This window comes from Cucurbita pepo, chromosome 11 (assembly GCF_057944985.1).
Source record: "Cucurbita pepo subsp. pepo isolate OVF chromosome 11, ASM5794498v1, whole genome shotgun sequence".
Classification (NCBI taxonomy): domain Eukaryota; kingdom Viridiplantae; phylum Streptophyta; class Magnoliopsida; order Cucurbitales; family Cucurbitaceae; genus Cucurbita; species Cucurbita pepo.
Genome location: NC_141808.1, coordinates 5338763 through 5409924, shown reverse-complemented (window position 1 = coordinate 5409924; position 71162 = coordinate 5338763). Strand labels below are relative to the sequence as shown.

General features: G+C 35.9%; 6 protein-coding genes across 9 annotated transcripts in view; 3 read left to right on the top strand and 3 right to left on the bottom strand.

The window, feature by feature from the left end:
* LOC111806016 (uncharacterized) overlaps nucleotides 1-440 on the bottom strand; it is a 4102-nt gene extending 3662 nt beyond the window's left edge. Inside the window, exon 1 of one of the 2 annotated variants that reach the window (XM_023691337.2) lies at nucleotides 1-440. This exon is cut by the window's left edge and continues 171 nt beyond it. In XM_023691337.2, the coding sequence (XP_023547105.2) occupies nucleotides 1-192 (192 nt within the window). In that variant the 5' untranslated portion in view covers nucleotides 193-440. The other variant, XM_023691336.2, reaches the window with a different exon arrangement.
* A 629-nt stretch (nucleotides 441-1069) lies between these two features.
* On the bottom strand, nucleotides 1070-10194 carry PEL1 (Eukaryotic release factor 1 (eRF1) family protein). Of its 2 annotated transcripts, none has more exons than XM_023691346.2 (16): nucleotides 10036-10194; nucleotides 9732-9814; nucleotides 9086-9164; nucleotides 8431-8505; nucleotides 7961-8017; nucleotides 7559-7604; nucleotides 5563-5638; nucleotides 3340-3415; nucleotides 3187-3219; nucleotides 2986-3054; nucleotides 2346-2452; nucleotides 2199-2271; nucleotides 2048-2086; nucleotides 1804-1898; nucleotides 1435-1541; nucleotides 1070-1326 (listed from the first exon to the last, which is right to left on the bottom strand). In XM_023691346.2, the coding sequence occupies exons 1-16, from the start codon at nucleotides 10084-10086 to the stop codon at nucleotides 1253-1255; spliced, it is 1140 nt and encodes a 379-aa protein (XP_023547114.2). In that variant the 5' UTR covers nucleotides 10087-10194; the 3' UTR covers nucleotides 1070-1252. The 2 variants fall into 2 exon arrangements, with proteins under 2 accessions (XP_023547114.2, XP_023547115.2); XM_023691347.2 differs by having other exon boundaries at nucleotides 9732-9828; nucleotides 10036-10129.
* A 2743-nt stretch (nucleotides 10195-12937) lies between these two features.
* RID2 (S-adenosyl-L-methionine-dependent methyltransferases superfamily protein) lies at nucleotides 12938-16648 on the top strand. Of its 2 annotated transcripts, none has more exons than XM_023689755.2 (10): nucleotides 12938-13094; nucleotides 13417-13535; nucleotides 13789-13864; nucleotides 14389-14472; nucleotides 14582-14637; nucleotides 14853-14909; nucleotides 15312-15361; nucleotides 15530-15682; nucleotides 15995-16130; nucleotides 16248-16648. In XM_023689755.2, the coding sequence occupies exons 2-10, from the start codon at nucleotides 13437-13439 to the stop codon at nucleotides 16401-16403; spliced, it is 867 nt and encodes a 288-aa protein (XP_023545523.2). In that variant the 5' UTR covers nucleotides 12938-13094; nucleotides 13417-13436; the 3' UTR covers nucleotides 16404-16648. The 2 variants fall into 2 exon arrangements, with proteins under 2 accessions (XP_023545523.2, XP_023545524.2); XM_023689756.2 differs by having other exon boundaries at nucleotides 12977-13094; nucleotides 13202-13535.
* Nucleotides 16649-17721: 1073 nt separating this feature from the next.
* Nucleotides 17722-34242, top strand: LCAT3 (lecithin:cholesterol acyltransferase 3). Its single transcript, XM_023691003.2, has 11 exons — nucleotides 17722-17956; nucleotides 26810-26901; nucleotides 29063-29190; nucleotides 29311-29446; nucleotides 29542-29593; nucleotides 31829-31929; nucleotides 32146-32325; nucleotides 32397-32554; nucleotides 32767-32821; nucleotides 33726-33779; nucleotides 33892-34242. The coding sequence occupies exons 1-11, from the start codon at nucleotides 17722-17724 to the stop codon at nucleotides 34054-34056; spliced, it is 1356 nt and encodes a 451-aa protein (XP_023546771.2). The 3' UTR covers nucleotides 34057-34242.
* A 4646-nt stretch (nucleotides 34243-38888) lies between these two features.
* On the top strand, nucleotides 38889-42067 carry LOC111806027 (AP2-like ethylene-responsive transcription factor BBM1). Its single transcript, XM_087128539.1, has 8 exons — nucleotides 38889-39199; nucleotides 39322-39949; nucleotides 40088-40170; nucleotides 40415-40503; nucleotides 40839-40912; nucleotides 41033-41083; nucleotides 41170-41246; nucleotides 41319-42067. Exons 1-8 carry the CDS (start codon nucleotides 39007-39009, stop codon nucleotides 42017-42019), a joined length of 1896 nt encoding a protein of 631 aa, XP_086984665.1. The 5' UTR covers nucleotides 38889-39006; the 3' UTR covers nucleotides 42020-42067.
* Nucleotides 42068-65838: 23771 nt separating this feature from the next.
* LOC111785031 (uncharacterized) lies at nucleotides 65839-66711 on the bottom strand. The gene is made up of 2 exons (XM_087128342.1): nucleotides 66117-66711; nucleotides 65839-66053 (listed from the first exon to the last, which is right to left on the bottom strand). The coding sequence occupies exons 1-2, from the start codon at nucleotides 66709-66711 to the stop codon at nucleotides 65839-65841; spliced, it is 810 nt and encodes a 269-aa protein (XP_086984468.1).
* Between the last annotated feature and the right edge of the window lie 4451 nt (nucleotides 66712-71162).

The window sequence follows — 71162 nt, the reverse complement described above, 5'->3', positions numbered from 1 at the left end:
GAACATCCTAAGAGAATCAAATGAGAAAATGGTAACAGGGAAGCTAACAGCATCGCTTTCAGCTTGGCCGATCACGATGGCTGAAGAGCTGCTAAAGAGAACACAGGTATTGGTGGTTCGATCAAGAAGATGGCCTGGTGGGCAGGCGCAAAGGGAGGCATTGAAGCGGAAACTGTTGATTGGACATGACATTGGCGATCTGGGGTTGCTATTTCCAACGACCCTGAAATCAAACGCTAGAGGCGAGATTAGGGGAAGGTGTAAGTGTCCGAAATGGGATCTGGGGTTGCGATTAAGACGTGGGGTTTGCCAATAATACCATCTCTGAGAGTTCAGAGAGTGATTGATTGTATTACGATGAACAGTAATCGAGATAAAGATAATTGGAGGGAATAAAGTAAGAAAGGTGTTAGATGCTTTGTTGGAATCTATGAGGTGTGGAGCCGAATGAGAGGGAGAGAATGTAGGCAATTGGCAGCCACCGGCCTACTCGGATTCTTCAGCGTTTTTTTAATATATTTCATGTTCTTTACTGTTTCATTCAGATTCTTTCTGGAATGTGCGTCATGTTTTTTTAATCTATTTTTATATCTAATTAGATTGTAAAGATAATGATAAAGTTTCTTAAAATAAGGAAAGGAATCTGATATTATATATATATATATATATATATATCATTCTCGAATCAATTTTGAATAATCTTAATCCTTGCATGCTACTCAAATATGCTACTCAAGTCAATAAGCACAGTCGGACATCGAGTATCGTCTTCTGCGTATTTCTTACACTTCACGACCCAAATATTCTTAATGAACTTGACCCTGTCAATATCTGAGTTCGACAAGTATTACCCTTCAAGATTATATATATAGACTAAGAATAATTGGTTAAACAAACCTATTGTTTTCGAAAGTGATGGAGCAATATTTATCATAAACTTAAGGTCAATGTCGGTTTTTAATGAGATGAGAATATAAGAATATAGAACAAAAAAAAAATCACTATTATCTAATTAATTCTCGTGTTTTTCTCTAATTTACATTAATCCTTATATTTAGTTCTATATAAGTGTAAAAGTTGTGGCAAAATATAACATACACACTTGTAAGTTACACAAGATTTACATAATCTAGGGGTACACCACACCCTTCATTCAATCTACAGTTTAGAAGAATACAGAGATAATGAGTGTCTTGTCTTATTACTTGCAGGCCCCCATGGCCCTAAATTAAATAACCTTTATTCATTGCATTTACATCTCTATGTCCTCGAGTTCCGGCAGAGGAAATCGAAGGATTGCTGCAATTCCAGTTATCTGAGCGAGTTCTGTTCGTACAAAACAATTAGAATTCGTTTTCATCTAACATCAAGGGTAGAGATGAACCAACCACTCGTTTTTTTCATTAAAAGTAATGATCGAAAACATATACTTACGCTCTCCAGAGACGTGCATGGATGAAAATATATGAACGGTGCCACCTGAATCCTTAACTGAATCGACCAAATTGACGTATTTTTGTCGCTCCGTTATATCATTATTCCTGCACAAAATTGTGTTGTTAAATTAAACAACTATGTTTATTCTAGGCAAATGCGCTATGCTGACTACTACGATGAAAGAAAGCTCATGAAGCCAAACTTTCTAGCCCCAAAGGCAAAGAAGATTGCACGAAATGTTTGTTGAATTTCATGAATGCTCAGATAACATTGAGCCCGCAAATTCGTTTTATAAACTTAATATGATTGCACATCGACACAACAATACAGAGAAACCCGTCACAAAATGGTTAGGGGAAACGACACCTGAAGAGATCATCAGTAATGAGAAGCGTTTGAATAGCCATTCGTTCATGGGCAACCTCCACGTGTTTTGGTCCATAACAAGCACGGTCTGGCTCCTGCACAGTCACAACATGAGTTCAACAAAACCAAGACAGAATCTATAAGATTGTCTTTGTTAAAGTAATAAATATGCAGACAACCACAATATGTTAATACATAAGAAGAAAATAACTTCAACGCAGAAAACCTAGAACTGGAAACTCACATTAGAGAGCATGGTAAAGAAATCCTTTAGAGCTCGCACCTAGACAGAAGAAAAGGAGACAAAAAGGAAAGAGGAGATTAACTTGGGGACATTAACGCACACTAGTGCACGGTTGTACATGTGAAGTTTGGCAACATAGAGCGTAAAGAACCTCTTGAGCTGCTTTAGTGTCTTTTATCATATTCATGACATTTGAAGCATCCAAAACCTCTCGTAAACTATGCCTATCAAGAAAAAGAATATGATTAACTATTTGAGATTTTTAATTCAGCTTCAGAGAGAAAAATATAGACCATACTTGTATCCTGAGGTTGTATGTGTTAGAATTATGCGGGATTTATTCTCGATAATAGGTCTTAGCTGTCTTCTTTCAGCTTCTAATAATAAGTGCCGATGGAACTGGTCCTAAAGCACGGATAGCAAAACAAAATTAAGCTAAAATAATTATAAAAATGAATATAAAGTCCAATGTAATTCAAACCGCAAAAAAAAAAAAAAAAAAAAAAAAAAAAAAAAAAAAAAAAAAACACACACACACACAAGTTACTGGGCTCGTTCAGTAACCATTTTGTTTTTGGATTTTGGTTTATGAAAGTTAGGCTCATAAACACCAGTTCCACTTATAAGTTCCTTTATTTTGTTATCCACTTTCTACCAACATTTTCAAAAAACATGCCAAGTTTTGAAAACTATTTCTAGAATTTGGAAAAAGTTAGACTTTTCTTTTAGAAATATGAAAACCATAAAATGAAAGATTGGAAGAAACAAGCATAAATATTAAAAACAGAAAACTAAAAAAAATGAAATCATTATCGAACAGAACTTAAAAATATATAATAATTAGTTTTTCATCATCCAACAAGATTCGTTGCCAAAACTATAATTTCAAGTTCCATTTTTAATTATTTTAGAGAGAGTATTTTGGGGGTACTTCAGACCTTGGTAAATCCAGGACTAGCTATCACTGCACAGCGTACCACTTTAAAATCAACATGCTTCAAGAAAGCCTACATAAAGCACAAAAACCAGTTAGAACCAAAAAGGACACGCCTAAGTTTGTTCACTAACGTGAGAACATACTCAGGCATTACAATGCTTATTCAAGGCCTGCGAAACATTAAAATTTTGATAAGACATACCTGTAAAACATTCTCGAAGAATTTATTCAAGGCCTGTGGAAGAAAAAATAAATTGGAGACATCAGTTTCTAACCTACTAATGACTAGAACATTATTGTCTGCTGCACTGATCTAAAGAGAAGTGAAAAGTGACTCTGGCTAGCAGAATCATACCGACTCATAACCAGCAATGGCTGACCCATGCTTGCGAGGAATTGAAGTTTCGATTCGAGCTCGAGTAATTGTCATACTGTGATATAAAAATCATCGTAACATTAACACACAAACAACCAAAATCACTTGCATAGCGCTGCAATAGTTAGATAACATTCTGACAGAAAGTGAACATCGAATAGAGAAATTGCTTTCTTTTATTGGATGGAAAACTGATCCAGGGCATTAATTGTGGCTAAAGAGTCCATGTCTGACACATACTGAACACTCAGATACCTCACACTAGTTAAACATGTTTTTGGACATTTGAATTAGAATTTTGAAAGATAATCAATTGATGTAGAAAGAATTGCAAGAAATCTAATAAATTGTGGAGTATCAAATTTCAACTTCTCCAACATGTAATTGTTCTGTAATTATTCCCCTTTTCTTCATAGTCTCCAATTTAATTTACTCTCCTTCTAGTCTTTAAATATTCCATTCCTGTCGATAAAACAGTTATTTTTATGGAGAGAAGAATAACAGACATTAGACCAGGATCCTCACTGATAACAAAGATTCCATATTAAAAATAATAGAAAATTACTCTTTTTTTTGTCCCTGAGGTTTATACTTAGAGTCTATTTAGCTGCTAAAGTTTCAAAAACAACACTTCAGTCTTATAGTGCGGGAAATAGTTCTAAATGATCCCTAGAGTTAGTTGACGGAGTAGAAAAACGACATGACAATTAGTTGGTGATGAAACTGCTTATGCGTCATCTTTAAATGGGAAAAAATTAATTTCATATTATATATATTCTTATGTGGCCTTTTCTCTTTTTCTCCCTCCTTCCTCTTGTCCCTACTCCTCTATTCTTCATTTTCATCCTCTTCAGCAGATCTTGCTGCCACACTACTGCCATGATCATTGTCTTCGTACTAAAGCGTCTTCATCTTCTATCCACTTTCTGCCAACCAGTTCCCCTCTCTCACAACCAAACTAAAAAAAAAAAAAAAAACCCACGTGTCTTCCTTTTTTTTCCTTGTTCTAAAGTCAAGTCCTCGGACTAAAGTTGAATTTAAAAGAGCAATACTATCAAGTTAAAGAGACAAAATAATGAAATAAGGATGTTGGCCATGGAAGCCAATCAACGTGTGCAATGTCAAACACTGCAAACAGGGAATCTGGCGAACCTCTTGCGCAACAATTCTATATAAAGCAATTTTTTTCAGTCTCGAAAAGGCACAAGGAGGAGGAATTTCGATGTGTGAAATGGTGGAGAGGTAAATTCGCTAAAAAGTTTAAGCCCAAAGTGTCTGATTCTGAATTTCTGATGTTAATAGGTTTGATGATGGATAGAATAGTTTTAAAGCTGAGTGTTTGTTATGATCTTAATAATTGGAGCAACACTAGCAGCAGTAGCAATCTGAGTTCAACTAGATATGAAATTAATTCACTTAATGTGTTTGATAATGGGTGGAATAGCTTCAAGCCAAAGGGTCTGATTGTAATGTCTTTAATGGTGGGTGAAAGCTTAAATCTGGAAATATGGGGTAGATCCTGTGATTGGAAGAGCCCAAAAGGGTTTTAGTGGGGCGTTTAACAAAGGGATTCACTCAAAATTTGAGAATTATAAAAGTAACAATTTTGTAAATATGAAGAACTTCAAGAACAGTGGGATGGTTGAACAGTAACAAGAAGAATAGTAGCGAAAAATCCACATAAGAAAACAAAGAAGGGAGAGAGTAGGAACGAAGACGCTATCAACCGTGGTGGTGGCAAGAACTGCTGAAGGAGGAGGAAAATGAAGAAACGAGTAGGGATGAGAGAAAGACGGACGAAAGAGAAAAGGTTGTATAAGAAAAATAAATAATATAAAATTAATATTTCTTGGTTTACTCATTTAAAAATGATAGGCAGTGGAGTCTCAGTAACTGCTGGTCATTTTTCTGCTTAGTCAACTAACCCTGGGACTATTTAGAATAATTTTTCAAACCTCAAGGGCCAAAGTGTTGCTTTTGAAATATCATAAACCAAATAGGCACTATACAACTTAGGGACCAACGGAATAATTTCACCTAAAAATAATTAACAAGACCAAGCATATCTTCATGTAACTAATTCCAGATATGCAGAGGATAAATATTTTAGAATAGACCCATGTCCATCCGTAGGTCAAAATGACTGCTTACATATATTTATATGGGAAAACCCAAATGTTAGCCCAATAACAATAAAGTTACCTTTTTCCGACAAGAAGAACATGTGCTAATCCTTCTTGCATTAAAACCACGGCCAAGTCAGCACTAGCAGCAGGATCTGAGGTGTATAGAAGTCAACAACCATTCATCATCCTTCTTGACATATGCTATAGACTACTATAGATAATAATTATAATTATAACAAAGGAAACGCCTACCATAGCTAGCTAATCACTGTCTAAATAATTCTAAAAAAAATATTTGGAAGTTCGATATGCACGACCTCTAACTATTTCAAAAACAGAACAGTAGATGCTTCTTTCCAGATCGACCTTAAAATAAACCTAAAATCAAATTTACCTTCATTAAATGTTTTCAACAATAAAATCAACCATATTGGTTTCTTATAACTAGTAATTTAGCACTAGCCACCATGAGAATAGCTCAAGTAGTTAAGGCAATCTATCCTCAACTAAAATGTCAAATGTTCAAATTTCAACCCAGACATGTTGAACTCAAAAATTATAATTGCACACTATATTGGGATATTCCCAAGCCTCCTTTAGAAATCTCTCATTTGGATTTTAAGATTTCCAAGCCCCTAGGTGTTAAGAAGGGGAAATGGTTTTATTCCAGTCTATCATTTGTTTTATTCTCGTTAAAAAGGGCACTTTCTTCCTGTCATCCATACTTGGAAGAGAACTTTTGAAATTCAGATTTATTTGAAGAAATATGTACAAAGATGTTACACCCTATGATCAGAATGTCCCCTTTCCACCCTCCCCTTCACCTATCTTACCCCAAAACAACCATTTGTCTTTACTCCTTTGGATCTAGATGGTTTAACAAGAGAAGTTGTTCACTTGACAAAGTACCCTACACCTCATGGTCACATCTCAGAGGTTGATTCAAAGGTAAGTTTGAGTAGTGTGGAATCAGTCATTCAGCCAGTGGAATGTTGTATGGAGGTTGATGTACTTGAAATTTTTTTTTTTTTTTTTTTTTTTTTTTTTTTTTTGAAGCTTTTGACTTACTATTTCAAGATTGTGACAACAAGACTCCTCCTATTTCTTCATCTTTATTGGCCAAATTTTTTTTGTTGTAGAAGCTTGTGGTCTTGAGTTTCGTGAAATTTCTCTTTTGGCTTGAGAATGGCATGGTTTAGCTTTGCACAGTTTTGTTTCTTATCTAAGATAATTGGATTAACTTTGCATGAAGAGAATTTTTACTCCTTTGTTTACTACTTTGTTGGTGGTTCTTCCGAAGTTTCTTTTTATGGGATGGTTGTTCTTGAAAAACTAGAGAGTTTATTGAGCGATCATATGCAGATTTGGCTTGAAGTATAGAATTCGATGGAATCAATCTTTTTGGTATTGAGAAGATTTCTGGTTTTGTTGCATCAGGATGCCTTGTGATTGCTTTTAAAAGGTTTTTTTGTTTATTGGTGATCATACGCACTAAAGAGTTTATCGAGCGATCATATGGAGATTTGGCTTTTAGTATAGTATTTGATGGAATCAATCTTTTTGGTATTGAGAAGCTTTCTGGTTTTGTTGCATCAGGATGCCTTGTGATTGCTTTTAAAAGGTTTTTTTGTTTATTCGTGATCAATTTTTGGTTTTCTTTGGAATATTTGAAGTAGCAATTAATTTTTAGCATTTGGTGGAGGCCTTATTCATAGTTTCATCATTCTTTTGTAAGCTCTCCAACTCTTCCAGTCAAAGATATTAGAAAAAATCTTGGTTCTTTAAAAATTTATTTAGTTTCTTGGTTAATATCTATAAGGTTATATTTGTTGTTTGTACTTTTTTCTTTTCCACTCCTTTTTATAGTTTGTATCCCTTGAACTTTTATTCCTTCTCATTATATCAATAAGAAGTTGTTCCTTGTAAAAAAAAATTAAAAATAATTTTTTTAAAAAGTAATTATACTCTTATGTGAAGAAAATCAATGCACAGTAGTATATTTAATGCAACCAATTGAACATCCTTTCATTTATAATATGACAAAAGCAGTAATAGTTTACCCAGAAACATACCAGAGGCTTGATGAAGTACATCTAGAGCAAAAGAGTCCCAAACATCCTAGAAAATGGGGAAGAATTTCTCCTCGTCAGTATTTGTTTTTTTATGAAAACATGACCTTTCATGGAGAACAATAAAAGAGTGCAGGGAGAGAAATAAAATCCAGCATAACAAAAGAACGCTAACTAGCTATACGCAAAATGGATCTAATCCAAGAAAATCAAACCTAAGAGAAAGAATCAGTTTCTTATCAAAAACAGGGTGGGAGCTCTAATTTCCAAACATTAACAAACGATATGTTGAAGGGTTTAATTTTTTGGAAGGGGCTGGGTGCAGAAAAACAACATTTTGGGAAATGTACAGAGATTGAGAAGTTATATGTCACCCGATGTTTAAAGCACAAGGAAAAATTTTACCTTTCTCAAAACAAATGGCCGATGCAGCTCAAGTTCTAAAGTATGGTAAGCCCCTATCTGAAATGAAGCATTAGTAGTTAATAAGCTAAATCATCCCTTAAATATCCAAACGATAATATATGACTACTCTTTTAGAAAGGAAAAAAAAAAATCACAAGAATTAATAAAAGCAAAACTTGGCTATGTTATTGTTTAAAAGATTTATTTTTCTTGACTGGAGTCCCCTTCTTTAGTAGGACTTCTTTAATGGGATTGTTATATTTAATGTCCTTGTGTCTTTCATTTTTTTCTAATGAAAGTTTGGTTCTTTAAAAATAATAATAAAAATTAGTATTCTCTGGAATAATCTCTATTTGATTGCAATTATCTCTAAGTTCTCCCTTGAGCATTTATTCCTTTTCATTATATCAATGAGAAGTTGTTTTTTGTTCTAAAAATAATAATAACAAAATAATTAACACTGTACTTACCTTCACATGCTCATTTTCCAGAATATTTTTTCCACGTATCCGCAAAACAGATCCAACTTTGTCATAATCTGCCACCTAAAATATGTTCCATGTGAACAAAAGTTATATGGGATGCATCTTCAAAGTGTACACAAAATAAGTGCAGAATAAGGATGTGGAATGCATAATGAAAAGTTTAGAAATTATTAACACTATTTCATATTTCTGAATAATGGTTTCTGGGGCTATAATCTTACGTTTTATCGTCGTTTTATGAGGACAGAGTGGCTAAATAGGATCCTAGTTGGTTAAGAAATCCATTAGTATCTTGGTATCCAGAGTTTGGGTGAATTTCCTACTTCTAATTAGAAGTTTTAGTTCAAAACAAATGGGAGTTGCTACTTCAACTTTGTCTCTTCCAAGAGGATTTCTCATCTTCTTCTTTGGAAAAATCTACATTTATAGAATAGGGGTACTGAGAGCTCTAAATATCCTGGACGGTGCTGAACTAGCCTAAGCACTACCATTTAAATTATAACAATTCTTAGTACCTTGAACACAAGAATAACGCACTTGAACTATTTTACCAATTCATGGAAAATTTATAACAGTGCTCACAGGACCACCAATTCTTACATTTGTTTTGCCATGTCAATAAGTTGTTAGAATTTCATACCTCCTCAACTTTTATTTCTAGCTTGAGTTTCACTCGTTCTGCATCTCTTCCTCCAGAAGCCATCTCTCTGATGACTTTCCTGTCATCAATCATATGCATGCCAAACGAGTATATAAATAAGAAGCCAAAGAACTCAGGGGAACTCTAACTAAGCTCTCAATACACCAATTTTAACCTTAAATCTTCGACTTTATCAAAGTAAATCCCAAGCTTGAATAAGCTTCAAAATCAGTTGCCAAACCAGTTTTCATTTTTTAAAAAATTGAGTATTAGTTCTTCTGGGTCATGTTAGATTTGAGCATTGGTCATGTTAGATTTGAGCATTTCATAGCATTGTTGGAATGCCTTTTTACCTTTCGTAGTATTTTGTTTGTTGAAATTTGCGTAATAAAGTAGTTAATTGGTGGGAAATTTTCAGTTTGTAGTTTTGAGGAAGTACAAATTCACCGTTCATTCAAGTTTAGGGTTCAATTAATAAAATTCAAAGTTCAACGGCTGAGTTTTACCCACTTAACTAACTGCTGGTGTTAAAACTGATATTTCTTATCCAAACTTGCATCAGAAAAATAAACCCAAAATAAAATTATACTTAAGACAATAAAAATTAAATGAGAAATAAGAACTTGAGCATGGCAGAAGGAGATACCTAACGGTGACAGCCATAACAGTGTCTCCCGGAGCAATCAAATTGAACGCATGCCATAGATCATCTGAATCAAGTGGCACCATCTGCCCCAACAAGACTCCAGAACAGAAATCAGCCACAGATATATATATCGATCAATTGTGTTCCACATAAAAATCTTGTGACGAGAAGAATCACCGCGTAATACATACTTTCATTCAAAGAAATTCGGTTCCAGAAAAGAACAAGAACAAGAAGATCGAACGCGCAAAGGGTAGGAAAAATAATAGAATTTTTAATCGAGTTTAACAAGTTTTGGCAATACCTTGACACTACCAGACCCATTCTGATCAAGCTGTTTGCGTACGATCTTCATTATTCCACCAGAAAGTTTGAATTCCTAATGTCTGTCTCAGTGCCTCTCCCTTTATAGTAACGAATTTCAATCAAATATGCCAAAATCAAAATGCCCTAAACTGGAATTAGGTTTAGTTTTTTCTCGCGCGTTTTTTTAGTATAAATAAAATGATTAATTATGCTCTACCAATGAAAATTGATATGAATTTATATTAATAATATTTTAAACGTTATCATCATTTCATTTTTAATCGCCGTGTCTAGCAATAAACTCAATTAGGTGAGAGAGGATGTCACGGTCATGCTCGTTCAAGGCGTGTTGTCCATGGACGCATGCTCATGACAAGCCAAACCCTTTATGTCTTTCGATATTGTATTGTTTTACTTTTGTACTTCTAGTAACTATGACGTTTCGAAAAAATCATGTTTGAGTCTGCCATGAAACGCCTCAAAATGTACTCTAGGGGGATATAACTAGTTCTCAACTTCTCCTTACCCGATAGTTATATGCAGTAAGTCGTTGTTGTTGCCTTTTTGCTTACATTTCCATGTAACATCAATTTCAATTTTTCAAATCTTGCTTTCAAAACTTTCTTTCAAAATCTCTCTGCCCCCGTTTTCTAGAACTTTCCTTTTGAACCGGGGCCAGAGACTCGAGCATACGTCGCTTGCCCGTAGGCGATGCAAGAACGAATAGGCTTAACTCACTTTGTTGTTGAGAAGTGAATGCCGCATTTATATATATATATCTGTAGACGGTTTTTAGGTGTTTGATGGTCTATTTGAGAATATTCTTGCCAACTTTTATTTCTTCTTATTTTCTTTTATTTTTAAGAATCAATTGAAGATAATGAAAAGAAAAATGGAATTTTATGCCAACGTCTTAGGTACGTTCAACTCTGAGGTAAAGTTGAAAATACTCATTTATAGTGTAAAAGTTGTAACCGTTCGCTTTTTGAGGCTTCAAATCACGAAGCATTATATAAACTCGGGTGAAAAAGGTAATTTAAAAATAATTAAACGAGAGAAAATATTAAATTTCAAAAACAACATAAAAATATAAAACAAAGATGACTTTGGTTTAACATCCCCTTGTAGGCAAACGCTCCTACACGCTCCCACCATCGACCATTCATCGACTATCCATTTGAAAGACGAAAAATAATAAGAATGAGTATAAAAATACTTAGTAAGCAACGTACTTGTAGGCTCTCATCAAAATTTCTTTGCTATAGGTGCATTTAGCTTTTCATTCTCTATCTTCATGGTCATCTAGTCATCACGTCTCCTGTGCATAAATCGGGGTGTCTTTATCTATCTCAGGCTCTAGGTGAATTTATCGAGCATGGAGAAGTCAACGCTCTTTATAGGTAACCTCTCAATCTCTCTATAACTCCATACAAGTCTACTACTGAGCGCTAGTCGAAGATCTCCTAATGACACTTAACAAGCTCCTATTCTTAAGTCAATCTAGGCAGACTCTCTATTAGGCACAACCAGAGCTCTCTCAATAGTACCTTCTATCGTGCAACGATTTCTAAGTAGATTGTCGCATTACTATATAGTAAGTAGAGCATTACCAGTCGAGGTAAGTTCACAATTAACGGTTGCACTCTAACCGTTCCTACATCGTACTAGTCAATCCAATGCATCACAACATATCCTTTCCGTGATTCAAGGACCAAGGAAAGATAAAACGGAAGTTAAGTCTCATTAACAAGTGATACATAAAACTCTAGGTCACATAGCATCAACCGAATCATACATCAGGGCATCATCATGCATAGTCATCTTAGTGCATTTGCTTACAAGCTAAGCCGTTTGAATTTTTCGTTTTACTGAGTTTAAGTCGATCATTCATTACTTACAATGGTCATATAACATGCTCACAGTCATTTTTTCGAAGTTCTAGTTGACTCCTACAAGTATTTGTTCAAGAAATATCCAAACGATTACTTACATGTTTAGACATGTTTGAAGGGCTCGAGCCATCTAGCTTTCCTAGCCTTCAATTCCTTGAAATCCCCTCAATGAGTCCTATAGTGAGTCATAAGACTAGAGCCAACAATAGATTTATGAGAACTAGTCAGTTCGGGATTCAAATAGGCTAAAGATCATTGTTCGTTCATGAAATGAGATGTATGCTTACTCACCCGTTCAAGCATGTTTAAAAATCCCATGTCTCATGCCTTTGAGCTCCGAGCATCTTGGATTGACATGGTTCCTTACTTTGGATTTGTTTGGGCTCCAAGTCTGTTCGTTGTTGAATTACTAAAGACGACATTCAAGCTAAGACATTGTCTCCATAGTCATTTAGATATCGTCTACACGTAGTTGCTACAAAAGTTTGATATAAAAGATTTTGTAAGACAAAAAGTAACAACTTTCACGAGACAAGGCATTTTATTTCGTCTACACCCTTCATTCAATCTGCTTAGTTGAATGTTTTGTGGAACGAAACTTAATTTTCTTTTGTGTTGACCTGTAATGATATCGAGAGAATAGATATTTTTGCATAGTTACCCGCACTTTAAAATTTTCATTTTAAATTTTTTTTTGTCCAAAAATTAATTATGTAATTTTATTTCTTATCTCTTTAAATTATATTTCTAACTTCTTTTAAACTACAATTTTAAGAAAGAAGAAGAGAGAAAAAAAAAAAAAAATTTTAAAAACTTTTTAAATGGTTTTTTTTTTTTTTTTTTTTTTTTTTTTTTTTTTAAATAAAAAACTATTTAATTAACAGAGTATTTAAAATTGAATTTCTAAATTAAAATTAAAAAGATTGTAACCGTTAAAATTAGTAAATTTATAAACAATCGAAGTTGTAAAATAAAATTTTAAAGAGAATGAATTTACTCGATTTATTTAAAAGATACAAATTAGAGAGAAAATACAATAAATTGGAAACCCTAAACCCTTTCATCTTCTTCTTACCCCTCCGCACAGCCAGTTTTTCTTCTCACATTCGCACTGTTTTTCGTTGATACTGTATTATACCTCCGTGCACGGCGCCGTCATCCACCGGTAATACACAGCTGTTTCTCTTCCCCACATTCGCACTGTTTTTCGTTGGTACTGGTATTCCATCATTAGAGTTGTTTCGACACACATTTTTTTTTTTTAATAACTAGCAAAATAGCAACGATTGCGGCAAATTGGGACTTCTCGAACTGCAGCGTGCGTCTAGCTTTGATTTATTGAATACATTTGTAAATTGAGCTCATCTGTGTATGTTTGATTCTCTGTTGAAATATCTTGGTCTGTCCAGGGGAAGATGAAACGGAGTTAGTTTTTAGTGTAGATTTTAGGGTTTGTAAGGATTTGGAATTCGTTCCCTATTGCGTAGGTTCTCTTCCCTGCTTGGATATGACGTCAAGACCAGAACTGCAAGCTCCTCCAGAAATATTCTACAACGATGCTGAGGCTCGGAAATATACTTCATCCTCTCGTATCATTGAAATTCAGGTGGGCCTACCAATGATCTTTAAATAATGTCTTTTCTAGTCTCAATTTTGATCTTAGGCACTGGCGGTAACATGTATCGAGCTCTAAAAGAAAAGTCTAGATATTGAAAAGTGTTTGTAACTGGTAAATTTAATTGAGACTACTGACTTTGTTTTTGACTTTCAGAAGTAGGGTGCTGGGTCTTCTAGACAAATAGGAGTGTTTTCTCCATGCTATATGTGTTTGTTTATTTGTTTTTTGGTGTATGATGAAGGCAAAAATCACAGATAGAGCGTTGGAGCTTCTTGCTTTGCCTGATGATGGAGTGCCCAGGTTGCTTCTTGATATTGGTAATTGTCTTTCTCCATGCATACGACTAGTCTTCTAAAGTTGAAATCGAAAGCTTCAAGTGCCTATCTCTTATGGGTTTCTGAAATAGTAAATCATGGATAATGAGATGGGCATGAATAGTGCGACAAACTATTTCACTTTCTTGCTGTTTTTGTATTTCTGTATGAAACTTTAGTTAAAAGAGGATGGATGACTTTGATCTGTTTAAGCAATGGATAATTAATATTTCGTTTTTCTCATGTGTTCTAGACGATGAATTTGAGCATAAATCTTCTATTTTTATTTCCTTGTTTATACACATCTTTTTAGTGTCTAACGGAATTCAATGTGAATGATGCATTCAAGTCAACTTGATGTGGCGATAGACTACAATGTGTTGTCATGCTTGATTAAAGATAATTGGACAATACCATGCTTTCAGTTTGCTTTCAGATTTCATGCCTCCATATTTGTTTGTAGTTTCGAGTTCTTGTATGCCTTTGAAAAGATTATTCTGAACACATATGCTCTTCGATTATTTCAGGCTGTGGATCGGGTCTTAGTGGGGAAACATTGACTGAGCATGGACACCAATGGATTGGTTTGGATATCTCTCAATCAATGCTTAGTACGTTAATGATTGGCGTAAATCTGAATATATGGTCAAATATATTGGTTACTTCTAGGAACTTCCTTCTTTTGCCTTCTTAAGAATGCTCTTTTTTAAAATAATTCAGATGTTGCATTGGAGCGGGAGACTGACGGTGACCTTTTACTTGGTGACATGGGTCAGGTACTTCATTTGTGGGAATGTGATCTAACTAGTTTTCATGTGTTCTCTCCTTTTTTCTGTTTAGAAGACATCCTAGTTTATTATTAGTGGACAAATTTAGATAAAAGAATATAGCTCTTCTCTAGTGGCATTCAAAATCTCGTTACAATATGAGACGAAGGTTTATTTTATTTTAATAAGATTCCTGCATCACATGTTCTTTTGTTCTGATGCAGGGCTTAGGAATACGTCCGGGAGTTATTGATGGGGCTATTAGCATCTCTGCCGTTCAGGTTTACTACTTTGCTTTTGTTTTGTGGGTATTGAGATGAATTGAGAGATCATTTTCATCCTACATTTGTTGTGGGTTTAAGTTTAAACTTTATCCAAATGTTTTAAATTGTAATGTTAGCAAGATCTTGCCTCATTTTTTCTGGTTCTTACTTCCATTTTTGCTTGACCAATTTATTAGCATTGGGAGTTTTAAGTGCAGTTCTTAAATTATTAACTAGGTATTTATTAAAGTAATTTGATAATTTAACGAGCATGTCTCACTTCGTTATACTGTTAAATTTTTTTTTCTAAGAATTGCTTCTCGAGCAGTCTTAAGGCTTCTGCAGAGGTTCTCCCTGATTTATCTTCGTAATTGATCTTCTACCTTTTATTTATTTATTTTATTTGGTATAATTGTACAGTGGTTATGCAACGCTGACAAGTCCTCTCATAATCCGCGACTAAGATTGAAGTATGTCTTACAAAATTCTCCCCGTCTTTTAAGAATAACCTGAATGCCTGCTTGAAATATTGACAGATGAATTTGATTCACAAATGAAACACGCATTTACTGATCTTGTTCTTTCTTTATATTTCTTATCTTGTTAAATTATTTTTTTTCCTGCTCAAATCATTCTAGGGCGTTCTTTGAATCACTATACAAATGCTTAGCAAGGGGCGCGCGAGCAGTGTTGCAAGTTTATCCTGAAAACGTGCACCAACGTGAATTGATTCTAGGTTTTGCTATGCGCTCAGGATTTGCTGGTGGTGTAGTCGTTGATTACCCACACAGGTATATGCTACATTTTAAAAAAAAAATAAACATTCAAATCTTTTCTACATTTCCTTTTGCTGATCTCAAGTTTTCTTCCTTTGATTTTATGGCCCATAATGAAATTGCATGAATGCTGTTTATGCTATTTTTATTCTCAAAGCAAAAACATTGATAAATGAAGCAAAAAGCAAATCAAACAAAGTGGAATCTCAGATGATGTTGCATTTGCTTGATTAAGTTGATTATTGCTATATATATTCGTTAGTTTATGAGTAATCTTATGGGAGTCTGGATGGATAGCTAAATCTCAAGCATGATATCAATACACAGTGCAAGGAGTAGAAAAGAGTACCTGGTGCTTACTTGCGGTCCGCCATCCATTACTTCGACTGTTCCGAAGGGAAAAGATGGAGATTACGAGAGCTGTTCCGATGATGACAGTGGCGAAGATGAAGAAAATCAAACCGTATGCTTTCATGCTGCCTATTTGCACTTTCTTTACTGAATCATTGCTTAGGTTATTGCCATAATAGTTAAATCTTTGAAGGCATATGTTCTTATAAATTCATTCTTGGGATGGTAGGTTCGTATGGCAGCACCGAGGAAAAGGCAGAAAATCACAAAGAGAGGCAAAGGAAGAGAATGGGTACTGAAGAAGAAGGAACAGATGAGAAGAAAAGGGAATGCTGTGCCGCCCGATTCCAAATACACGGCTCGTAAACGCAAGGCCCGTTTTTGAATGTTCATACATTCGTCATTTTTGTTCTTGTGAGAAATTATTTAAAATATTATATATGGAGATTATTATTATTATTTTTTATGGAGCTTTGATTGAATTTTGACATTTTCTACCATATATATATATATATTGTGTAGATGGTGAATGCATTGAAGGCAGAATGAGAGTTTTAGGATCTACCATGTATTAGTTTTACAGCAAAATGTATTTGGTTTATGTGGAATTAAGTGCATTTATTTGATCTACTTTATAATTGAGTATAGCAATGACAAATATACATTATTCACACTACAATTTATACATCTAATTAATATTTACATAACCAACCTTCTTAATAAGTATATACAATAATTATTTTTGTTCAAGACTAAGTCTATCACCTACCTATGTAGGTTACCCTGGTACATGAAAATTGAATTTTGTAGAATTGAAACAAGGGTATACCATAAGGAGACCAACTAAAAGAGGGTATCTAAGACACATCATCGACAAATTGATGTTCGTTGCTTTTTCAATCTCGACATAACTAGGTTCATGATTGATGTACGCATAATATGCATCTTTGAAAGATACACTTCAATTCATAAAATAGAATTTCATGTGCCAACAATAACTAAACTTGTTTGTCCATATTTACTAATTTATTGGAAGGAGGGAATGCATATAAGAAAAAGTAGATAAGTAGTCTCGTTTAGTTCTTCAAAAATTCAACTAACCTCCCAACCTAATCCAACTCTTATTCTAGTTGAGATACTAAAGTTTTTTTTTTTAACACTTTTAAATTAAAGGGTCTTCCAAAATCATTTTACACGTAAAGGCCAAAATGATTAAATTAATAGCACGTTTCCAAAATTTTAAGATATATGAAACTGTGTTTTTGAGTAAAATAATTGGGAACTATTTCCAAATTTTAAAGTTACGTGAAAATGACTAAAATATCCTCACACTACTTTCACTTCTCGATGACCAATAATAGCAATTGTAGGTAATTGCCATCGTCCCGCTAACCATCACTCTCCATTGCTAGCAAGTAATTGCCAACGTCTTAGAATTGACTATCGCTCAAATAATCTTAATATTATAAATACAAATAAATAAATTTTGTGGACCTAAAAAGTATATTTGGCGTTAAAATACAAATTAAAGTTCACGTGACACACGTGGTACCTAGCAATCAACCCCCAGTCCCCATCTTATCCGATCTCCCAATGAAGGAAAAAATAAAAACCACCGCGACCTCCTTCTAGACTTCTTCCATTTTCTACCTCTTTCTTCCACCCGTCTCCATCTCAGACCTCACCTCGCTTCTGGAACACCCATGGTTGGAGGAGGAGGAGGAGGATTCTTTCTTCCATGTTTCGGATCTCGGATGCCCGAATCCGAACCCGAACCCGATCGCGACCCGGTTCTGCTCGTCTCCGGCATTGGCGGCTCCATCATTCACGCCAAGAACAAGAAATTCTTCGGCTTACAGACCCGCGTATGGGTACGGATCTTCTTGTCTGACCTGGTGTTCCGTGAGAACCTCATTTCCATCTACAATCCCGACACAGGTCCTTACTCGTTCTTTCCAATTGTCTCTCTATGTTTGTTTGTTACCTTTTATATTTCAGCGTTTTTGGTTGATTCGGCAGTGATGGAACTTCTTAGGTGGGTTGGGTTTATTTTATTCCATCTGCACGTGTTTTAAGGTTCCTTTTAGGGTGGGGCAGATTTCAGACCACCTTTTCCTCTTCCTTTTACATTATGTTCCCCACTCCTTTTCTTAAAGCTGCTTTTAATCAAATTTTGTGTTTTCTTTTGCTTTCAGAATCATATCTTGAATGTTTCTTAGATCATTATGATATTTTTTGTGCATAAAAAAAAGGAAATAGCTTATAGTTGTCTGAAGAATTTCTTATTTTAGCACCATTCTGTTTACCAACTCAAACTGGTGGTAGGAGAATGATGAACACTCAAGACTAAACTAAACTACTACAGTGTTCCCTTCTATTTATAGCAAACTCTAATTGTTTTTGAAAATTAGGCTTGTTCCTTCTTAATTTATTTACTATAATTTTTACTACATTTGTTTATTTTGTCAACTTTATTTTTTAAAATCTAGCTTCTTTTAGATTTTAAAACTTGGCTTGAATTTTGAAACCATTTTTAGAAATAGATAACAGAATATAAAAAACTAATGGGTGGGGATGGAACATTTATGAATTTAATTTTAAAAGCCTGAATGGTTATCAAATTGGTCACTTTAGGTGATGTAGTTCCATATTTCTTAGTCATTTTATTTGTTTTAGGGAGATTTTTTTTTTCTTCACTAATCCTCGCTGATTCATTGCTTGATCAGTAGGAACAAAGTTTTCTCTTTTGTATTTCAGGTCGAAGTTAATGTTTATTTTTAATATAACAAGAAGATTAAAATACTATTAGTCTCTGTACTCTTAACTTTTGTTTGTTTTAACCTTTGTACTTTCAAAACGACTATTTAGAACTATATACTTTAAGAAATTTTACTTGTTGAAGAAGGAATGAACTTGATTTAAGAAATATTTGTGTAAATCATAGCCTTTTGTTAAAGAGATATTTACATAATCTCATTAAAGAACTAGTTGATCTTCCTACTTTATCTGTATTATTACACGAGATTTAATTAGCTTTTTGTATTATAAAAGGTACATGTACGAAAAGTCACAAGATAATTTATACTAACAAGTGTTAGACAAAACGACTCTCCACAATGGTATGATATTGTCCACTTTGAGCATAAGCTCTCATGGCTTTGCTTTGGGCTTCCCTAAAAGGCCTCATACCAATGGAGATGTATTCCTTTACTTATAAACCCATGATCAATCCCTAAATTAGCCAATGTGGGACTTTCATCATCCAATAACAACAATATCGAAATGAGAAAAAGTCTGAAAGTACTAAGACCAAAAAGAAAAAAAATATGAAACTACTCTATATAATAAAAAAGAAAGGGTTGATGCAAAAACAATTACCAAGAGGATCCAACTAGGCACGTAAATGAGAGCCAACCCTACTTTACACTTTTTGTCTTGCATGCCAAAAATCTTCTTATCCTTCCAAATCTCTCAAGGGAAAACTAAAACCATGGTGGATTCCAACCTTCTAGCCTAGGACGAAGATCAGTTGTTCAAAAGGGAGGGATGAACTTTAGGTTGAAGGAGGACACTGAAGCTAAACTGAGAGACTTTCTTTTCAGTCCTGAAGGAGAACATCGTGAACGATTGCTATCATGAACATGATGTTTAGGCAATGAAGCCAGGCTATGACCTATCTAGTCGGCATTGATTGACACCCACCTCAAATCTTTTGTCCATTTTTAGGTTTCTTTTTTCCTTTTTGGATAAAGGGCTCTTGAATCTGATGAGAGGCTTTTTATGTGAAAGCTGCAGGAAGGTGGCCTGACTTGGGTTAGTTATAATCTCTATTAGATGGTTTGATTTAAGAGTTGACAGTATTATTAAATGAACAACAGAATAGGAACCAAACAACTACAGATATGATCAAATTTGGAATCTACATCCATCATTTAAGTTTTCAGTTACATCTTTATTCAATATTCTGATGGGAATAAGAGTCCTTGAAAGATGACATTATGAATTCATTTTGGAAAAGGAAGAATTAGGAAAACACAAGTTTTTACTTGGACCTCGACCCTATATCACAAAAGGATTAACATTGTCAACAAAGATTCAATCAAGATGTCCCAAGATTTTCCTTAAACCCAAATTGGATTAATTCTCTAAAGAGGCTAAAGAAGACTAAGCTCGTTTATTCTTCCATCGTGCACATAACAGGAAATGTAAGGCATCATTATTGTTAGAATTGGGCTGCATTTGGATTTATGATAAGTTGGTAAGAAACAATATGGATCAGTAGGTAGATGGATATAGAATTTTGGAGGAAAGGCAAAAGTCTTAGGGCCGAATGCAATTACTCTCATTTGGGGTATATGGTTGGAAAAAACAACAATGAAGTCTTTCATGGAATGAGTGTTGTTGGGTGGATGGTTCTAATCTCACTAAATATGTGTGCTATGTATCACACGACAATGGATTAGCTATTGTGCAACACTTATTCTTATCCAACGAACAAGTTAGTTGTGTAAAAACTGTAATTCGAGGACAATTTGGATGTATAGTCGAGTCTCGAGCCGTGTTTTGAGAGAAAATGTTTTAGAAAATTTGGGCAAAGAAAATAGATGAAAACAAGTTGAAACTAAGCATTGTGAAAGTCAATTGCATTGAAACATGTAGGCAAGGGCGATTACAATACTTGATCCGGGGGGGGGGGGGGGTTGGTGAATACTTTGTCCCCCTATAGTACATTTTGAGGGGATTCATGTGTGGCTGAAGTAGACATGATTTTGTCGAACGGTCATATAACAGAAAATGCAGTAAGAAAGTAATACAACATGAAAGCAAGTAAAAAGGTTTGACATGACATGGGCAAGCGGCCACAAGCAACATGCCCTGAACAAGCATGATTATGACATTCTCCCCTACCTAATTGGTTGATGTCCTCGTCAGCCGACTATGTTCAAATTCTGCAATGTGGATTGCAGTAGAGTCCAGGTCTTCAACGCATTCCCAACTTGTTTCCTCGGTAGTGAGTTCCTTCCATTTGATGAGGAATTCTCAAACTCTTCGTACGGGTCTTCCAACTTTCCTAACAATGTCATCTAGGATCGTTTCAACTTTTTTTGTCATCTTTCTACTTTGGGTCTATTCTGGGTCTAGTGACGAAATTGCGACTGTCGTCATTTGGATCGGGGTGGTAAGGTTTTAGGTTAGGTGAATTTTCATCCATGTGGGTAATGCCACCCTATAAGACGTAGCCCTGATTTTCTTGAGAACTTCGACTGGACCTTTGTACTTTCTGACAAGTCGTTGGTCCTTTCTGCTGCGAAAACGGATTTGTGCTGAACTGAATTTGATGAGGACTTGGTCTTCTACTCAGAATTGGAGGGGGCGACCCTTTCTGTCCACCCACTTCTTCATGTGTTTTGAAGTTTTTTCCAAGTAAGCTTGAGCTATATCTATATATGTTGTTTGCTTCCATTCTCTTGGGAAGCTTTGGGCTTGAGGATTCTTCCCGGTATATAGGTGGTCAATAAGATGGAACAAGGATGGTTGCCTTCCGCTCACAATTTCATAGGGGCTTATCCCAGTTGATCAACTAGTTTTGCAATTAAAGCAGAATTGGGCCACATCTAGTAATTGCACCCAATTTTTTTGACGAGCGTTAATGAAGTGTAGCAAATATTCTTCTAGTAAACAGTTGAATCGCTCAGTCTATCTATTCGCCGGGGGGTGGTAACTCAAGGAGATGTTCAAATTTGTCCTCAAGAACGTGAATAACTCTATCTCGAATGTCCCGATAAATCGGCCGTGAACTTTACAATGTGTTTGAAGAACAGTTGGGCAGTCAATTCGGCCGAGCATATCGTATGAATGTGGCATACTTTGAGAATCGGATGATGATGACCAAGATGGTTTCATGTTTGCCAACGTTTGGGAGGTGTGTGATGAAGTCTAGCGACACACTTTTCCAAGGTCTTGTCGGCATTGGCAAGGGTTCGAGGAGTCTTGAGACCTTGGCTTTTTCAACTTTGTCATGTTGGCAAATGAGACATTATGTCTTGTACTGCATTTTTTCGTCTCTCATATTTGGCTAAAAGTACCCTTTTTTTCATTAAGGTATACGTACGTTGCCATCCTGGATGACTGACCCATAAGGTGTCATGATATTTGTGTATAAGTTTCGTTCTTAGCTCGCCTGCTCTTGGGACATACAAATGGTTTCCTTTCCTTTCGAAGATCCCTTTCGACCCAAAATTGTCTAGTCTTCTCGGCTCTGGCTAGATTTACAACAGTTTTGTTCGAAGGGTCTTTATGTAAGTGTTCTTTAATGATATCTCGCATTAACTCGTCGATCTTACTAGAATGAATATGGGCTAACATGCTCAGGGTCGCTTGTTCGCCCTTCCGACTCAGGGCGTTGGTAGCTTGGTTGCTCTTTCCCGCTTTATGCTCAAATTTGAAGTCGAATTCAGCCAATGATTCCTGCCATCAAGCTTACTTAGACGTCAACATCGGTTGGTCAAAGAAGTGATAAATGACACTGTTGTCTTTACTATAAAGTGGGATCCCAGTAGGTATTGTCTCCAAACTCGGAGACAATGAACAACAACTAACATTTCGTTTTTCGATACCATGTACCTCTTCTTTGCACTGTTGAGCTTCCGACTTTCATAGGCAATAGGGTGGCCCTCCTGGATGAGGACGACTCCAAGGGCAAAGTCGGATGTGTTTGTCTCTATTTCGAAAGGTTTTGAAAGTTAACCAAGCCAAGGACAGAATTCCTGATCATGGTTGTTTTCAAGTCCTTGAATGCCCTTTGGCATTCATCTGACCACGACTAGGGGTGGTCTTTTCAATAGCTCTGTCAATGGAGCGGCTCATCGTGAAAACTTTTCGAAGAACCGCCTATAATAGTTTGCCAATCCTAAGAAAGATCGCACGTAGGTCACTGAAGTGGGGACTTCCACTTTTGGATGGCTTTTATCTTGTCACTATCAATGCTTATTTGCCCGCACTTGATGACGTGCCCAAGGAAGTTGATGCACTTTTGGGCGAAGGCACATTTCTCTTTTTCACATATAACTGATTCTACCTTAGCTTTTCAAAGACAAGGCACAAGTGTATCTTGATCTCCTCCAGCTTGACGATGTATATGACGATATTGTCAAGATACTACGACGAATTGGTCTAGGTATTCATGAAAAACATGATTCATCAAAGTACAGAATGTTGTTGGGGCATTTGTCACTCCAAAGGGCATCACCAGAAATTCAAATGTCCCATATCTTGTTAAACAAGTTGTCTTGAGTTCATTCCTTTCAGCAATACGCACTATCCCAAACATAAGTCCTGCTTCATGACGTATTTAGCCCAGTGGAGCCGATCAAACAAATCAGATATAATTGGCAATGGGTACTTGTTGTGTACGATCACTTTGTTTAGGGCCTTGTAATTGATGCACAAACGTAATGTTCTGTCTTTCTTCTTCTAAAATAGTACATGGGCTCCATAGGGGCTTTTGCGGGACAGATGAACCCCGCAGCTAGTAACTTGTCCAACTGCTTCCTCAATTTGGCTAGCTCTGGTGGAGACATCCGATATGCATTTTTCACTGGGCGTTTGACCCCAGGTAGGGTGTCAATTTGGTCATCTATGCCCCGTCGAGGGGGTAATGCCTTTGGTTAGCTATTCGACATTATATCAACATAACTATGTAGGACATCTCCAGTTCACTTGGGATGAGTTCGGTGGTGGTAGCTTCTTCCACCATTGGTATGACCATAAACGTGGGCTCTTCCCGGGCGAGCCTTTTCTTCAATTGTAAGGCTGAAATTATTCTTATATTGCCAGGCTACTTCATAGTTGTGGGGATCATCAGATTGCAACCAATAACCAAATACACTTAAGTGGCATTGGGACGACTTTGTGTTCTAAAAGGAAGTCAATCCTCATGCACTACGTCGAAGTTGTCCATACGTACTCCAACTAGATCCATTTCTCTTGACCAAGTCCATAACTTAAGGCTCTCTTGGAGACATCAACAATAGGTAGGGCCTTTGAATTGACAACTTTCATTTTTTGAGAGTACTTCTCTATCTTTATTCTCAACCTATGGGCTTCTTGGTCTAATATGAAGTTATGGATCGCACCTGAATCTACCATGGTGTTCTTACTCGACTGAGAATTGATCATAATATCGACAAACATTAGTCCTTTCTCGACTACTTCTTTTGGATCCACTTTCTTTTGTATGACTGGCAAAAATTCTAGCACTCCTATTATGGGGGTATCGTGGTTTTCTTCTTTATCAGTTGCTGGTTCTGCTTCAGGGTCATTCCCTCCTTGTACCGAGACTTGAAGTGCACTAAGGGCTGCTCGTAAGGACAATGGAAAAGTCTGGGGTGGCGTTTGCATATAAGACACTTTAAGGGCATCGTCTAATTGTTCCTTTAGGGGTAGGGTCCTCACGAGCCAACATTTAGGTTATGAGGCGGTCTATATGTTCCCCCACTTGGTCTATCATCCCCTCCATTCGGTCTACTGGTGCCCTTATTCCTCTAACCTATGGGCTTGTAAGGTGAGCCCTAGGCGTTCAGGGATGAAGTTTGTTTCTTTTGAAAATTCGCCTCACTACCAAAATCATGAGTATCTCCACGGTGGCAAATGCAGCGGCAAGATCTTGTACTTTCTGTTGTTAATTTTGTTCTTACCCATGGTTGAAATCCTTCGACTTCGAGAAAGTGGAATACCTTGTCCTTCTCTGACATGTCCTTGATGTTCAACATCAACACGCAGAATTGTTTGACAGTCTTTTATTCCTTTAGTGTGCCTTAGTTCCTACAACTTCTGCCTTGCAATGAATTTTACGGGAAGAACTGAGTCCTCAACTCCTTGAGATCTTCCCCAGAGTTAATGGCACATGATTCATTTTGGATATCGTTCACCTTTGAACACCACCATAGTTTTGCATCATCGGTTAGGTGCATTGTGGCCACGATGACTTTAAGTTCTTCCGAACAGGTTCCTATGGCTTTGAAGTATTGCTCAACGTCGAAGATATAAATTTTGAGTTCTTTGGCATCTTGGTTCCCTTTGAAAGCCGTGGGTTCCGAGATGTTCAGCTTGTTAAGCCCAACCTAAGCTTGACCTAGGGTTTGATTCTTTACGGTCGGCATGGTCAAGTTTACTCGTATATTCATTTCGACCATCTCTACCTTGATGGGGCGTCTATTGTTGCCTTTAATCTTCACTCAACTCATTGAAAAGCTTCAACATTATCTTTTGTGAACTATCTAGCTCTTCGACACCTCCATGTGTGCGACAGAGCTCTCAGAGCTACCTCTGCGTTCTAAGCTACTCGACTGTGTAGCTCTTTCTTCTAGGGAGTCAACCTTAAATATCAATTCCTTGATTGGCAACCCAACCAGACAAGTGCTCACAACATTGATTCCACCAAATTTTTCATTTAGTTCCATCGTTCGTTCTTCTAGGAAGCGGACTGTGTTGGGGGCTTCTTTGAGGAACAACATTTCATGTTCAATCTTAATGAGTCACTCAACTTGCGACTTAGACACCTATTTTGTTGCTGACATCATTTCGGTCTTTAACGGGACTAAAAGCTAACGCAACTCTGATACCACTTATCACAATCACACTCTTTTCGGCAGTGAGACAATGATTGTGCAACACTTGTTCTAATCCAGTAAACAAGTCAACTATGTAAAAATCGTAATTCATGGACAATCCGGACATATGGTTGAGTCTCGAGCTACATTTTGGGAGAAAATGTTTAGAAAACATGCACGAGGAAAATCGTTGAAAACAAGTTGAAAATAAATATTGTGAAAGTCAATTGCATAGAAAACATGTAGGCAAGAGCGATTACAATACTTGATCAGATGAGGTTTTATGCCTACTTGGTCCCCCTTAGAACATTTTGAGGTGATTCATGTTCCTGGTGTAAGACACGATTTCATCAAATGGTCATACAACAAAAATGCAATAAGAAAGTAATATAACATGAAAGCAAGTAAAAGGGTTTGACGTGACATAAACATGCGGTCACATACAACACGTCTTGGACAAGCATGACCATGACACTTTGGTGTTCCTTTCTAGTTTTTTTATAATTACTCACCCCTTGTTAAATTCAAACCATAGAGGGTTTTCTAATTCTTCATTGGAGGAATAGGGAATGCATACTATTATATAGATCTTTTGATGATATCAATGAAAAGTGTCTTCTATTTCGAAGAATATATATTTTTTCCTCATCTGGTTCTCTTTTTGATGGATATCTCTTTTATTTGGCTAAGCTCTAGAAGTTGAAAGTTTTGAAGAGTACGCACGTTTCTTGGTTGGGGCAGTATATGGGAGGGTTAACACCATTTTTTTTCCTGCAATTGGGAAGCGTACTAGTAAATTTACCTCCAGTTTTGGCCTTTTTTCTTACATCAAACCCAATGTTCTGCAATTGAGCAGTATATAGCCTCTTTTTTTTTTTTTTTTTTTTTTTTTTTTTTTTTTTGTAGTTGTGCACTTTATTGAAAAAAAGGAAAATCTTCCAATTTCAATCAGGATGGATTTTCCGAGCGCATGGGACAAAGACGACTTTAAAGTGATATATTGACATGTCGATTGTTAGGTTAGTACCACACTTTTGGGTTCTCTTAGTTTAATATATACCTGCAATAATGTCCATAGAAACTATTCGTAGTAGAAAACTTTCTCCACGTTTTGTTTTTAAGTTTGCGAAGACTTATCTGAATTTCCTAAATGAACATTGGAGGATTTTTGTTTTTTCAGGCTATACGGAATGCGTGGATGATAACATAGAAATTTTGGTCCCTGATGATGATGATGGCCTGTATGCGATTGATATTTTAGATCCATCTGCGGTAAGATCACATGAAATTACATCAAAGTTTTTATAACTTTTTCATCATTTTTTTTTATAAGAGACAATTTTATTGATATTTGGAACACCAAAAGGATGTGTTATTATGATGCTTACAAAAAACCTTCCCAATTTACAATGAGGGTATTGCTTTAGGAAGCAAAAGTGTTGGACGAGTTTCACCGATAAATGGTTAGGTAAACAACATTTTCGAAGAGCCTAGTATAAGTATGTGTATTTTCTGTGAATACTCTTTCTTTCCATAGATACCAAAATAAAGCCCTAATTAGTTTTGTCCATAATAGAGCCTTTGCATTCTTGAAGGGGTGGACGTTAAAGGCTGATTCCAATAACTCCTTTGCCTCCCTAGGAAAAGTGAGGTGCTATTTGAAGATATTGAGGATCTTTATCTAGAAACTTATAAGTGTATGTATATTGTATAAATGAGTGGTTTTGTGATTTGTTGTCTTTCTTGCACAAAGGACACCAATTTGGAAATAAAGTCAGGTAGGGCATTTGCATTTTTTTTTTTTTTTTTTTTTGTTTTGTTTTTTTTCATATGTGCTAATGGCTTTATGCACCATTTCCCTTGGGAAAAAATTTACATTTTTAAGGTGATTTCCTTTCCATTTTATCTTTTAGGGTGGGGTTTATGGCTTCTACCTTTTCCCCCATATCATCAAAGATTTTGTGGAGAAAATTCCGTCAGCACTAGGAAGCCATTCAACGAGTCTACTTCCGGGACAACATAATTTGGGCAAGGTCAAGATTTTATTCAGCCATTCTATTGCTTCGTTATCCTTTAGGTTCTCACCGAGCTGCAGGTTCCAAAATTTGTTGGCATCTTTCCATATTTCTTTGATCATTGCCATCTTGTAATGAGAGAGTCTACACAAAAGAGGATACTGGAAAGCAAGCATGGTGTTGTCAATCCAAGAGTCAGTTCAGCTAGATGTGTTTCCTCCATCACCCACCCATTGGTGAATGTGTTCGGCGATGAGGTTTTGGTGCTTTTTTATGCACTTCCATGGCCCCTTTGTAGAAGTTGGGGGGACTGATTTGCACACAATGTAGGAGCGCATTTAGCCTTTATAAGATTTCTCTACAAGGTGGTGCTTTCATGGTAATATTTCCTTATCCATTTGGCTAGGAGGACTCTGTTCTTCTCATTTATCGAATATAGGCCAAGACCTCTCTTGTCTAACGGGAGATTTATGGTATTCAATCTAACAAGATGTGATCCCACTTTCCACATATAGTTTCTGAACAATCTTTCTATTCCTATAGTCACTTTGAGACATTTCGAATAGAGACATGTAATAAGTAGGAAGGTTAGACAATGTGTCTTGTGCTAGAGTGAGTCTTCCGCCTTTGGAAGTGTAGCACGATGATCATGTCTATAACCTTATTTCTATGTTTTCAATGATGGTCTTCCAAAAGGAGAAAGATTTAGGGTTCCCATTTAGGGGCATTCCCATCATTCACCATTTTTACAACCTTATTTGTTGACGAAGTCGTCAATATCCTCTATGCTAACACTGATGTCCATTATCTCTATTTCTTGTCGGTTGATGTTTTGTCTTGAGAATCTCTTGAAGGTTTTCACTGTATCAAACATGTTTTTCACATTTTTAATTTAAGACCTTAGGGAACAAGAAACAAGAAATGATTACAAATATGAAGAAAAAAAATTTACCATTCACAATTAAAAAATAAAATAAAATAGAGGGTACAAAAAACAAGAAATAAAAAACTAAAAACGATAAACATGAAACAAAAACTTTACCAAAAGAGCCTCAAAGTGTTTTTTTTAATTGTTTTCTTTACTCTTCTTTTTCTGTTCTTGAGTGTGTACTAGAGGCCAGAATTGCTAATGCTTAATATGAATTTCTTGCGAGACATAGGCTTCCTTCAGTTACTGACTTCCACCATTTATTGTCGATTTCATTCAATGATTCAAGTTGATTGTTGTCCCTGCTGTAAGAGTGATTAAGCAACTCCTCCTGCTATGTTTCTTCTTCATTACTATTATCATGCTTCCAAAATGACCCAACAATTGCATTATATCCGGTTCTTGGGATATTGATCTGAAGAATTTTATTAATTTGCTTGATCTGTTTTTATCATCATACTCTACCAGAGTTTTCTTTTTACTGTTACAGGTGGTAAAATGCCTCCATGTGGATGACGTTTATCACTTTCATAATATAATTGATATGCTTGTTGGATGCGGCTACAAGAAGGGAACGACATTGTTTGGTTTTGGTTATGATTTCCGGCAGAGTAATAGGTAGATCATTCTTCATCACTTGTTTTAGTATCAAAATTTCATGTATGATTTTAATTGCTAGTAGCCGAAAGTGTATGCATGAATCAACATTGATGTAGGAGCATTGGTTGTTGGTGACAGAATTGGCAAGGCTATGGATGGTCTTAAAGCGAAGCTGGAAACTGCTAGTAAAGCTTCTGGTGGTAGGAAAGTGAACATAATATCTCATTCTATGGGTGGACTGCTACTTTCGTGTTTCATGTCACTCCATAATGATGTACGCACGTATTCTCTTGACTAGTTGAAACTTGCATTGATGAGCACCAACTTGTTTTATGGATTCGGCATGATGTGGTTATTGTTGATTGGCAGATTTTTTCCAAATACGTAAATAAGTGGATTGCTATAGCTTGCCCTTTCCAAGGTAATTCAAACCTATTGCTTCTTTCCATTCATCAATAGTCTAAATCTAGTTCAATCATTGAAACTGTTCCTTGTCCTTCTAAGTTAGTTTCTCATTATTATTTATTTGTTATGAAAAATTGAATGTACAACGATCTAACACAAAATAATAGAAAATATAGCATAAGCTCAATATATTTGCAAATATGACACAATTGTAAGCTATATCAGTCTGGTATAGGCCTATCAATGAGTTTGTTGAAGACATGAAGTACAAGTTGAAGATTCCCCTGTGTTTCATCTGTTTTGGATAACACTCTGATTGATCCATTGCAAAATCCTGTGCACTCATTTTTTCTTTATAAGCAAGTCAAAGATGTTTCTGAGACTATCCGTCTGGCCAAGTATAGAATTCCCCAAGAAAGAAAATTCAAGTATCAGTTGGAAATTCGAATGTATAGTTTTTTGGGAAATGATGCGAGATTTTCTCTTAAAGGTTGAGAAAAATCAGCACTCATCTTTCACTTTTCCAAATCATGTTAAGGAAAAATATTGTAGTTCGAGCTAGTTAAAGATGATCAACTTCTCAAAAGTTTCGTAAAAATGGTATAAAAGAAACTTAAAATGCTTCTACTTTTGGGTGAGGAGGAAAGAAAAGGAAGTGGTGGAAATGAACTTCAATTTTGTCTCGGTGGTTTCTAGATTGCTAGCTCACAACTCTTGGAAGGACATTCACGATTGGTACATGATCATTAGAAGCATACAATCCTTGCTCAATCATTTCTTCCATCTAAATCCTTTTAGGGTGGACAAGGCATTCCTCCGTTGCACGAAAAAAGTGGAAAGCTCTCTGTTGTAAATAGAACCATGGTAGATGAGGAACACTTGAACAACCTAGTGGTTCCTTCATATGGAGGATGAATTAAAATAAAAAACCTACCTCTCAACCATTAGGATTTTGAGATGCTAAAACACGTAGGAAATATCTGTGGAGGTTTTGTTGAGATTGCCAGAAAGACCTCATCATGCGTGGATTTGATGGAAGCCATCATTTGACAAGGAAAACTCATGGAGTTCATACCAGGGAAAGTCTCTCTCCCATCATCATTGAAAAATCCTCTTTTGTTCAACATAAACCCCTATTTTAATGGCGATTTTTTTTGTTGATTTTATGGCTGGTTTCCATGGCACTAGAGTAGCACTAAAAGGAATCCACATTGTTAATGATACTGAGGTTATCACTAACAACTCAGGAGGCATTTTTTGGGCCGCTCCCTCGGTCAACCCTCTGGGGTTCAGGGTTCATCACTGAAAGGGACTTATACTTGGTCGAACAACAAACCTCCAGCTAAGAATCATGTGTTCCACTAGTTTCAACTTGACCTATTACACGATCGAAGGTCAAGAAGATTCAACAAGCGTTCATTTTTCATCTACATGACCATTTGGAGCTTTGAAAGTTACTATTTGCAAGATTGAAGAGGAGCATGTGGTTGTCATACATTTCACTTGATTGATAATTTCTTGAAGAGTTTATTTATTATTTTAATTTCGTAACTCATTTTAGTGGGTATTTGAAGGGTAGTGGGATGAACTTGACCACCATGGCAACTAACTTCTTTTAGTAAACATTTGAAGGGTTGAAGGTTTCTTTTGTGGGAAGGCTATCTATACCCACAAAATGGTATGTAAGAAGAAAATTATGAGATTTTGGGGGAATGAAATTGAGCTCTCAATTTAGACTTTCACCCTTAAAAATTGGTGGCATTTCTATGACTTTAAGCAGGTATACTGCATCCGAGCCATTCAATCAAGTCTCGATTAAGTTTGATTGTGGGTAACTTAATTTAGAATAAGGTTCCAAATCTGACTTCTAGATCTTTGATATTAAGAGATAATCTAATTCTAGTCTTATCTCTTGATTGATCCAAATTTTGTATAAGAAGGTAGTAATTTCTTTGATTAAAAAATTCTTGCTGGTGTTGAATATTTGCAAACTATATATGACATATTTGCAAATTTAACAACTAATTTTACCCCATTACAATTATTCTAAACATTAATTATAACTTAGGGGATAAAAACAAAAAGGATGGAGATTAGGCATGAGTTAGAACATAGAGAATCGATTTGCTATATATTCTCTTCATTGGACAATTATAATAGTTGTTAATTTGTTATCTGCCTCCTTCCCTTTGTTATTCTAAACGTTCGTTATGAAGCAGTCGACGATATTCACTGTAAAAATGATTGACAGGGGCACCAGGATGCATCAATGATTGTCTGCTGACTGGATTGCAATTTATCGAAGGCTATGAAAGCCAATTTTTCGTATCTAGGTGGACATTTCACCAGCTGGTAACTTTCCTACTGTCAGTGTCTAGTTGGTTTAGTTTACACCTAAAATGATTGCAAGGGTATTTTTTTGAATCATTATTGACAAGTTGGATACCTTATCAACCATTTTTTTCATGCATATCTTTGTCTCATTAATGATATTGTGCTTTTGTTCTCAATGATACCATTTCTTTGTGTATGATATGTCATAAGTCTACTAATGATATTTACGTGCAGTTGGTTGAATGTCCTTCAATTTATGAGATGCTGGGAAATCTAGGATTCAATTGGCATGCACAACCACAGATCCAAGTTTGGCAAAAGAGTTCTGTTGATGGGAAAACTTCTGTTGAATTGAAATCATATGGCCCAACTGATAGCATTGCTTTATTCGAAGAAGCACTAAGAAATAACCAGGTACGACACTTCACGTTGATTCTGTTAAAAAGTCATCTGGCCCAAGCTAATTTTAATTTCAATTATTGCAGATAAAATTTCATGGAAAGACTATTCCTCTGCCCTTTAACTTGGATATTCTCAAATGGGCTAATGGTACTCGCCAAGTGATTGATAATGCAAGGCTACCAGATGGAATCTCCTTCTATAATATTTATGGAACATCGTTCGATACGCCTTTTGATGTGTGGTATATTAATGAACTTTGCATTATGTGTTAGATGCATATTTAGTTTTCAGTAAAAAGACTGTCTTTCATATCATTGTAACGATAAATTATGAATGGGTCAGTGTAGTAGTCCAGAGGTATGGCTGTTTTCATAAATTTGATATCAATTCATTGATGTTTAATGCCTCTGTTTCGAATTAAATAATGAACATATGGTATTAACTATGATGCAGCTATGGTTCCGAGTCATTGCCGATTGAGGACTTGTCTGAAATCTGCAAAACTTTGGTGAGTGATTCAATTTCCTTTTGCTTTTATGTGTTAGGCCTTTCTTCTACTTAAGATAGACATTGTTCAGGTTTTCAACCTTCTTTTTGTCTTCTGATTGGATTGTTTTTTGGGTTCACTGTTAATGGTTTTAAGATGGTCTATTTGTTTGGACAATCACATCCTTTTTTTAGTTTCTTGTTTGAATATGCACTGTGAGATGATCGGTTGGGGAGGAGAACGAAACACCCTTTATAAGGGTGTGGAAACCTCTCCTTAGTAGACGCGTTTTAAAAACGTTGAAGGAAAGTCCAAAGAGGACAATATCTGCTAGCGGTGGGCCTGGGTCGTTACATGCACAATGTTAAAAGATAAGTCATTGATGGCTAAAGTTCCTGACAGATGCCACCATTCCAATAACCTTACTGTCCATTGGTCCCGAACTGTTTGGATCGATTTCTTAAGTATCATACCAAATCCCATCAATAGAATAGGTTTTTCGAGAAATACGAGACATAAATCCTTTTTAGCCCAAATTTTCGTCAGTGGCGATCACCAATTACAAAGAGACTTTCGACTCCCAAACATCATCTGTCCTGAGCTTACTAGCCCTTCAACACCAAACATGGAAAATTCTTCTTAAAGAGGAGCAATACTACTAAATGACCTTTATCTTCATTTATTTTTTGTTTTTAATTTCTTGTCTTTTCTGGCTTTGATTAATTAATAAACAGTTTGGATGTAGAAGTAAATACTGTTTTTGATGCATTCCCATTTTCACTGATCAACCGAATAACAATTTTTTAAATATGATAACAATGAGGTGAATGGGGACCTCTGAGTAATATGATATTCTTCATTGTGTATAAGAACTACCAATATATGACTGACTGCTTATCACACTTGTTTTTCTTCCCCTCCGCAGCCTCAGTATTCTTATGTGAACGGAGATGGTACAGTTCCCAGTGAATCAGCCAAGGTGTGCTATTTCACCAAATTTAGTTCATGCATTCAAAAAACATGTTTGTTGTCGTTGTGTTCGTGTGCGCGTGTTGTTTTATTTACATAAACGTGCATCTTTCATTTGGAAGGCGGATGGTTTTGAAGCAACTGAGAGAGTAGGAGTCGCAGCGAGTCATCGAGGACTTTTGAAGGACGAAACAGTGTTGCAGCTTATCCAGAAATGGTTGGGAATTGATCAGAAGGTTAGTAAACACCTAACAACTTCCAAAGTGTTCGATGCTGCTCTGAAGTAGAAGTGGCTAGTGTAAGTTTAATAAAGCTGAAGCAAATCCAAGTACAGTCATTTGTATTCTAGTATATCAGTAGAATCATAATGACGAAATAGCCCAAATTAAGGATAGAAACACATACATACATGACTAGCGTGCTTTACAAACAATCTCATCGTTTACATGACTCGCATACATACATTATCAAAATCATGGCTTTACAAACCTAAAAAAATCATTCACATGACTAGCGTGCTTTACTTTTTAAAATAACTTGGGACTTTATTTTCAGTAACTTATCATACCCATAAGTTCTAGATTGAAGCTTGCAATTGGCTTCCAACTTAGGGTAACTTCCAATTTCAATTGTCTTATTTGCAACTATACTACAACTCTTACCTTGAGTCCAAAAAGGCTTATTAGAGTATTACCTAATGAGTGAGTAGAGTTTGAGATCTAAATCACCTAGACGTCCTAAGAATCTAGGAAGCCTCTACGGTACCCAAAGAAATTAAAGAAAGCTTACGAGATTGCTAACAAGGTCAATGGTATCACCAGAGTATGACAACCTTCGATTTTCTCTAGTACCTTAATAGCACTATTTGATGACCTATGTTGAACCAATAGTGTCTCTGCCAAGTAGTAGGTATCTAGGAACCAGTATTCTCAAACTTGACTAAGGTTAAATAGGATGATATGTAGTGACGACATGGAGTTACTATTGTTGTGTAGAGATGGATCGATAGCCTAGATCGTGATTCCTTAAACTCGTCTTGAGAGTGATCAAGGGACTACTTACTACATAAGTATAGCTCATGATGAGTGTCACTATCGTGTGTGGAAACGGTCAGAGGTCCCCTCAATAGTCTTGCTATAATGTAAACTCATCGTGAGAGAGCACGAGGAGGAACCACATGGGTAAACTGAGTAACTAACACACATGTGAAGATGCTCCCCAAATGTTGAAACTCATGTGGAAGGCTTGCTAATTAACCTTACATAGACGTATTCGAAGAGAGACACCATACTGTCACATGAGAGATGATGAGCTTGCGCCTCAACCAAGGATACTGGTCGTTCACAAATGTGACTAGGTAACCTTACTAAATGTGAGAATAAGAAATGTCAGTTCAACCCAGATGAGATATGCCATCTAGTAAACCTGCAGTCATAAAGCTTAGTGAATAGCTTCCAGACCTCGATAGGGTCTGTGATAAGTAAGAGAACGATCCGAGATTCGAAGCTTCAAAATTGTGTCGTCGTGACAATACTAATCATAACTATTAATAAGCATTTGTATGTTAAAATAAACAAAAAAACATTTTGTACCAATCTTCACACCTTTAAAAGGTTTGTTCATACTTAGTGCGAACGATCGAAGCAAGTCTAACCTAGAATATCATCGCCATTGTAAATGTAGCCGTTGAGAACCGTTGCTCACAATCTATCAAAACTATAAAAACGTGAGGGTGATGAGGAACTCAATGTCGTTTTTCGTATTTTCCCTGATGATCTGGAACACTGCTCTCTCAAGTAGTGAACAAGTTCTCGATAGATTTTTGGAGGATTTACTAAAAGTACCCCTTTCCCTAGCGGTAGCTTTCTGCATAGGGGTATTAGCCATATCTCCCAGGCCTCCATACTGCATGATACCAATGTACTGAAAGAACTCAAGGTACAGTTGCAAGAATGACGAAATGAGAATTTTATCTATCTCAACGTATCCCTTTGGAACGCGCTCGTGATATTTGTCAAGAAGGATGAATCAATGCGTTTGTGTATTGATTATAGGAAATGGAACGAGAACATGGTAAATGATAAGTACCCTCTCCCTTGCATTTGAGGGCCTATTTGAACAACTCATTGGAATAGTATTTGAACAACTCATTGCTTCTTTACCCCTTTCTCACTGCACATTCCTCGATCAAGATTCTCTCCATGTGATATTTGTTCTGATCTTATGGATGAGTCCATGTAGGTTCATACTTCTCTTGCAGGTTCCTCTTTGCCACCCTCAGCTTCTAATCCACCTTATATTGAATCTGCGGTTGGTTCCTCTTCTTTTTTGAACTATCATATCCTATGATCACACGAGCTAAAGCTGGTATTTTGAGGACCCGTCATCCAACAAATCTTGGTATTTTGGGCTCATCTGAACTTTTTTCTGCTCGTCTTGCATCCACTCAGCCAAGAGAATTCAAATCTACTGCTAAGAGTACTGCTTGGCTTGCTGCCATGGATGACTAAATTTAAGCTTTACAAAAAATGACACTTGGATTATGGTTCCCGCCCGGCCAACACCAACATCATGGGCTCTAAATGAGTGTTCCGCACTAAATATTTGTCTGATGTATATGTCCAGCGTTTGAAGGCTCGTCTTGTTGCCAAAGGTTATACTCATATTCCTGGTCTCGACTACACTAACACTTTCAATCCGGTTGTCAAAACTACTACGGTCCGTGTTGTGTTTTCTCTTGTTGTCACAAATAAATCGCCTCTTTGGCAACTTGATGTCAAGAATGCTTTCTTCAATGACACTCTTACTGAACATGTTCATATGGAACATACTTCTAGGTATATTCATCCTCACTTTCCCACTCATATGTCCATTAAATAAAGCCCTTTATGGCTTAAAACAAGCTTTTCGCACTTGGTTTTAGTGTCTCAACGAGTCGCGCTGACACAACAAATTAACCAACCAATAATCATGAAATTAGGTCCCACAAATCATGATACATAATGTATATGGATGTATTTTCTGACACCAAGAGTGTGGTCACTTACTAAGAACTTATAAACATGCCTCTATGTTTAACATTCTTTATGTAAAAGTAAAAGACCCATGTATGAGTAACATTGCCTGCTGAGTGTTACGGTCATACTTGTCAAGGGCGTGTTGCCTATGGCCACATGTTATGTCAAACCCTTTTTATCTGCTTTTATGTTAGATTGTTTTATTGTGTGCGACTCATAGACAAAATCATGTCTACTCTTGCTGCATATGAAATGCCACAAAATATGCTACAGGGGACCAAATAGGTATCAAACCTCTCCAAGATCAAGTATTGTAAGCTCTCTTGCCCACATATGTAACACTGAAAATGCTTTCTTTCAAACTATTTTCAACTTATTTTCTCGATCAAGTTTTGTGTACACTTTCTCTCAAAACTTAATTCGACGCTCCACCTTTCGTTGAGATTATCCGCAAAACCCAATTTTTACATGGTTGAATTATTTGTTGTGTTAGAACAAGTATGCATATAATCAATGATTTTGTCGCCAAAAAAGTGTGATTGTGACACTAAGAAGACCATAAAACAAAGTCACATACAGTTTATTTCACATTTAAGTCATGTTTTCCTCGTTAGAGTATGGTAACAATGTTTTTCAGTTTTGAACTCTTTTTAAAGGTTATTAAACCCTCTCTTCAACCATGATTATTCTATTATCATAAGTTTATGAGTATTTAAATCCACGAACATAAATTAATTTTCACACAAACCAGTCCTAACATGCACCACCACATAGGTATCGAGACTAAATCATTACAAATTAATTTTTTTTTTCAATTCGTACCAAAAAAATTGAAAATTAATTAAATGTTTTTAAGACGTGAAAACTAAAATAGATAGCTTTAATTATATTTAAAAAAAAGAAAAAAAATTAAGGGAATAAAAAAATAAATTGATTCCCTTTTTGACGGTCAAACTTACAGCGTGGTTTTCGCATTTCTCGAGGCTTTATTTATTTATTTATTATTTTTTTTATCTCTCTCACTATATGGGTTTTAAATATAATTAATTATTTGTTTAGTTGCAAATAATAATAATAATAATTATTATTATTATAGGGAGCATTAAATGATATATGTATGTATATATGTATGTATGTCCAAAATAATGACATGAATTGAAATGAAATGAAATGAAATTAGATTAGATTTGGTTGGAATGTGTGGGGGGGGGGGGTTGGTTCACAAATAATGTATATAGATAGATATATCTGAAATACACCCACCAGACATGGGTCAGTGTCCTCTTCCAGGGGTGCAACACCCTATACTCCAACCCCTATTATATTTTCCTTTTCTTTTTCTCTCTCTCTCTCTCCTTCCATTTTCCAAACATGGGTTTCGTATTTTGCTCGAGGACTATAACCAAAATACTTATATATGTCGTTTTTTAATAGGCTTTTAAGATACTTCAACTGTACTAGTGTTAAGAATGATGCTATGATACCATACTTAGAAGGGTTTATTCTGTGAGCATTTAAAGGGCTTTTAAGATACGAGGAATTATCTATGAGCATTTAAAGGGCACTAAGAAGTTAAAAAACTTTGCTAATCATGGTCTTTAGTAGACATAAGAAGGGCTTATTCTGTCTACCAAAGGCAAACGATGGACCCAAATATATTTTTTATGTGGATAATTTTCATTTAGACGAAGAACAAAGAGAGTAGCGAAAAACACGTTTGATGAACTAACCGAAAAATGAAGGTTGGATTAGGTTAGATTCTTTTTTCCAAGTTGGGTTGAGTTTAATTTTTTTTTGAAAAGGGTTCGTACCGAGATTGACATTTAAAAAAAAAAAAAATAGAGAGTTGATTTGAGATAGATGGTAAGTAAATTCTATTGGGATGACTGATGCACTACCCATAGGAAAAGGGTTTGAAAATTTGAGGGGAAGATTGAAGTTGATTTGGGTTTAGGCATGACAAATGTAAATGGTGTCCTTTCATGTATCATTAGTTTAGTACTATTTTGGTGTGTACGTGTGTCTTTAAATATATTTATTCACTCAGAGATTAAATTATTATTATTACCAAAAGAAAACCTAAGATTGCTCCCTCACTGTTTTCATCCATTTATGAGGGTGAGAACTGAAACACAGATTTGTTTATAAATCAATACAACTCTTCCAATCCTCTTCTGTCTTCTTCCATGGAGCTTCACCATTTCCATTGATCATCCAATAATGGCTTCAATCAACTGGTTGGGTTTCTCCCTCTCCCCCCAACATCACCAACACCAACTCCCCCACCACCCCTCCGACCACCCTCACGCCGTCTCCGCCACTGCCTTCACCACCGACCAAATCTCCGCCTCTGACGTCCCCGCCGTCTGCTTTGACAACCTTCCTTCCTCCTATGGCATCTATGACTCTCAAGGTCTCTCCTTTTTCACTTTTTTGGCCTTTTTGATTGATGGGGTTTTTACAAATTGATGTTTAATCAAAACCCATTTCTTATTTTTTTTGTTTTTTTTTTTTTTTTTTTTTGGTTTTTTGTAGATTGGAATAGTGTGAAGGGTTTAGGGCAGACTCAAAGTTCGGATTTTTCTGGTTTAATCGAAACCCATCACCAACCAAAGCTTGAAAATTTCCTCGGCCACCACTCTTTCACCGACCACGACCACGCCGCCGCCGCCGTCTACACCAATGCATCCGCCAACTACATCTTCCAAAATTGTTCTTTGGAGCTTCCATCTGAGCCAAACGGCGGAAGCGGTGACGGTGGTGGAAGACCCAACCCCAGTAACAGCAACGGCAACGGCAACTATACTAGCTCTATTGGGTTGTCTATGATCAAGACGTGGCTAAGAAACCAACCGGCGCCGCCGCAAGCGGTGGCTAAAACCGGCGGAGATCACGACGGAGCAATAGGAAAACCTAATATCACAAACCCACATACTTTATCGCTGTCGATGAACACCGGGCCACCACCACCGTCGCAGTCCTCCGACTCAGAAGCTCTACCACTTCTCGTAACAAACGGCGGCGAAAGCTCCTCCTCCGATAAGAAACAACCCAAATCATCCGCTACCGAGGTAGACACGGAAAACAGAGCCATTGAAGCTGTCCCAAGAAAATCCATGGACACATTCGGACAAAGAACTTCCATCTACCGCGGTGTAACCAGGTTTTGATATTGTCCACTTTAAACATAAGCTCAGCAAAGAAGGATCTAATACCAATGAAGGAACATGAATTTCTTATTTATAAATTCACAATCATTTCTTAAATTAATAATATTTTAATTGCATGTTTGTTTGAACAGACATAGATGGACAGGAAGATACGAAGCTCATCTATGGGACAATAGTTGCAGAAGAGAAGGACAAACCAGAAAAGGAAGACAAGGTAATTAATTAATTAATTTCAAATCAAGAAATCATTGGATATATAATTTTCTAATTTAAAGTTTTTAATTTGGTGGTGTGGGGTTGTTATCAACTCATGTGGGGTTCCATTTCCACTACAAAAATGCAGTCTATTTAGGTGAGTAATAATACAAAAATCCTTTTATTTTTCTTCATAATCTAATTTTATTTGTAAGCTTATGATTGTAATCTTATTAAATTTGGTGTTTTTTTCAATCAAACAGGAGGTTATGACAAAGAACAAAAGGCTGCTAGAGCCTACGATTTAGCAGCACTTAAATACTGGGGTACCACTACCACTACCAACTTTCCAGTAAGCCTTCTTCTCGACTTCCATTATGCTCTTAAACTTTATATTATATCGACCCTGTTGATCTGACCTGCTCAATCATTACTTCATCCAACATATATTTGTCACATCAACTTAATGTTTACGTAATTAGATCGATGAAAGACTATAATAATAGTTTTTGGACTAACCCGAGTTCACAATCCAACCCAATTCGAAAAAAAAAAAAAAAAAAAAAAAAATCTAACTCGAACTACCTTTTATACTTTGGATTGGATAATTCTGATTGGTTAGATTATCAAGTCATCTAAACACTCCATAATCAGACCAACTTGCTTACTGAATTATAAAAATGGTAGATTAGTGATTACGAGAAAGAGTTGGAAGACATGAAGCATATGACCCGACAAGAGTTTGTAGCGTCTCTAAGAAGGTACAAACACATAACTAGCTTAATCTTAATACATTTGTTTTATATTATATAGTTTTGTTCCTTTACATTTTTCAATTTTGGTCGTATAATATAAGTTTTACTATCAAACTCAAATTACAGGAAGAGTAGTGGGTTTTCTCGTGGAGCTTCCATTTACCGTGGAGTAACAAGGTAATTTCATTTTTAATTTTAACTCACTCCCTCTCTTTTTCACCCACATTTTGTAAATTAAAATTTGATATGGCCGTTGGTGACAGACACCATCAGCATGGGAGATGGCAAGCAAGAATAGGGAGAGTTGCTGGAAATAAAGATCTTTACTTGGGAACTTTCAGTAAGTCAATTATAAATATTGTATATTCGTAGCTACGAATTATTCAAATATTGTTCGTATTTGGAAAATTAGGTACGCAAGAGGAAGCAGCGGAGGCATATGACATAGCTGCCATAAAGTTTCGAGGACTAAATGCCGTGACCAACTTCGACATGACTCGTTACGATGTCAAAGCCATTCTCGAAAGTAACACATTGCCTATTGGTGGCGCTGCCAAGCGCTTAAAAGATATTGATCACTCTGATATTCCTCTACGTCCTCAATCAATTGATGAAAACATATCATCGCATTTATCTAATGGAATAATTACTACCGGGGGCGGTGGATGGCCAACTCTCGCCTTCCACCACCACCATCACCCCTACGCGTCTCACTACCCTTATGGTGCACTACAGCAACGGCTGTGGTGCAAGCAAGAGAACGATGTCAGTGCCGGGAACTTCTTGGACTCGATGGACCAGAGCTCCGGGTCGAGCTCGGTGGTTTATAGTAGAGATGGGTACGGTGGGAACTTCGTGATTTCGATGGGAGCGGAAGAGGGTGGATTGGGAGACATTGGAGGAGTGAATATGTTTGGTGGTGGTTGTAACGTGGATGACCCATTCCATGCAACAAGAACGAGCAATTTGTATAATTATAATAATTCCTCCCATCAGCTGCAACAACCACCGCCGGAGCTGCAAGGCTCCTCCGGCAACAACTGGCTTCCGCCAGCCAGGTTGGTTTGTCACGGCGGAACTCCGCCGCCTTTCACCATTTGGAATGACACTTAAGAAAGGAAAACAGAGGGGAAAATGGATGATTTTGTTCTTTTTTTTTTTTTGTTTAAATTTTTGTTAATGTGTTGATTTAGGGTAAGTTGATTATAAGCAAAGTTTTGTTATATACATATATATTATATATTAAGGATCTAAAAAAGGTGACGTGGCATTTATATATGCTGTGAATTTTGGGAAGATTAGGTGGTAGAATTGGATCCTCGGCCAAGTTTTATATATTTTACATGTAATTTTGAATTTTAACCCTATTTTGTTGGTTTAAACTACAAGTAATGGTAATTTCTTTCTTTCCATTGTTGTCATTTAAGAAATTATTTAACTTTCCTTTGATGCTTGTGAATAGAAGATCATGAGTATATAAGTAAAAGACGAAAAGTAAGACCTTGAGAGCTTATACTCAAACGGGGCAATATTATACGAATATGTAGGATCGTTGATTCTATCACGAGGTTGGGAGAAAAAAACTAAACGATAATAAATTGAAATATATGTGTTTTAGGTTGGAAGAGTGAGCTAAATTAATTAAATTTTAATTGTTTTATATAATATATATAATTAATTATTTAATTTGAATAAAAGTTTATATAATTTTGATTGGTTTGTATATAAATTTAAAATTCTAAAATTTATGGCATAATCAATGAAAAATAAATTCAAAATTGATTTAATAGAAACTATTAACAGTAATTAATCCCTAAGAAATTAACCATCCTAATAAAATAAAATTATTAAAAATAATTGCCACAACTAAATATAAATAATATCTATTTATATAAAATCAAACACAATTATTTGATTCTGGGAGTTTAAATATTATATTATCAAGCATTTGAAACAAAATCTTTGGATTTATTTTCTACTCGATTAATTTTTTTTTTGACTAGAGTATAATTGCAACAATTCCAAGAATTTGTTAGTAATAACGACTCAAGTATAATTTAAAGTGGGTAGTAAATTGAAAATTAGATAAGAAGTGTTTGGTAAGAAATGTTTTCTTTCTTTGGGGGCTAGGGTCTCAACGTCCTCGCTAACATACTGTTTGGTAACTAGCTCTGATACCATTTGTAATAGTCGATAGTCACCACTAACTGATATTGTCTACTTTAGCCCATTATGTCAGTGTATGATTTTTTAAATAGACAATAGAACAAGTTGAATTGATTTAAAGCCATTTTTTTAAAAGCCTTTGGTTTTTTTTTTTTTTTTTTTTTTTTTTTTTTTTTTTTTTTAAATTATGACAATTTTTTTTAGTATAATAATTGAAATATATATTATTATAGTATTTTGATGCATGTGTAAGAATTTTATTTGAACTTTTATATTTTTTTATATTTCCCGACTTAAAAGTCATACCTCTCAACACAGATATGGCCATTAACGTATATGGATCTAGCTCTCACAAGGACCCATCTTGAATGAGATAGAAAATTCTTATTTAAATGGAAAATGTGGGAGAGAATATGAATTTTTTTTCTCTATTAGCTAAACTCGAATGGAGACAGACAGGAATGGAGACAGACAGGAATGGAGACAAGAGATGTTCACCGTTATATATAAATATATCTATATATATATATTAACTAACTTATTATATATTTATATTATATACATAGACATTTAATTAAAAAATATATTTTTTTAATTAAAAAAAAATATTTTACTCAAATGGCCTATAATTGGGCCTTCAAGGCTACAATAAATCTACCTTAAACACCGAATCAATTCAAACTTTAGTGATTAAGCGATTTAGATAGAAATTTATCATTAAATTTGAATGGGGTTTTGCTAGTGTAATAGGGGGGTGACCTATGAGACATGGAACCGGGTAACAGGCAGGAGAAAATGACGGGCAGTTCCCTTTACAGTTAAGGAGAGGGTCATCTGTATGTTTGCCACGTGGCAGGCTTGTGTAATAATGGCGTTCACGTAAATTATGGTCAATGTACATGGTAATGGCCAACCGAGTGGCAGCATAAGCCTCCATTTTAGACCTAACTTTACAAAATCATTTTCAATTTTTCTTTTCAAAATAAAATTGAAAATTATTACGTATATAAAGAGGGACACATTCTGATAAGAATCCTTGCAAAAACACGTTCATAGAGAAAGCTAATTTAATGGATTGATTCCAACCAAGAGCTGGTTAGAAGATGAATGACTCTTAGATCGAACTTGGAATCTATGATGGTCACTCTTAGATACCAAGACGACTCACTCCAGAATTAGCTTGATCATGACTAATCGATTTTTAACATCAAACCTAAAACCAAGGTTTGAAAGAAACATACCACCCAAAGGGTTTCAACCACAACGTATTTGTATTCCACAATGATTTCAAATTAAATATTACATGCCTTTAAATAGGCTCCCGAGATAACCCTAACATAATAAATTCAACCATCAACGACTAATTACTAATAAATGCTATTAAATACAAATTGAAGAAAATAAGACATTCATGAGTTGTCTTAATTGGTAGTTCAACTACCAAAGACAAGTTTCTAATCACCCTCCAATGTCAGCCACTCCATTATTTCTTGATTTGATGCTTGAATCTTTTTTATACTGTTTCTTGTAATTGCTCGTTCGGGTACATGCAAGTGATCAGTTGTTGGATTTATATCACCTTCGTTTTTTTGTGGCTCAAATTTTTAGAAACAAAGTATACTAAAAGAATTCGTGTTGGTTAGTTTATGACGAAATTTTTCACTTTTAGAAACGAGCCGTAAGTAAGGTGATCATATTGTATTAGTTGGTTTGTGATGATAGTTTTTATTCTTAGGAGCGAACAATAAGTAGTGTAACTAATTACAGAGAATGCAGAGGAATATTGGAATCATCAAGTGCCAAATCCAAACTCGAAACCCTAATTCGAATCCAATCCAATGGTTAAAAAATATGAATATTTCTTTTGGATAAGAATCCGAAAAAAAAAAAAAAAAAAACGTGGGTCATTGGAAAAACTCCATACTTCCTTTTCGTGATCTCTGTAATTGGTTGCATCATTATCAAAGAAGAGGAGATTTCCAAGAAAAGTAAAAAGCTTTATTAAAGTAAAAACAGGGTGTTTTAAAAAAATATATATTTACTGCAAAACCCCATGCCTGCTTTTCCTCCCATGCTCGTGTCTTTGATCTAAAAACATCTTTGTTAGGGTTATAATGAATCAAATATTTCACTTTATGCATCCCCTCCTCATCTTCAACTATCATTTCATTTCATTTGACTCGATCAAATGTAGTATTTCAATTACGTGTCATTTTATAAAGTGAAACGCTTTGGTGATTGTTTCTCGGTTCTAAATTTGTTGTCAGAATTATGGATTTATATGAGTTGGGTTGGGTTGGGTTGGGTTGGAATTTTTTTTTTTTTGGACCAACGTGAAATTTCAGATGGGTTAGGTTGGTAACCCTAGCAACACGAATAAAATTCATAACCCAACTCAACACAATCCTCTTTTTTTCGGTTTGGGTTGTCGGATTGTTTTTTAAATTGTTTAAAAAAATTATTTATTCATTATATTAATAACTAAAATGTCATAAAACATATCACTAATATTGACTACAAAAGTTGAATATTCTTAATAGTTTTAAAAGTATGGTACGGTTGGGTTAGCTTGTAACCCTATTTTTCAGGTTTCTAATTGAACCAAACTTTCCATTTCTAAAAAAATTCAACTCAACCCAAACTTTCCATCCAACTTTTATGATTTGAGTTGTGTAGTTCGCATTGGTCGATGAACACGTGAGATTTGATCGACTACCTAATAGACGGTCGTAATTATAGAAAGACACGACAAAAGAAAGGAGGGGGGAGAATGGGTGGTTCATGCGTGTCTGGGATTTGTGTGAATCCTCACCTTTATAATTAAACACATAAACAGCCCTTGGGAATGCTCATTCATCCCCTCTTTCCCTCACCAAATCCACAAAACCCTACTTGGCCTTCTATTTGGGATTCTAAACCTTTTGACTTTGACCCTAATTTTAAACCCTAAACCCCTTTCGATATGTATTCTCTCGTAGGTACGATGAGTCGGATGGAGATGACAAAAGAAATTCTTGTCCCGTCTTCAAACTAAAGACTAGTGAAAATAAGGAAGGCAAAATGATTATACCTAGGAGAGAATACATATCGATATGAATTCAAGAAACAAATAAAGAAATACTTAATATCTAAGATTATTATGGTAAATTTGAACGGTGTGTAGTTAGACATGAAAGAGAATCATGTTCGAGTAATAACTTAAAGAGACTATAATATACATATAAGGTTGGTGCTTTAATGACTCACTTTACAACTTTTTTTTATAAATGATTTGATCCAAATCGTTTATGTAGAGATGTGTGAGTGGAAGTATGTTAGGTAATAGTTGGTATAAGATTGGACCATAAAATGCTTAAATACTCTATGGCCGCTCTTACAACAACCAAAGCAAGCGTCAGTACCAATTATGCATAGACCATCATGCCTCCCATAATCTACAATAATGCATCGAAGTCTAGGTTACAAATCGTTCTAACATGCTCCGACCTAATCATGCTTACCTGGTGTAACCGACATATTTATCAATTTAGATAAAGAGGTTAGATCATGTCCACTCTTACACCTTACTTATATACCTAGTCGTGGCGAGACGTTATTTGAGTCGACAACTCTCTATCTAGGGAAAACAATCTATACGACCTAATCAACCTAGGGCTCCGATATCAATTTATAACAACTCGCGGGATGGAGCTAGAATTGTTCCAAGGTAGGATAAAAGGTGATGTGCAATGGTCAAGTTAAACAAGTTTTGTTTTTTGACCTATCCCCTCTTCCCCCTCATTTTAGATCGCTTTAAACTTTGTTTTTCATATGATTTCAAGCTTATCTTATTTTTAACTCCATTATATAATTTACTTTACATTTCTAATGTTTTTACTTGTTAATCTTGTTAATCTAATATGATTTTATATAATTAACTTGCACTCTTAATTTATGGAGAAACATTTAGATGAACCACAATCATTTAGATTCTTAAAGGTGTAATGCCCTCAAATTTCAATCTAAAATAGGGAACATTACTAGAGTTTCTTAGTTAAACCAAAAGTTTTTGACAAGAAAATCAATTAAAAACAAGCTAACCTTCTCCTCTTTGTCCAAAAAAAATCGGAACAAATAAGACTTTTAAGATTTATATGCCTCAAATTAAAAACTACCTTAAACAAATCATTAGTTGCATCTTTATCGAGCAGAGCCTAAGTTGAAGCTAGGTCTATAATGAATCAAACAATTTAACATACTTGCCTAAAATAACATAGAAATTATTCAACGTGAATAAACTATTTAGAAGATCACTATTCTAGGGACTCCATAAAAGAAGTCGGTCATCGACTAGAGGTCCATTGTATTTAACTTAAAATTCTAGGAAAAGAACGAATATTTAAAAATACTTAGCTAATGACCCCACTGCTAACAATGGAAAATGCAATCACATGCAATGTCTATCATGCCTTGTGAGATCTAAAATCATGTCTTAGCCTTAAGCTCTACTTTTATTTATAGGTATAAATGGATGTGTTGTACTTCTTTAGACAAAGTCAAAGCACATGCATGTGGGTCCATTAGGAAAATATTGTTCTTGGCCCTATATTACAACCCGATTCTCATGAATCTAATCTTATGTTGAAGCAAGAACCCTTAAATCTAAAAAATTAACATATCTTCGTACAAAATTCATATCAACAAAGAGATAAAATCTAGAATTGAGTCACCAAACTTGATGATGCACAAATTTCATTCATAAAAAATCTCCCTTTTATCTACTAATTTTTTTTGGCATTTATGTCTCTCCACAAAAGAAGCTTCCTACTCTTCAAATGCACACCAAAAAAAAAAGTTGGTGGCCTTAAAGTTACTCCTAGCCCTTCAAATGTCCATTAAAAAAACTATTTTGATCCGTACAAGAAATTATGAATTAAAATAATAAATAAAGTTTGAAAATAAATTATCAATCATTTGTTATTTATAGCAATCCTATTCTCCACCTCAATTAACTGTGAAAATATTGACTCAGGGAGGTATAAATAGTCATTCCTCAATCAAATCAGATTCTAACCTATGAAAAGGAGGTTAAACCGAGCCTATCCAATTTTGTAGATAAAGAATGTGTGCTTGTTGAATCTTCTTGATCTTGGGTTGTGTAATAGATCCAGTTAGAACATTCAAACAATATGATCCTTTTCATCTTCCCCCACTTCAAAAGTATTGGTCCTCAAATCACGGAAATCATCACCTACTACTTCAAGAGGATTAACAATAATTCCTATCACTAACAATTTGGAGAATATATTTAACAAATCTATTTACAGTGGAGAAATAATTATAAGGATTCTATGTAATCTATTTGTTGTTGTGAATAGAGCATGTATCTAATGTGTATCTAATGAGTACTTACCAAAACACTAACCAATCTCCTAAACTTTCTCCAAAAGTTAAAAGACTACCAACAAATCTTGTAAATAAATCATTAAACTTTCTCTACCATCGGATACTTAGTGGGGTTGTACTTTGTCATCTTAATATGATGTAACATCTTCTCAGCATACAATATAGGCTGATTGCTTTAACATGATGCAATCTTTCTTTTGGTTCACTTCTATACCGAGGTAGTAGTGAGTAACCTGAGATCAGTCATCTCAATTTTTTTTCATCATTTGTTGCTTGAACTCTTAAATGCCTTCCTCACTTATATCAATGACGATCAAGTATGAGTGTTTCAACTCCTTTGTTTCTTGTATACAATGTTTGTTCTTGTGAGAATTTCATGAAATTTAGACTCTTTAAGCTCTTGTCCACACATATGATCCATGCCTTTGGTGCTTGCCGTAAAATGTAGAGGGTCTTTGACAACTTGTACGCTTTGTGCTCATCGGTTTTGAAGATGAAGCCTTCAGAATGGGCAACGTACACTTCTTCTTAGAGGTCACCATTTAGGAACATTGATTTGCGTCTAAGTGATGACCTCTCATCCGTGTTGAGTTGTGAGGGCAAGAATCAGGCTTACACTGTCGAGTCTAGCCATAGGTGCGAAAACCTCCTTAAAGTCAACTTCTTATGATTGAACGTATCCCTTTCCCACAAGTCTTTCATTATGCTTGATGATATTTTCTTCACAATTCTTTTTTATCTTAAACACCCACTTGAAACTGATGGGCTTGTGTTTGGATGGTAAGTTAGTGAGTGTCCACATCATGTTCTTCTCAATGACTTCAAACTCTTTTTGCATGGCCTCCTGCCACGTTGTCTTAGTTGCTGCCTCATGGTATGTTGTCGACTCCTCGGTCGCGAGCAATACTAACTCGTCGGGATCCAGTTTTTCTTCAAGTGTATCTGCATAAATGTCAGCAAGAGAACAAAACTTCTTTGGTCAACCCTCTGCTGTGGATCCTCCTGTGCTTTCACCAGAGCTCTCTTGTTCTAGAAAATTCATCACGTCTTTCAGCGTTGCTGGTGATGACATGTGGGGATTTGTTGGTGTCGTTGTCTGTGCACTTTCTAGGTTTGTCGCATCTCACTTGTCTTCCTGAACAATGAACTTTGTAACAATCTGTTTTTATCGCTAATGCTGCACTAATCTCATTTCTTCTCTTCTTCGGATATGACATCTCTACTTATATGAATTTTCTCATGTTGCATATCAATACAATCTATGTCCTTGGTCCCATCTTCTATGACAAAATACATCATCTTTTGGCTTTTGTCATCAAGATTTTTTATATATGTCTTTGTGTTGTCTTAACACGTGCTTTACAACCGAAGACTCATGGATGCTCTAAGTGAGGCATCTTACCGAACCATGCTTCGTAGGGGGTGCGAGTGTCCAACACTTATACTGGTAAGCAGTTTAGAAGATAAACTACATGTCCTATTACCTTGCTCCAGGAAATCGTTGGGACTTGCGTGCTTTGAGTAAGTTTCTTGCAATGTTCAATATGGTACGGTTTGTTGGCTTTGTTGTAAATTGTCATAAGGTCCTATTCTTTAGGACTGATTAGTCCTATTCTTTGGGACTTTAAGTTTCTTTATGCTTATATTATATTTTTAGGTTCAATTGCAAAGGCTATTCTTTAGGACTGATTGTTTGGGATTTTAAGTTTCTTTTTAGGTTCAACCATGATTGTAAAGGCTATATAATGCCATGCTTAGAATTAATAGAGATGAACTTGAGATCAAAAATATCTTGGTGTCTCCTTGTGTAATTCCGTTCATTGGTGTTGTGAGCATATTTATTCCGCTTTCGGCGCACAACAAGTGGTATCAGAGCCCGATTGTGGTATTTGGGGTATTGTGAATGTTTTGGCCTCATTGACCACTAGACGTGCTCACAATCGTGCTTATTTTCTTGAAAATCAATTTTCAAGAATTGTGTTTTTTAGTTACATCTAGATTAATTATTGCAAATGGCAGAATCATCTGGAATTAAATCAAGGCGTTGATCGAGATTTTTGAGTTCTAGAGAAATTTGATGTAACCAATTATTTTTGTTTTTGGCGAGGCGAAGTTAGCGATTTGCTGGTCATGCAAGATCTTGATGCTTCTCAACAAGAGGAGATGCCTGAAGACATGACAGACGCCGAATGGACGAAATTAAATCGACAAGCTTGTAGAATTATTCGATCCTATCTTGGCAAGGATCAGAAATATCCATTTATGAAGGTTACCATGGCGAAAGAACTATGGGACAAGCTTGAGGCGAAATATATGAAGGGGAGTGTGGAAAATAAACTCTATTTGAAGAAGAAACTCTTCCGTTTTGACTACAAGAAAGGTATCTCAATGGCTGAGCCATTTGGATGATTTTGACAAAATCTTCACTGATTTGCTCAATCTAGATGTTACAATTAATGACAAAGACATGTTACAATTAATGACAAAGACAAGGCGTTGTTGCTCTTGAATTCTTTGCCGGAATCCTACGAGTTTTTAGTAACCACCCTACTACATGGACTCACTGATCTTGTTTTTTAAGATGTTTCAAATGCCTTAATGAATAATGAGGTGCGAAAGAAGGAAAAGGAGGCATATCAAGACTCTAACACAAATGTTCTCACTGCTCGTGGAAGGACTTCTACTTGGAAAAAGAGCGAACGTGGAAAGTCCCGATCAAAGTCGAGAGGTAGATCTGATAATTGGAGAAAACTTGATAAACATGAGTGTGTATATTGTCAACAGAAATGCCATTGGAAGAAAGATTGCCCGATCTTAAAAGAGAAGGGGTCTATGACGATACTGATGCAGATAATGCCTTGACGATCTCTTTATCAGTCAGCCAAACTAGTGAATGGATTCTTGATTTTGGGTGCTCCTATCATATGTGTCCAAACAGAGAGATGTTTTTGGACTTCAAAGAGTTCAATGGTAGAGTTGTCTATATGGGCAATGATAGTACTTGCAAGATGATGGGAATCGGCTCAGTACAAATCAAGATGTTTGATGGGGTTATACGAAAACTCAATGGTGTGAGATATGTCCCTGACTTGAAGAAAAATTTGATTTCCCTTGGCGTTTTGGATGCGAGTGGTTATCGCATCCTTTTTGAAGGAGGGAATTTGAAAGTAGCTCGTGGAGCTTTGGTGGCAATTAAAGGAACTAGAAGAGGTAGCATATACTATCGAAATTATGGTGGCAAGTTCGAAAGAACAAGACATATCGAAATTATGGCACATGAGACTTGGGTATGCTGGTGAGAAGGCGCTTCAGACATTGGTGAACCAAGTAGTTCTTAAGGGTGCCACAACAGGTAAAAATTGATTTATGTGAACATTGTACATTTGGTAAACAAAAAAATGTGAAGTCCAAACAAAGGGCATTTTGGATTATGTTCACACTGATGTATGGGGTCCGACGAAGAATGTCTCATTGGGAGGAAAGAGGTGGTTTGTCACCTTTATTGATGACTACTCGAGGAGAGTTTGGATGTATCCCATGAGGCACAAAAACGAGGTTCTCCAAATTTTCCTGGAGTGGAAGAAAATGGTAGGGAATCAGAAGGACAGGAAAATCAAAAAGCTGAGATCAGACAACAGTGAAGAATATACTTATGATCCATTCTTTAAAGTATGCCGAGATGAAGGGATCTTTCAACACTTCATTGTTCCGGGTAAGCCAAAACAAAATGGAGTTGCTGAGAGAATGAACCAGACATTAATAGAGAAGATTCGAGGCATATTGTCTCAAGCAGGATTGAGTAAGGCATTTTGGGCTGAGGCTCTCAGTTATCACATCATTTTGTTGTAGAGTGTACGATGCAGACTCAAACTCTTAACTTGACAAAGGTTTTTAGTTTGTGATCAAACCCACTTTCAGCGAGTCTTTTGAACTTCTTGAATGCACGTAATACCTCTCCTGTTTAGCATGTAAACCCACATCCAACAACTATAATTGTCAACAAACAAGAGAAAATACTTGTTTCTAGCAATCAATAATGAAGTGATTGAACCACACAAATCTGCATGAACTAGTTGTAGTGATCACTTAGCACGAAAATTGGTTTGAGCGGGGAACGATAGTCTTGCTTGTTTGGAGACTAGGAAACTTTCACATAGTTGGTTTGGGTGTATGATTTTGGGTAGCCTTGTACCATCCTATTCTCTCTCATGATTTTGAGTGCATGAAAGGTCATGTGCCAAAGGCATGCCATAGAGAAGTTAGGTCTGTGAGTGTTGTCAATAAAGAGGTGGGTTGACGGGTCTCCAACATTATCTTTTAGAGGCGGTTATAAAGCCGTTTTACCTTCATCAACAAGGCTCCATTTCTGTCGAACATCTTCAGGAACGAGACAACTAACTCCACATTGTTACCTTCTTTTTTCATCCAACAAAGACCGATAATATTACTCTTCAAGCTTGGGATATAATTTACTTTGGTCCGCAGATGTTGGTTGTCATTCTTGCACTGGAACAAGATAGATCCTTTGCCTTGGATCGATACAATTGATCCATCGCAAACTTCACGTTTCCAATGAGTTTCGCACCAAGCTTCTTGAACTTTGCTCGATCTCCAGTCATATGGTTGTTTGCTCTGTTGCCTAGGTACCACATGTTTTCCTCCACTTCGTATTCTCCTTTTGTGAGAAGGTTCTTGATCATGTGTGAGTGTGAGGTTTGCCTCCTTATCGTACTTCTTCTTGTAATACTCTACCACATAGTGGTTGTATTTTCTATCAGAGTAACACTTTTTCATACTCTTGCCTTCCAAGAGTTGGTATTTTCATAGATTTGTAAGGTACTGTTACGACCTCCTTTGCCACCACATCAATGGTCACTACTTCGGCCATGCCCATGACTACAACCATGCCCACAACCTCTTTTTTTGCTTATTGTGGCCGCCATGTCCGTTCATATTACTAAACGTAATCAAATTGTCATTAATTTGTTACGCTTTGGTTTACTTTATATTTTAATGTTTTTACTTGTTAATCCAGTACCATTTTTCAGCTGCATTCATAATTTGGATGTAAATAAAAATTTAATCCGTTTGAGAAATATTTAGATGAGGCACAATCATTTCAATACAAAAGTTAACTCTCCATACGAAAAGTAAGAGAGTAATTTAAACATAAACTAATATGAATATTGTCTATACAAGAGGACATAATATAGAAAAGACAAACAAATGGGAAGAACAAATAAACATCTCTTTGGAAAAATCTCAAAGTTCTTCGGACTTTCTTCAACAATGGTCTCTAATTTGGGAGAACTTGAACCCCTTTTATACGGTACAAGAATTATTGGTGCCACTTCAACCTGATTTTGCATTCTATTTCCCATCTCTATTTAGATGAATATAGGATGAAAAGAAGATATTGTATTTTTTTTTTAATAGAGATGTAGATGTAAATACACTCTTAGATAGATAATTAAGAGTTGAGAGGAAGGAAGGTGAGCTTCCATATATATATACTTTCAACTCCCTGATGGTAAAGGCTAAAAAAGGGATTATGTCATGGTTGGCATGATCCCAAAATTAAAGAAACTGTTGGGGCTATTTAGATGCCATATTTAGAAATTAGAAAAAATATTGTAGGTAAGCTAAATTGATGGTAGAATAATTTTAACTTTTTGTTAAATGTTGTTTAAAGTGTAATTCCTCAAATTTACACCTAAATTTTCATGATTACGTTGATGAAGAGATTACTCGTTTCTAAACGGGTGATTCCAATTCTAAAATGTGATATCTAAACAAAAAGAAGCTTTATATAGCATTTGACAACTTGAATGTATGCCAGTTAAATATACAGATAGCCTCCCTATTAAAATGACTAGTAAATGAGAAATACTCTAATTTCTATATTAAAATGGTTAGTTAATGATAAATATAGTAACGTATGTGAGTTATAATATAACAACTCTCATATTAAACACTAGTTTAAATAACAAACAATATGGTAACATTCTTGAACTAAGTTTCATAAATTCAACTATGAGTTCATTAAATGCAAGTTAAAGTGCATTTAATTCATCTCAATCTTTAAGTTCAACTTTGCACAACATGTAGGGAAGAACTCCAACATTTTATAGAATTTCCTTTGACGAGCTCACCATAGCTTGAATATAAGTGATAAACTTGTTGTAACTTCTTGACTATCGTCCTTATAATTGGATCTTGAAGTATGAAAATTTCTTGGCCGTGGTTCGTATCACATACTGTAACAGCTCAAGCACACTGCCAGCAGATATTGTCCTCTTTGGGCTTTCTCTTTCAACATTCCTCTAAAGGTTTTTAAAACGCGTTTGTTAGATGGATGTTTCCAGACTCTTATAAAGAATGGTTTGTTGTCCTCCCCAATCGATGTGGAATCTCACACATTCAGTACATACTTATCAAAAAATGTCATTCTAAAGTCCTTAACATGCCTTTTCTAACCATCTAAGCAAAGGAATGATCACATGCTAGCACGTCCTAGCGATCCTTACAAGTTACTAGTCTAAAGTCTTTGTGGCTACTTACTTGGATGACCCATGTCTTCTTGTGCTACATTTCGCACGTTAGGAGCTCAAAATCTCCTCAAAATTCTCTTGTAGGCAAAAGAAGTTAATATCGAAATGAGAGTGAAGATAGTCAAATGGAGGTGGAATAGAGCGAAACAAAAAATCTACACGCACAACACACATTTCCACGCTCTAGGAGGGCTCCCAACATGCACTTATAGATGCGCTTGAGGGGAGAGAGACGCTCATCCTTGGCTGGACACGTGGCGGCAGTGGTTCGTCCATTTGACCCCTATATCTAACGTTCGTTCTACGCTGGATATAAGGTTTTTCCCTTGATTTTGTCATCACGACATGTGGCAGAGCAAATCGGACAAGCAGCAACGGATCGGGTCAGACTGGCAGATTGGAGTTATGGAGACGGGTTGGTGAAACAGATTGGACCAACGATGATGGATCGGGTCGGATTGATCCACAAAACGCAACGCGTATTTCCATCATTAGTCGACTCGTGTTTCCAGCGACTGCTTGACACATGTCCTATGGGTAGCCGGACGCCCTCACGGCCCCTTTGCTTGACATGAATCATAGGTGAAACAATTTTTCTAAATTTTAATAACTTTTTCTACGTAACTTGAATCAATTTGGTTTCCATAGGTAACTTGAATGAAAAAGAAGTAACCAAGTCCAAAGATGGTCTCAAACGGTAAATATCACCATTCTTGATGCATGCTAGAACATCTATTTTTGTATCTGAATAACTTCAAAAATCTTTGACGAATCTTGTAGAAAATACCTCTAAAGATATCATACTCGGATATTTAATTCTTCGTCAGGACTCGATTGTTACAAAAAATAAATTTGAGGCATTGAGGTTTAATGCAGAGGAAAAATTTCTACGGGTGTTGCTTCTCTATGGTGCCTCCTCCAAATCTACTTCCCTCATCTACCATCTCCTAAACTTTTTACTTGTTAGTTTCTTATTCTTGTCTTGAGAACATAGGTTCTTAAGTTCTATTCTCTAGTTATGAGTTCTTTTCATGGTTTATCCCAAAGACATTGGTCCGTGTTCTTAACCTTGGTTCAGATCTCAGGACCTTAGCTCTAGGAGTTATGAGAACTTGAATTTTGACGTGGTTCTAGTTTATATTCTTGATTCTAAGTTCTTGCTCTTGATTTTTTTTTGTACTTGTCCTTAGTTTTTTTATTCTTGTTTCTGGTTTTGTTCTCGAAGACATTTTTCCTAGGATTTACAATATAAAACGTGAACATGACAACTTGAATCCAAAACTTCATGCGTTCCAAGTGACACAGTCTGAACCTATGTCCAAGCTTCATGCATTCAAAGCAATACAGTCTGAAAAATGAATGAAAAATGAAGGGATGCAGTCTAAAAAAATTAAAATGAAGGGATGCAGTCTGACAAAGTTAGTGGCCTTAAGTTACTCTCCACTACCCTTCAAATCTCCACTAAAAAAAAGTTATTACTATTTTGACAAGTAACTTCTCACCATTTATAATAAATAAAGTTTGAAAAATAAATTATAAATCATTTGTTATTTATAGCAATCCCATTCTCTGCTTCAACCGTGAAAATATTCATTTTTTTAAGCTACAAATGGTCATTTCTCAATCAATTCTCAATCAAATCTTGTAGAAGAATGTATGCTTGTTAAATCTATCTGACCTTGAATCGAGTTGTGTAATAGATCCAGTTGGAACATTTGAAACAATATGATCCTTTTCATCTTCCCCCACTTGAAAATTATTTATCCTCGAATCACGAAAATCATCACCTACTTCAAAAGGATTAACAATAATTCCTATCACTAACAATTTGGAGAATATATCTAACAAATCTATTGAGAGTGGAAAAATAATTCTAAGAATTATATGTAATCTTTTTGTTACTGTGAAAGCATATATTGGATTTTACGTCATTTGTGAATAGAGCATATATAGTATGAGAAAACACTAACCAATCTCCGAAACTTTCTCCAAATTAAAACTACTAATAAATCTCCTAAATAAATTACTAAACTTTCTAGAGATACTTGGTGGCACCATGAAATACTTAGTGGGGTTGCAATTTGTCATGTGCTGTAACTTCTTCTCAGCATACAACATAGGCTGATTGTTTTAGCATGATGCAATCTTTCTTTTGGTCCACTTCAATACCAAGGTAGTACGGAGTAACCTGAGATCAGTATCTCAAATCTTTTCATCATTTGTTGCTTGAACTCTTTTATGCCTTCCTCACTTGTACCAGTGACGATCAAGTATGAGTGTTCCAACTCCATTGTTTCTTGTATACAATATTTGTTCTTGCGAGAATTTCATGAAATTTAGACTCTTTAAGCTCTTGTCCACACATATGATCCATGCCTTCGGTGCTTGCCGTAAAATGTAGAGGGTCTTTGACAACTTGTACGCTTTCTGCTCCTCGATTTTGAGGACGAAGCCTTCAGAATGGGCAACGAACACTTCTTCTTAGAGGTCACCATTTAGGAACATTGATTTGTGCCTAAGTGATGGACCTCTAATCGGCGTTGAGTTGCGAGGGCAAGAATCAGGCTTACATTGTCGAGTCTAGCTATAGGTGCGAAAACCTCCTTAAAATCAACTTCTTACTGCTGAAAGTATCTCTTTGCCACGAGTCTTTCTTTATGCTTGATGATATTTTCTTCACAATTCTTTTTCATCTTAAACACCCACTTGAAACTGATAGGCTTGTGTATGAATGGTAAGTTAGTGAGTGTCCATGTCTTGTTCTTCTCAATGACTTCAAGCTCTTTTTGCATGGCCTCTTGCCACGTTGTCTCAGTTGTTGCCTCATGGTATGTTGTCGACTCCTTGGTTGCTAGCAATACTAACTCGTCGGGATCCAATTTTAATTCAAGTGTATCTACATAAATGTCAGCAAGAGAACAAAACTTCTTTGATCCACCCTCTGTTGTGGATCCTCCTGTGCTTTCACCAGAGCTCTCTTGTTCTAGAAAATTCATCACGTCTTTCTGTGTTGCTGGTGATGACATGTGGAGATTTGTTGATGTCACTGTCAGTGCATTTTCTAGGTCTATCACGTCTTGCTCGTCTTCCAGAATAATGAACTTTGTAACTATCTGTTTGTATCGCTGACGCTGCATTAATCTCGCTTGTTCTCTTCTTCGAATATGACATCTCTATTTATATGAATTTTCTCATGTTGCAGATCATACAATCTATGTCCTTGGTCCCATCTTCTACGACAAAATGCATCATCTTTTGGCTTTTGTCATCAAGATTTTTTATGTCTTTGTTGTCTTAACACGTGCTTTACAACCGAAGAATCATGGATGCTCAAAGTGAGGCATCTTACCGAACCATGCTTCATAGGGGGTGCGAGTGTCCAACACTTATGTGCTTTGAGACTTGAGTGCTTTGAGCAAGTTTCTTGCAATGTTCAATATGGTACGGTTTGTTCGCTCAACCACATCATTTGTTGTAGAGTGTATGGTGAGGACTCAAACTCTTAACTTGACAAAGGTTTTTAGTTTGTGATCAAACCTGCTTTCAACGAGTCTTTTGAACTTCTTGAATGCACGTAATACCTCTCTTTTTTAGCATGTAAACCCACATCCAACAACTATAATTGTCAACAAACAAGAGAAAATACTTGTTTCTAGCAATCGACGATAAAGTGATTGAGCCACATAAATCTGCATGAACTAGTTGTAGTGATCACTTAGTACGAAAACTGATTTGAGCTGGGAATGATAGTCTTGCTTGTTTGGAGACTAGGAAACTTTCACATAGTTGGTTCGGGTGTATGATTTTGGGTAGCCTTGTACCATCCTATTCTCTCTCCTCATTTTGAGTGCGTGAAAGGTCATGTGCCAAAGGCATGCCATAGAAATGTTAGGTCTGCGAGTTTTGTTAATAGAGAGGTGGTTTTACTGGTCTCCAACATTATCTTTTAGAGGCGGCTATAAAATTGTTTTACCTTCATCAACAAGGCTCCATTTCTGTCGAATATTTTCAAGAACAAGACAGGTAAAGATGGAGTTAATATAACACATGCGAAAGCAATTTGGATCTTCTTAGAACATCAATTATAGTAAATAACTAGCATGTTCATAAGTACTAAAACTCAAGGTGTTTGAGTACTAATCTTTTGTAGTTCAAATTCCTTTTTCCTCACGAATCGGTTTCGAACCACCACTTGTGTCTTCTCCACTATTCTCCGACCTAAGAACGAGATTGTGGAATCCGGTGTGTGACTAAACTCGGGAGGGATTTAATATATATGAGGAGAGAGTTTGTGAGAGTTTTTCTCAAGGTTTTTCCAAGAGAGGAGTTCCATGTACGTTGATCACTCTATTTATAGAGTCATGTTTGCATGATCATGCAAATTTGAGATCACCAAATTTTGACACTCAAAATTCCAGTCAAATATTTGGATTACGTGGCAAGCATGCAAGTTTGAGTTAACCAAATTTTGATACTGAAATTTGTGGGGTTTATTAGGCAAGCATGCAAGTTTGGTTAAACCAAATTTTGACACCTCAAAATTCCACTAACTCCATGGATTTTTCGATTAAATGAAGTGAACATTTTGACTTATTTGAATTATTAATTTCAAATTAAGGTAATATTAAATGATTAATTAAACTACTTAATTAATATTTAATATTAATTCAAATGCCAATCCCAATCAATTCGACACATATTTGATTAAAATATTTAAATCTTATTTAAATATCTCAAATTCTTTATTTAATTCGTAAATAAAATAAAAATGCGAGTAAATATATCGTATATATATGTAGCGCATATTCCCTAATTAGAATTCGAACACTTCGAACTCACTCGTCACACTGTTCTATGGTTTAGTCCGATATGAGCTAGTAGAGGGACCTAATGGACCTATAGATCACGGGCTCCAACGATCCAAGATTAACCGGTTAAACTCATTAACCTAGTTAACCAACATTCGTTAACTACTAGGACACTCCACTATACCCTAGTAGTTGCACTCTCCTCGTTATAGATATATTTATGTCCATTTGATATAACCATGATTAGTAAGTCGATCCTTCACAGGTTGTTCGTAACTAGAGCTGGGTCAATTTACCGTTTTACCCCTAAAGTTACTTCTTATTCCTTTATGTCCCACTGATCCTCTAATGAACAATTGGTTTGTGGTCCAACCAGTAAACCAAATCCCTCTCAGGCCAATGAGAGGGTGGGGCCCCTTGTTCAAGACCTGAAGTCAGTACTTAAGGGAACTACCTATCTTCTATCCTTAAAAGTGGGTAGGAGTGAATTCCATCTTGCACCCCATGTCCCCAGCCACACCCAGTCTTACCTCTGAAATGGGAGGCCTATTGAGTCGGCAAACTCGAGCCACTCTCACCCATGCAAATTTAGAGATAATTCTGAATAAACAGTTGTTCATGGTTAGCTCAGGATTAAGATTGAGTTACCTAGGTCATTAAATGAAAAGAAAATTAGTTCTCAACAGTAAACGACATTATAAAGTGAGAGTGATTTTCTTCATGGTCCGATCTTATGCAATACTCATTGCATAGGACGTCCCCACTCACATGTCCCTGCATGTACAATTTAGTGATCACATTGTTTATGTCATATATAAAAGTCAGCCTTATCCCTGTACTATAGATCATTTTGACTATATACTTGAACTTGATCCACTCTTATGTCTCTACATATAGTTCAAGTAATCATACTAGAGTGAGTGTTCTTAGTTTATTGGATTTAGATTAATAATCGTAAAATTCATTTTATTCAATAACCATCTTTACTAAATAAACATCAATAATAACTTTATTAAAAATAAAATATGTTTTTGTTTACAAACTATGAGTTTTAGGACATAAAACCCAACAGGTAACTCCAAATTGCTACCTTCTTTTCTCATCCAACAAAGGCGGATAATATTACTCTTCAAGCTTGGGATATAACTTACTTTGGTCGGTAGATGTTGGTTGTCATTCTTGCACTGGAACAAGATAGATCCTTTGCCTTGGATCGATACAACTGATTCGTCGCAAAACTTCACGTTTCTAATGAGCTTCACACCAAGCTGCTTGAACTTTGCTTGATCTCTAGTCATGTGATTGTTTGCTCTATTGTCTAGGTACCACATGTTTGCCTCCACTTCGTATTCTCCTTTTGTGAGAAGGTTCTTGATCATGTGTGAGTGTGAGGTTTGCCTCCTCATCATGCTTCTTCTTGTAATACTTTACCATATAGTGGTTGTATTTTCTATCAGAGTAACACTTGTTCATACTCTTGCCTTCCAAGAGTTGGTATTTTCATGGATTTGTAAAGGTATTGTCACGACCTCTGCCACTACATCAATGGCCACTACCGCAGCCATGCCCATGACTGCAACTATGCCCACAACTTCTCTTTTTCCTTATTGTGCCGCCATGTCCATTCATATTACTAAACGGTAATCAAAATTGTCATTAATTTGTTATGCTTTGGTTTACTTTATATTTTAATGTTTTTACTTGTTAATCCAGTACCATTTTTCAGCTGCATTCATAATTTGGGTGTAAATTAAAATTTAATGCGTTTGGAGAAATATTTAGATGAGGCACAATAATTTAAGGAAATTTTTTAATAATTTGAGCATTAAAATTGTTGTTTAGATTCTTGCTATTGTTTTCTAAACAAGATCCCAATCGTCAATACAAAAGTTAACTCTCCATATGAAAAGTAAGAGAGTAATTCAAACATAAACTAATATGAATATTGTCTATACAAAAGGACATAATATAGAAAAGATAAACAAATGGGAAGAACAAATAAACATCTCTTTCGTAAAACCTTAAAGTTCTTCGAACTTTCTTCAACAATGGTCTCTAATTTGGGAGAACTTGAACTCCTTTTATATGGTACGAGAATTATTTGTGCCACTTCAACCCCGTTTTGCATTCTATGTATCATCTCTGTTCAGATGAATGTAGTATGAAAAGAAGATATTGTGTTTTTTAAATAGAGATGTAGATGTGAATAAGAGAGAAAGAGAGAATTAGATTTGAGAGGAAGCAATGTGAGCATTGGTATATATATACTTCAAAGAAGGGTGATTGTGAAGGCTAAAAAAGGATTGTATTATAGTTGGCAAGGTCCCAAAATTAAAGAAATGGTTGGGACTATTTAGATGCCATATTTTGAAATTAGAAAAAATATTATAGGTAAGCTAAATTGATTTTAGAATAATTTTAACTTTTTTTTGTTAAATGTTATCTTAAGGTGTAATGCCCCAAATTTCAATGATTAACTTACCTCGTTTCTAAACCGATGATTCAAATCACTTCATAAGAGATTTGATTAATATCACTTGAATGACTCTAGCATGCAAGTTCTAAACACATGAATTTGAAAAGTAAAAACTTATCTCTCAACAAAGTTAAAATAGAAATTCTATTTTTTTCAATTCTAAAACGTAATGTCTAAAAGAAAAGAAGGCTTTAACATCCTTGAACTAAGTTTCATAAATTCAACTATGAATTCATTAATTAGAGTGTATTTAATGCATCTCTATCTTTAAGTTCAACAAAATTTCCTTTCACGAGCTCACCATAGCTTGAATATACGTGATAAGCTTGTTGTAACTTCTTGATTCTCATCCTTGTAATTGGATCTTGAGGTATGAAAATTTCTTGGTCGTGGTTCGTATCACATACTATAACAGCTCAAGCACACCGCTAGCAGATATTGTCCTCTTTGGGCTTTCTCTTTCAACCTTCCTCTAAAGGTTTTTAAAACGCGTCTGCTAGATGGATGTTTCCAGACTCTTATAAAGAATGCTTTGTTGTCCTCCCCAATTGATGTGGAATCTCACACATACAGTATATACTTATCAAAAAATGTCATTCTAAAGTCCTTAACATGCCTTTTATAACCATCTAAGCAAAGGAATGATCACATGGTCCTAGCGATCCCTACAAGTTACTAGTCTAAAGTTTTTGTGGCTACTTACTTGGATGATCCATGTCTTCTTGTGTTACATTTCGCATGTTAGGAGCTCAAAATCTCCTCAAAATTCTCTAGCAGGTCCTAGAAATAAAGTTAATATCAAAATGAGAGTGAAAGATAGTCAAATGGAGGTGGAATAGAGCGAAACAAAAAATCTACACGCACAACACACACTTCCACGCTCTAGGAGGGCTCCCAATATGCACGTATAGATGTGCTTGAGGGGAGGGAGACGCTCATCCTTGGCTGGACACGTGGCGGCAGTGATTCGTCCATTTGACCCCTATATCTAACGTTGGTTCTACGCTGGATATAAGGTTTTTCCCTTGATTTTGTCATCACGACATGTGGCAGAGCAAATCGGACAAGCAGAAACGGATTGGGTCAGACTGGCAGATTGGAGTTATGGAGACGGGTTGGTGAAACAGATTGGACCAACGATGATGGATAGGGTCGGATTGATCCATAAAATGCAACGCGTATTTCCATCATTAGTCGACTCGTGTTTACAGCGACTGCTTGACACATGTCCTATGGGTTGCCGGACGCACTCACCGCCCCTTTGCTTGACATGAGCCGCAAAGTTGGTGAAACAATTTTTCTGAATTTTAATAACTTTTTCTACCTAACTTGAATGAATTTGGTTTTGGTAAAAAGTAACCAAGTCCAAAGATGGTCTCAAAAGATAAATTTCACCATTTTTGATGCAGGTTGGAACATCCATTTTTTATATGAATAACCTGCGAAATCTTTCACGAATGTTGTGAAAAATACCTCTAAAGATATTATACTTGGATATTTTATTTTTCGTGGGGACTCGACTGTTACAAGAAATAAGTTTGAGGCATTGAGGTTTAATGCAGAGGAAAAATTTCTACGGGTGTTGCTTCTCTATGGTGCCTGCTCCAGATCTACTTTCCTCATCTACCATCTCCTACACTTTTTACTTATTCTTGTCTTGAGAACTTAGCTCCTTAAGTTCCATTCTCTAGTTATGAGTTCTTTTCATGGTTTATCCCAAAGACATTGATCCGTGTTCTTAACCTTGGTTCAGATCTAAAGACCTTAGCTCTACGAGTTGTGAAAATTTGGATTTTGATGTTGTTCTAGTTTTTATTCTTGATTATATGTTCTTTCTCTTGATTTTTGTACTTGTCCTTAGTTTTTTTATTCTTGTTTTTGGTTTTGTTCTCGAAGACATTTTTTTTAGGATTTACAGTATAAAACGTGAACTTGACATCCTGAATCCAAAATTTCATGCGTTCCAAGTGACACAGTCTGAACTTATGTCCAAGTTTCATGCATTCCATGCAATACAGTCTGAAACCTTTACCCAAGGCTTCTTACATTCCAAGCGGCATATTCTAAAATCTGCACTCAAAACTTCTTAGTTTCCAAGGGATGCAGTCTGAAAAAGTTAGTGGCCTTAAGTTACTCTCCACTACCCTTAAATGTCCATTAAAAAAGAAGTTATTACTATTTTGACAAGTAACTTCTTACCATTTTGCCCCCATACAATAAGTTATGAATTAAAATAATAAATAAAGTTTGAAAATAAATTATCAATCATTTGTTATTTGTAGCAATCCCATTCTCTACTTCAACCGTGAAAATATTCATTTTTGAAGCTACAAATGGTCTTTTCTTAATCAAATCTTGTAACACATGAAATGGAGGTTGAACTGAGCCTATCCAATTTTGTAGATGAAGAATGTATGCTTATTAAATCTTCCTGACCTTGGGTCATGGAATAGATCCAGTTGAAACATTTGAAATAATAGGATCCTTTTCATCTTCCCCACTTCAATAGTATTTGTCCTAGAATCACGAAAATTATCACTACTTCAAAAGGATTAACAATAATTCCTATCACTAACAATTTGGAGAATATATCTAACAAATCTCTTTAGAGTGGAGAAATAATTCTAAGGATTATATGTAATCTTTTTGTTATTGTGAATAGAGCATATATTGGATTTTATGTAATTTGTGAATAGAGCATATAGTATAAGAAAGCACTAACCAATCTCCTAAACTTTCTCCCAAAGTTAAAACTACTAACAAAGGTCCTAAATAAATTACTAAACTTTCTCCACCCGGGATACTAAGTGGGGTTGCACTTTGTCCACCATGAAATACTTAGTGGGGTTGCACTTTGTCATCTTAATATGTTGTAACGTCTTCTCAGCATACAACATAGGATGATTGCTTTAGCATGATGCAATCTTTCTTTTGGTCCACTTCAATATCGAGGTAGTACGTGAGGAACCTGAGATCAGTCATCTCAAATATTTTCATCATTTGTTGCTTGAACTCTTTTATGCCATCTTTACTGTTACGAACAGAGAAAGAAAACTACAAAGATCAGAAGAATTGGGAAAAATCTCACGGTTTATTGAAGAATAAAATTGGCTATTATATAGCCGTTACATAATCAAATCCGATAGGACTAAATCTGGTATGACTAAATCTAATTCAAATAACTAAATCAAATCTAATCCAAATAATCAAATCCAATCCAAATCAAATCTAATCCTAACAATTCCTCCCTTAAACTGAACACAAATAGTAATCCGTTTATATCTACGACCTCATAATAGACTTCCACCAGGTAACTTCAACAATTCCCATGTGCTCCAGATTCATGGCTTGCCTCCATTTCTCACTCTTCAATGCGTCTTTAAATCAATATGTCTTCAAAGTTTACAGGTTCAGTAGTGGTAAACATGGCCAAGTGAGCTTCATCATCTTCTTTACAAAAAAAACTTCTCCTATTGCATAGTCTCCCATCCAGACTGCTTCAACATCATCTTCACAAAAATCTTCTCCTATTGCATAGTCTCTCATCTAGACTAGTGGTCTCTTATTCCTTGCCTTATTCGAGCTAGGAGAGCTTGCTTCAGCCAAAAAGCCAGAGGAAATATTTTCTTCTGCAGTATTTTCATCTACTGCTTCTATATCATTATTTTCATCGATTGCTTCTATATCATTATTTTCATCGGTCAGTTCTATATCATTATTTTCATCGGCCACTTCTATATCATTATTTTCATCGGCCGCTTCTATATCATAGAGTTTGTAAGCTTTTGACTCTTCACTAGCTCCCAGCAAAACATAACTCTAACTCTTATCATCTAGCTTAGTTCTTCGAGCTGCCTCCTCCTTTTGTCTCTGAATCAACTCGAGCTCACAATATTGTTCTTCTTCCTTCCGTTGTAGCTCCAGAACTAATTGTCGCTGAGCTTTTTCTACCCTTCTTCTATTCTCTTCCAGCATTTTATCTAGCCCTTCTCTCTCTTTTCGAGCTTGTTCTTCTTTTTGTCTTGTAGCAGTAAGAGCGGCTTCTTTCTCTTTCTCAAGCTGCACATCAACATCATCAAACAACTTCTTGCGACCTTCCTCTATTCGCCCCTGTATTTCTAATTTAGTCTCTTCAGAATTTAATCTTTCTTTAACATTCTTTTGAATTAGTTCTTCCATCCTCCTAGCTGCATCTTCTTCTAACTTCTTCAACTCTGCTTCACGCCTTTTCTTCTCTTCTTCCTCTTTCTTAAACTTCTTTCTGCGTTGGCGGCTGAGGGAACTTGAACGGCTGCTTCTCCTGGAACGGGTAGTGGAATGATAGGGGGAAGGACTTGGGTCCCTTCTGCTTCTCCAACTATGGCGATAGAAATTGGAGCGGTGAGTGTACGATATAGACCTTGAACCACTTCTCTCCATAAGTTTCAATTGAGTTTGAACGGTTGCTACAGGCTGAGATATAACATGCAATATGAACATTCGATTCAAAGACATCTTTGTCTCCATGATTAAGCCTCTCTCATGATGAAACACCTTGCATGTTCCATTTTGAAACAAAATGCTAAGTCAATTTGCTTGCAATTTCCTAATACTCAGCAGATTGTTCTTTAGCTTTGGCACATAGAACACTCCTATGAATATCAGTATGATTCCATTCACTTGGAGACGTACATTACCCTTTCCAATTACATCCATGCTTGAGTTGTTGCCCAGCTTCACTGAATCTCTGAAACTTCCATCAAAATTAGAAAAATATTCCTTCTTCCCACACATATGATTGCTACATCCCGAGTCAAGAAACCACATATCTTCTCTATTGGCCTTATTCATATTTACGTAAGTCATCAACGACATCTCTTCTTGAGTTTCTGCATAGTTTGTCTCCTTTTTCTTGCTTTGACATTCCCATTGAAAATGTCCTAGCTTGTGACAGTTATAGCACTCCACTGTGGCCTTGTTGAAGGTTTGTCTGCCTCGTCTGGTATTGCTTTGACATTCCCATTGAAAATGTCCTAGCTTGTGACAGTTATAGCACTCCACTATGTTCTTGTTGAAGGTTTGTTTGCCTCGTCCCCTTCCTCTACCTCTAAAGGTTCCATGACCTTGACTCCTTCCTCTAGCAGACTGCACAACTGGACTCTCCATCGACATACTTTTATTATGACACACATAGAAGACTGCTGCTTCTAGTTTTAACTAGTTTAGGGCATGACTCTGATACCAAATGTTAGGAACAGAAAAAGAAAACTAGAAGGTTAGAAGAATTAGGAGAAATCTCACTGTCTATTGAAGAATAAAATTGGTTATTATATAGCCGTTACATAATCAAATCCGATAGGACTAAATCTGGTATGACTAAATCTAATTCAAATGACTAAATCAAATCTAATACAAATAATCAAATCCAATCCAAATCAAATCTAATCCTAACACTCACTTGTACCAGTGACGATCAAGTATGAGTGTTCCAACTCCATTGTTTCTTGTATACAATGTTTGTTCTTGCGAGAATTTCATGAAATTTAGAATCTTTAAGCTCTTGTCCACACATATGATCCATGCCTTCGGTGCTTGCCGTAAAATGTAGAGGGTCTTTGACAACTTGTATGCTTTGTGCTCTTCGATTTTGAGGACGAAGCCTTCAGAATGGGCAACGTACACTTCTTCTTAGAGGTCACCATTTAGGAACATTGATTTGCGCCTAAGTGATGGACCTCCCATCGGTGTTGAGTTGCGAGGGTAAGAAGCAGGCTTACATTATCGAGTCTATCCATTGGTGCGAAAACCTCCTTAAAATCAACTTCTTACCGCTGAAAGTATCTCATTGCCACGAGTCTCTCTTTATGCTTGATGATATTTTCTTCACAATTCTTTTTCATCTTAAACACCCACTTGAAACTGATAGGCTTGTGTATGAATGGTAAGTTAGTGAGTGTCTATGTCTTGTTCTTCTCAATGACTTCAAGCTCCTTTTGCATGGCCTCTTGCCACGTTGTCTCAGTTGCTGCCTCATGGTATGTTGTCAAATCCTTGGTTGCGAGCAATACTAACTCGTTGAGATCCAATTTTAATTCAAGTGTATCTACATAAATGTCAGCAAGAGAACAATACCTCTTTGATCCACCCTCTGTTGTGGATCCTCCTGTGCTTTCACAAAAACTCTCTTGTTCTTGAAAATTCATCACGTCTTTCCGTGTTGCTGGTGATGACATGTGGAGATTTGCTGATGTCACTGTCAGTGCATTTTCTAGGTCTATCACGTCTCGCTCGTTTTCCAGAATAATGAACTTTGTAACAATCTGTGTGTTATGCTGACGCTGGACTAATCTCGCTTCTTCTCTTCTTCGAATATGACATCTCTACTTATATGAATTTTCTCATGTTGCAGATCATACAATCTATGTCCTCGGTCCCATTTTCTACGACAAAATGCATCATCTTTTGGCTTTTGTCTTCAAGATTTTTTATATATGTCTTTGTTGTCTTAACACGTGCTTTACAATCGAAGACTCATGGATGCTCGAAGTGAGGCATCTTACCGAACCCTGCTTCATAGGGGGTGCGAGTGTCCAGCATTTATGCTGGTAAACAGTTTAGAAGATATACTACTTGTCCTATTATGTTGCTCCAAAAAATCGTTGGGACTTGAGTGCTTTGAGCAAGTTTCTTGCAATGTTCAATATGGTACAGTTTGTTCGCTCAACCACACCATTTTGTTGTAGAGTGTACGGTAGGACTCAAACTCTTAACTTGACAAAGGTTTTTAGTTTGTGATCAAACCCGCTTTCAACGAGTCTTTTGAACTTCTTGGATGCACGTAATATCTCTCCTTTTTAGCATGTAAACCCACATCCAACAACTATAGTTGTCAACAAACAAGATAAAATACTTGTTTCTAGCAATCGACGATTAAGTGATTGAGCCGCATAAATCTGCATGAATTAGTTGTAGTGATCACTTAGTACGAAAACTGGTTTGAGTTGGGAATGATAGTCTTGCTTGTTTGGAGACTAGGAAACTTTCACATAGTTGGTTCGGGTGTATGATTTTGGGTAGCCTTGTACCATCCTATTCTCTCTCCCCATTTTGAGTGCGTGAAAGGTCATGTGCCAAAGGCATGCCATAGAAATGTTAGGTCTGCGAGTTTATCTTTTAGAGGTGGTTATAAAATTGTTTTACCTTCATCAACAAAGCTCTATTTCTGTCGAATATCTTCATGAACAAGGCAGGTATTGATGGAATTAATATAACACATGCGGAAGCAATTTGGATCTTAGGCACTCTTAGAACATCAATTATAGTAAATAACTAGCATGTTCATAAGTATTAAAACTCAAGATCTTTGAGTACTTACCTTTTGTAGTTGAAATTTCGTTTTCCTCACGAACCGGTTTCGAACCACCACTAGTGTCTTCTCCACTATTTTTCGGCCTTAGAACGAGATTGTGGAATTCGGTGTGTGACTAAACTTCGGAGAGATTTAGTATATATGAGGGGAGAGTTTGTGAGAGTTTTTCTCAAGGTTTTTCCAAGAGAGAAGTTCCATGTACCTTAATCACTCTATTTATAGAGTCATGTTTGCATGTTCATCCAAATTTGAGATCACTAAATTTTTACATTCAAAATTCTACTAAATGTTTGGGATTATGTGGCAAGCATGCAAGTTTGAGTTAACCAAATTTTGATACTCAAATTTGTGGGGTTTATTTGGCAAGGATGCAAGTTTGGTTGAACCAAATTTTGACACCTCAAAATTCCACCAACTCAAACATGGATTTTTCCATTAAATGGAGTAACATTTTGACTTTCTTCCTTTTAATTCAACAATTAATTTGAATAATTAATTTCAAATTAAAGTAATATTAAATGATTAATTAAACTATTCAATTAATATTTAATATTAATTTAAATGTCAATCCCAATCAATTCCGACACATATTTGATTAAAATATTTAAATCTTATTTAAATATCTCAGATTCTTTGTTTAATTCATAAATAAAATAAAAATGCGGTTAAATATATCGTATATATATGTAGCGCATATTCCTTTACTTGAATTCGAACACTTCAAACTCACTTGTGACACTGTTCTATTGTTTAGTCCGATATGAGCTAGCAGAGGGACCTAATGAACCTATAGATCATGGGCTCCAATGATCCAAGATTAACCGGTTAAACTCATTAACCTTGTTAACCAACATTCGTTAACTACTAGGACACTCCACTATAGCCTAGTAGTTGCACTCCCCTCATTATAGATATATTTCTGTCCATTTGATATAACCATGATTAGTAAGTCGATCCTTCACAGGTTGTTCGTAACTAGAGCTGGGTCAATTTACCGTTTTACCCCTGAAGTTACTTCTTGTTTCTTTATGTCCCACTGATTCTCTAATGAACAATTGGTTTGTGGTCCAACCAGTAAACCGAATCCCTCTCAGGCCAATGAGAGGGTGGGGCCCTTTGTTCAAGACCATGAGTCAGTACTTAAGGGAACGATCTATCTTCTATCCCTAAAAGTGGGTAGGAGTGAATTCCATCTTGCAGCCCACGTCCCCAGCCACACCCAGTCTTACCTCTGAAATGGGAGACCTATTGAGTCGGCGAACTCGAGCCACTCTCACCCATGCAAATTTAGGGATAATTCTGAATAAATAGGAGTTCATGGTTAGCTCAGGATTAAGATTGAGTTACCTAGGTCATTGAATGAAAAGAAAATTAGTCTCAACAGTAAACGACATTATAAAGTGAGAGTGATTTTCTTCATGGTTCGATCTTATGCAATACTCATTGCATAGGACGCCCCCACTCACATGTCTCCGCATGTACAATTTAGTGATCACATTGTTTATGTCATATACAAAAGTGA

Coding starts and splice junctions, on each gene's coding strand:
- PEL1 (XM_023691346.2), bottom strand. CDS start 10,086: ATGAAGATCGTACGCAAACAGCTTGATCAGAATGGGTCTGGTAGTGTC. Junction 3,220..3,339: donor CCATTGCTGGTTATGAGTCG/GTATGATTCTGC, acceptor TTTCTTCCACAG/GCCTTGAATAAATTCTTCGA. Junction 3,055..3,186: donor TCTTCGAGAATGTTTTACAG/GTATGTCTTATC, acceptor TGCTTTATGTAG/GCTTTCTTGAAGCATGTTGA.
- RID2 (XM_023689755.2), top strand. CDS start 13,437: ATGACGTCAAGACCAGAACTGCAAGCTCCTCCAGAAATATTCTACAAC. Junction 13,536..13,788: donor CTCGTATCATTGAAATTCAG/GTGGGCCTACCA, acceptor TGTATGATGAAG/GCAAAAATCACAGATAGAGC. Junction 16,131..16,247: donor AAGATGAAGAAAATCAAACC/GTATGCTTTCAT, acceptor TTGGGATGGTAG/GTTCGTATGGCAGCACCGAG.
- LCAT3 (XM_023691003.2), top strand. CDS start 17,722: ATGGTTGGAGGAGGAGGAGGAGGATTCTTTCTTCCATGTTTCGGATCT. Junction 29,447..29,541: donor TCATGTCACTCCATAATGAT/GTACGCACGTAT, acceptor GTTGATTGGCAG/ATTTTTTCCAAATACGTAAA. Junction 31,930..32,145: donor GGTGGACATTTCACCAGCTG/GTAACTTTCCTA, acceptor ATTTACGTGCAG/TTGGTTGAATGTCCTTCAAT.
- LOC111806027 (XM_087128539.1), top strand. CDS start 39,007: ATGGCTTCAATCAACTGGTTGGGTTTCTCCCTCTCCCCCCAACATCAC. Junction 40,171..40,414: donor AACCAGAAAAGGAAGACAAG/GTAATTAATTAA, acceptor TCAATCAAACAG/GAGGTTATGACAAAGAACAA. Junction 40,913..41,032: donor TTTGTAGCGTCTCTAAGAAG/GTACAAACACAT, acceptor CTCAAATTACAG/GAAGAGTAGTGGGTTTTCTC.
- LOC111785031 (XM_087128342.1), bottom strand. CDS start 66,711: ATGGAGAGAAGTGGTTCAAGGTCTATATCGTACACTCACCGCTCCAAT. Junction 66,054..66,116: donor AACTAAGCTAGATGATAAGA/GTTAGAGTTATG, acceptor TCTATGATATAG/AAGCGGCCGATGAAAATAAT.